The 71,681-nt window shown below is 49.2% G+C and overlaps 3 protein-coding genes across 3 annotated transcripts in view; all 3 read left to right on the forward strand.

Moving 5' to 3' along the window:
* The window catches only part of Ctsd (cathepsin D), an 11,421-nt gene extending 11,021 nt beyond the window's left edge, over window positions 1–400 (forward strand). Inside the window, exon 9 of the mRNA XM_005064180.4 lies at window positions 1–400. This exon is cut by the window's left edge and continues 415 nt beyond it. The gene's annotated coding sequence lies outside the window, so the exon portion shown is untranslated.
* Window positions 401–3,141: 2,741 nt separating this feature from the next.
* Ifitm10 (interferon induced transmembrane protein 10) lies at window positions 3,142–17,695 on the forward strand. The gene is made up of 4 exons (XM_021224889.1): window positions 3,142–3,161; window positions 3,519–3,722; window positions 4,590–5,043; window positions 17,095–17,695. Exons 1-4 carry the CDS (start codon window positions 3,142–3,144, stop codon window positions 17,242–17,244), a joined length of 828 nt encoding a protein of 275 aa, XP_021080548.1. The 3' UTR covers window positions 17,245–17,695.
* A 46,042-nt stretch (window positions 17,696–63,737) lies between these two features.
* On the forward strand, window positions 63,738–70,036 carry LOC121133928 (keratin-associated protein 5-1-like). The gene is made up of 2 exons (XM_040731171.1): window positions 63,738–63,745; window positions 69,490–70,036. Exons 1-2 carry the CDS (start codon window positions 63,738–63,740, stop codon window positions 70,034–70,036), a joined length of 555 nt encoding a protein of 184 aa, XP_040587105.1.
* Window positions 70,037–71,681: the final 1,645 nt, after the last annotated feature.

The raw sequence follows: 71,681 nt of genomic DNA on the forward strand, positions 1-71,681 counted from the left end.
GGTTTGGTAGCTTGCCTTGTCCTGCTTCCCTTTGCTGGGGCGGGGGGGGGGGGCAGCATTCCAAAGCAGGCAAATGGGTCTTGTGATCCCTCCTAGAAACCTTCCCTGACCTACGTCCCTCACCCAGTCTGGGAATGACACCAGGCTCTACTGCCCCACTGTCTGTATCCTGGCCTGACAGAGGCCTGAAGATGAGCAGGAAGGAGTAAGAGGACAGAAGCAAAGCTATGAACCTGGGATGTTACTTGGGGCTTGGCCCCACTCACCCGGGAAAGCTGCCTTAGCCTGGGCCAGAGGCAGGATGGCTGACTGGTTTTGGCTGGCCTCTGCTGCCTTCATTCTGGGCTATATGGCTGGAAGCCAAAGTTGGTATACAAATAAAGTTGTTTTGGGCCTCTTTCTCTCTGTTGTTGTGCTTTGTACTGCTTTGGAATTCGGGCCTGGGGATGGAGCTAGCTAGACTGGGGAGACCCTGTGCTTCTGACGGCTCATTCAGTGTCAAGCTGGCTGGGGGTGGGGTATGATGGGGCTAGAGCCCAGTTTTGACTTTCAGGGCCAGGCCAGCCCACAGAGGGCACTCTCAAGGCTCTGGCTTGCTGTCTGGCCTTGTGGGCAAGATGAGTCTGGGCTAGAACTGGCAGGTTCTGGGACCTCAGGCAGTAGTCAGCAGCCGGATGTGGCCTTGGCTGGAGACTGGGACAGGCCTAGAATTCTGGGGTAGGGCCTGTTTTGAATCATTTTCAGAGGTGGCCAGGCCAACACCTGCTATACTTTGCCAGGAAACCAGCCTGTCCCCAGAGGAAATGGAATGAGCCCCAATGGGTATCTAGGGCTCCATATACATTCCCTTCTCAACGGTAAGCCCTTTAGCTATTGGGTGCTATAGGCAGCCTCCCTCCTGCCTGGGCCTCTGCCAGAAGCAGCCTTCTGCTTTTAGAGTTAAGCTAGTGCTGGAGCCTACCTGCCTAAGGTCTTTGGGTTCATAAGTCAGAACTCCCTTGTCATGGGCTGCAGTCACTATGCAAGCGTTGGTATGAGGGTTGGGTCTCAGGAGAAAGGGGTTGAGCAAAGGTTGAAATAAAACAGTGAAAGGTTTTAGAGAGTAGGAGTCCTTGAATCCTTACTGGATGGGCAGGGATTCCTTTTGGAATCAGTAATTCTGGTATCTTGGAGCCCCTTCCCCATACCAGCAGGTGCAGGATATAGGGAAGTGTGAGCTTTGGTACCCTCTGGGGTTGTCCTGGCACACTTTACCTCCTGGATAGTGGCTGTCATTGTCTCAATAGGAGTTTTGGGGGACTATGTTTCAGAGCTGAGCAGTTTACTAAGGGTTGCCAGAAGGCCAGTAAACATGTGCCCAGTGTTCTCTGAAATCTGAGCTGGAGTCCTGCAGGGCTTGGCAGGGCTTCTGGAGACTAGTGTTATCAAAGGCGTGTGCACTAAAGCTGAAGACAGCTCCTCCCTCCCCTGCGGGCCTGAGGCTGAGCTCCCAGGCCTGCATGCGGCTATTGCTGCTGCTGCAGCCACTACCACCACCCAGGGATGCCCTGGGGATGCCCTGGAATTTAGCTCCAGGTTCAAATGTCTCTTCTAGCTGAATGACACCCTCACATCAGCCTCCAGTCCCCAGGGAGGAAGCAGGACCCTTGCAATAGGCAGGGGTAGAGAGGCTGCCTGTAAAACACTGCACCCTAGCTTTCTCATGGTGGGGGTTTCTTCCCTTGATCCCCAGATCTAGGGGACAATGAGGCATGACCATACCCAAGGCTAGCCCTTTCCTTACCAGCTGAGAGTTGGGGCGCTGACTCCAGAGCCCTGAAGTTGACTTTTGGGAAAAAGGCCCTGATTCAGCCTCACCTTGCCAATGACCTTGAGCTGACCCTGCTCTGAGGTCCAAAGGACCCTTCTGCTTCCCGAAGTCTGAGTCTCACAGGCCAGCTATGCCAAGGGTAGCACCTTATCCAGGTTGTGTGACAAGGAGAAAGTCAAGGGTGTAAGTGCATGGAAATTAGTTACATGGTACACATACAGGCTGGGGAGGACCTTCCTCAATTCAGACCTCAGCAAGTCTGGCTGCCAGGCCCTTGGATCCAAAGGAGTGGTGGAGTTGGGTGAGGGAGAACCAGCTTTCTGGCACAGCCCATGTGCCCCCAGGCCCATTGGCCCAACAAGGCTAGGCTCCGCTAGGGAGTGTCCAGAAGAAAGCCAAGAAAAGGAGGGAGGGGTCCCAGCCTGCTTGGAAATTAATTCCACCCACTCAAGGAGGTTCTTTTTCTTTTCCTTTTTTTTTTTCTTATCTATACTTAAGATCCATTTCAAATTGAAAATTCCTGACATGCAGAACTGAGTTGTGCCAGAGGTCAGCAGGGGTCTGAGGTGGGGTTTGGGCTGGAAAGGGAGGATCTTGGCATGGGCAGGGCTTATCCAGGAGACAGGGCTTTGGAGAAGGACTCAGGGTTCCAGTACACCAGAAAGACTAAGGGCCCAGGCAGCCCTGGGCTCGTCTGGAAAGGATCCCAGAGAAGAGGGCCAAGAACAAGGTTCTTGTACACAGGTTGGGGAACTTGAGAGTAGGGTGAAGACCTACTGAGACCCTACCCCTGCATGGTGAGGTCAGGGGCCCAGGGGACGGAGGACTGTTGGGGGTCTTCCATGGTGAAGGGAGTCCATTGGGACTTACTTGGAACTAGGGGTTCAGTTGGGGAGAAGTGTCCTAGAGAGATTGAGAATTGGGGGAGACATGGAGCTAAGCCATAGAGGACAGTATTGCTTAGGGGGGGCAAGTAATGTGTAGGGACAGAGAGCACTATCAGGAGACTGGAACCCAGGATAGGGGTTTGGAGGCTATGAGCAGATATAGGCTGAACTCCAAGGAGACCCATGCAGGGGTCTCTGAGAGGGACCAGGGTTCAGGGCTTTGGAGTAGGATACCTGGCCCTGGGGGCAGTGGGGGAACTTACTGTGCTTATTGTTATGCGTCAGATTCTTTCTTCAAGCTGGGTTTATGACGAACAGGATTAACACAAATGAACCAGGCTTTGATGGGACCAGGCTTGGAAAACAGGAACTCCAATCCAATTGGACTGGGCTCCAGTTGGGGACCCAAGGACAGGGCCTCATGGAGAAAGGGCAAGAACTACCATGAGTACTGAGGGTGGCAGGTGGGACTCAACAGGGCAAAGGGAGATTAGAGGTAAAGGGGTTCTGAAGGCACAGGTCTTGGAGCTAGCAAGGCTCAGTGGGAGAAATACAGGAAGAGAGTATCAGCCTTGGGAACACGCTAGAGTGCTGAGCAGGACAGACTTTGCCGGGACCTGAGGATCCGTGACAGAGTGAGGACAGGTGGGCTGGGGTAACAGTTCCGTAGTCGGTGGATATGGGAACCACCCAGCTCTTGGATTGCAGGGGTCCCAGCTTCGCCCAGCTAGCGACTCCCCGGGGTCCTGGCTTCCTTGCTCGCGGGCCCTCTCCCTCCCTAGGGAGGAGGTAGAGGTGTCTGCGACGCCGCTGTGAGTCAGGCTCTGGCTGCAGCCGCGGCCGGCCTGGCTCTGCGGAGCGCGCGCGGGCAGCGGGGGAGGCAGCGGCGCCAGCTCCGCTCGCTCCCCGCCCCCAAGGTTGGGCCGCTGGGACGCGATCAGCGACAGACAGCGGTCCGGGACGGCGGAAGGACGAGCGCTCCGAGGCGCAGGGGTTTGGCCCTCTCGCCGCCGCGTTGCCAGTAGGTGAGCGGTCCTGGTGGCTGCTGCAGCCCGGGATCAGACTAGGGGCCACCCAGCACGGCTGTAGCCCCCTACTATCTCCTCACGGGTGTCAGGTGCGCCCAGTGGCTCCGGTCTCAGGCGCCTAGCTGTCTCTTGAAGTGTCCATTTCACTGAGTGTCATTGTGGGTCTGTTGGTAGTACGGGGGACAGGGGAAGGTGAGTGGATCCGTGTGATGGTGTGTGCTCTTAGGGTACCAAGTGCCGCTTTCTGCCGGGCTTGGGGGCGATGTGCTCGAGTTTGGAGCCCCGCACCTGCGCGTATCCTTCGGAGCTGTGTCTGAGCCTGTGGGGTGGTGTGTGTGTAGTGCTGCGCGTCTTGGTGGGCAGTTGTTTACTTGGCGCGTCTGTGCGCAAGGGTGTGCTGGGACTGGAGAGCTCAGCGGGTGATGATGTTTGTGGTCCGTCTTGGTGTGTATGTGCTTCGGCAAGAGCTATTCATTCTGCCAGTCGGTGACTAGAGCAGTGTCACTGTAGGTCTGAAAGCCGAATGCGAATGCACGGGGATGCAGGGGAGCTCTGCTTTTCCGCAACAGGGTGTCAGTCAGGGTGCTGAGGGGGTGTTGTTGTGTGTGTCAGTGGATGCAGATGGCAAAGCGATGAAAAGCTCCTATGTGCTTGCCAAGGCTACTGCGAATGGCTTTGGTATTGGCTGTGGCCGGCTGGGTGGGGGAGGCAGGTGGCAGGCAGGCTGGCAGCTGGCAAGCTCGCAGGGATTTCCATCTCCCGAAGGCCATTTATGAGGCTGCAGGGGAGATGCCGTAAGGTTCCAGGGTAGGTGCTGCTGGGCGCTCAGTACCCAGCTTCTCCTCACTCTGTCCCTCCCTCCAGGCCCAGGGCCCCCAGCCAGTCCCCAGCCCTGCTGGGAGCCCCGGCCAGCACCACGGACGGCACCCAGGAAGCCCGAGTCCCCCTGGACGGGGCCTTCTGGATTCCCAGGCCACCAGCAGGTTCACCCAAGGGCTGCTTCACCTGTGTGTCCAAGCCTCCTGCCCTGCAGGCTGCAGCAGCTCCGGCCCCTGAGCCATCGGCCTCGCCCCCCATGGCACCCACTCTGTTCCCCATGGAATCTAAAAGCAGCAAGACTGACAGCGTTCGGGCATCGGGTGTCCCCCAGGCCTGCAAGCACTTAGCTGAGAAGAAGACCATGACGAACCCTACAACAGTCATCGAGGTCTACCCGGACACCACGGAGGTGAACGACTACTATCTGTGGTCCATCTTCAACTTCGTCTACCTCAACTTCTGCTGCCTGGGCTTTATTGCTCTGGCCTACTCCCTCAAAGTGAGCCTGGGTTGGGGAGGGGGGCAGGGTTAATGGGGCTAGCAGGATGGAATGTCTTTTAGTGGAGCCCAGGGCAGAGTATGCAAGCCCAACCAGGAGATCTGTTATGGATTCAGAGAGGTAAGGCTGCTGGCCAGGTCTGGACTTGCAGCAAAGGGCCGCTTCCCTTTCCTAAACTGAGAAAGCTTGATCCAGTTTGGAGAGTGGGGTAGGGTTGTCTGCTCTGTACAACTAGCTTAGTTAAGCTATTGGGAGTAGGCCCTCCCTCAGAGCTCAAGATCCTGTCCTCTGGCCAGGAGACATGGGAGTCAACATGGCCAGTAGCCACACCTAGATAAATGGGATGGAGGCTACCTGGAGCCAAGGGACTTGAAATCCTATGAAAAGCAGAGGGGTAGTCGCAGGGCCCTTGCAGAGCCTCTTATGTTAGCTCCTCCCTGGGGGGTCCGTTACCAAGCACTTTGCTTGCCCAGCCAGGTGTGCGGTAGAAGGCCAAAGTCTGGTCTAGGGGAAATGTTGGAAAACTCATACTGTCTCCACCCACTCTGCACCCCACTGTGGCTACAACTTCCAGGACAAACTCCCCCTTGCACTGTGAATCCGTGACTGGAAACAGAACAGCATAGCAAGCCTGTGGCACCCCTCAACTACCCCTGCCCCTTCCCGTGGCAAAGTGAGGGAAATGAGTACAACTAATGCGGCTGGAAAAGCTGTGATAGAAGGCTTCAGAGTGGCTCAGCCCTTGTGTCCCAGGTAAAGACTGAGTATCCTTGGACTATCAGAGCCCCACCAGAAGGGTGCAGGGATGATGCCTGGGTGCCCTCCTCCCATCCTGCATCTCCAGAAGGAAAGGCTTGGCTCGCATTTACACAGATCATCACTTCCTGAGCCCAGACTTGAATGGCCCAAGCCAGATGCAGTCCAGAGATTGCAGCTGCCCAGCAAGGAGGGGTGCCAGGGCCTAGGAGAGCAGAAGGGTGCTGCAGGGATGAAAAAGTGAGGACCAGACTGACCCAAGAGGAAGGATGCCCAGGCAACTCGGCCCACGACTCATCTGCAGACTTGAGCCCCACCCTGTCCTGCATCACATGACTAGCCACTAGGTTCTCCCCTCCTCTTCGTGACTCATGCTCAGCATACCATACCATCTTCATGCCTTCATTTCCAGGCCTGGGGGGTTGTGTACATGAGTGGTCATGTCTGTGACAGCCTGCGATTGCATGTGTGTACACATGTGCTCACATGTGTGTAACTTACTATGTGTGTGGAGAGTATGAGTGGGTACATTTGAATGTATTGCATGGGTGGATTTGTTTATATGGATGTGAGTGTGGACATTTGAGCATATGTCTGAGTGTCATTGTATGCATGTAATCATGTGCATACATGTATGCATGTGTGTGAGCAAATGCAACTGTGTGAGTGTGCATGAATGTATATGGATATGTATGTCCAATTGTATGTGAGAGGTACCCAGCGTAATCACATACCTATATCCATGCCTTACATCCATTTAGGTGCATATCATGAGTGGACACATGTTTGAGTATATGTATGCATACCAATAATTGTGAGTCAATATGTGTTTGCATATAAGGTGTGCGTGTGTGTGTGTGTGTGTGTGTGTGTGTGTGTGCGCGCGCGCGTGCGCGCGCTCGCCAGCTTGTAATGAGAAGCAGCATGAGAAGGGGACCTAGGAACTTGGGATGTCATAAGAATAGCTCAGTTCTGTTCTCTGGGGCAGTGCCAGGCAGAGGGCACCATTGCCGGGTTGTTAGAGGAACACAGCCTCCCCTGGTGCCCTCTTTCCCTACACTGTCTACAGGCTGGGGATTTGGGCATGGCTGCCTGGGCTCTGGTCTGGGAGCTGTCCCCTCCTCCCCTGGCTCAGGCTGTGTCCGGCTGGCTGGGCAGGGTAGCCCATCTGGTGTGGGTTGTAGGTAGGTCAGGCATTTCTGGATGGTTATGGGTTTGTACTGGGATGTGAGATTGACACTTTGGAGAGAAGGCTTACTATCTCTCCCTTGTTTTGTTCCCTGAGGTCTTCCCAGGGAACAGTGAACAGGCCTTGGGGCTTCTTGGAGGGATGTGCAGGGTCAGCATAGACTAGGCTAACTCTGACCTGATGCCTGGAAATCAGTCCACCTGTGTATCTAGCTGCAGCTTCCTGATCAGCTGCACCTGCCACTCATGCAGCCCAATATAAGCATGTCCAAGGACAGCAGGTGGACCAGGGGTCAGGAGGACTTGGCTGGTTTTCCAGCCATCTTTCCTTGCTCATCTGCTCACGGCAGAGATAACACTGTTCAAGCCATCATGTGATCAGGTGAGCTGGCAGACTGGTGTGAGATGATGGCATTTTTGCCTGCCCTGGCTGTCCATCTCCCATCAGGCCACCATCCATTCTTCCAACTACATGGGTCAGGTCAGCCCCATGCAGACTGCTCTGTGTCTAGGGAAGAGCAAGATCCAGTAGATCAAGTCTCTGTATACTGCCTCATAACTATACAGTCCCACTGTTAGCTGGACAGTACTCAGGATCCAATTTTGGTTATTCCAAAAGTCCCTTCCCAGTCCCCCATCAGCATTTTCCTGGGGAAATACAGAGCTGTGTGCACACAATGACTGGTAGGTATCCTCTCTTTTGTATGAAGCCTGTGTCTCTCCTGCAGAGCCTCTAAGGCCTTCCTTCCCTGGTCACATCTGCCTGAGCCACCCTCAGGACCACCCTTCCAGTATCCAAAGCATGGTGACCATCAAGGAGGAGGTCTAAGGATATTATTTGGCTGAACACAGGATGTCACCAGAGGGGACATATAACCTAGTATCTTAGAAAAGGAAAACATCACACTGAGATTGGGGCTAAGTAGGGGTCAGGATAAGGGCTTCTGGAAGGAGGCAGCATTTTCCATGGACCTTGAAGGATGGGTAATGGGAAAGTTTCATCTGGATAAAGGAGCGGACACTAAGCAGGAACATCCTCTGTAGGGAATAGAAGTGTGAAGGGCAGGAAAGGGAGTGCAGTGCAGCCAGCTGACGCTTGATCTGAGCTCAGGAGGCTTGGGGAACCTCCTGTAACAGGAAAGCCTGAAAGAATAGGTTAGGATGGTAGATTCTGGTTGGGTTTTGTAGGTATGAATATGTCCATCTCATCCTTTCTAAATATCAGTGTTATCAGTCCATCCATCTACTCATCCATCCACCCACCCAACCATCCATCTACCTAGCAATAGTATACCCATTCATTCATTCATTCACCCATCGACTTATCCATCATCCTTCTATTCATGAACCCACACACCCCCAAATCAGCTGTTCATCCTTCCACTTATCCATCCAATCTATCTACCCATCCATTTATGTACACCACACCCATTCATTTATGCATTCATCTATCCATGTACCATCCATCTATCCACATCCCACTCGTTCACATCTAGCTATTCATTTACCTGTTTACCCAATCATCTGCTCATGTACGCACTCATCCATCACCCACTCAGCCATCTATCCACCCACCCAGCAGTCACCTGTCCATTCACCCATTTAACCCATCTACTCCCCCACCCCACTATTCATCCATTCACCCTTCTGCTCATCCACACACTCATCCACCCACCCATCAACCTGTCAACTCATCCACTGGTCTACCCATCCACTCATCTACCATCCATCTACCACGCTATACCCATCCTCCTACACACTCATCTGCACGTCTACCTATCTATTCATCTACCCGCTCTACTGTTTATCCACTCACGTCTCTGCACATTCACAACCCATCCCTACACCTTTCCATCTATTCACTCACCCATGTATACAGTCACCTGGCCACTCACTCACTGTTAGATAGTAGAGTGACATTTCAGGCAACAACAGGTCACATATACAAGACTTCATCACCTAGTCGTGTCATAGTTGATTTGTGTATATACTCTGTGATGCTAACAGATGATGAGGCCTTCTGGAGTTCAGATACCCCTCATTAAGTAATCCATGGCTATGCCAATCTATCCTCAACTCTGTTCACTACATCCAGACAGCATCAGCCTTCTACCCACCTGTTGACACACAATCATTGGTACTTCTGACTCTCTCTTCTGCTGTCTCATTCCATCCTAACCAACCTTAACAGTGATCCACTAAACTATTTCCCTAAGGTCATTTGCTGATAACACTCCCACTTCTCTCACCAGCACTGCTGTCCTTTTGTCTTTTCATGCTTTGCCACATCCTCCCTTCTTTCCATCACTCCTCCATGCCAAGTAACATGTGTTTCTGTCACTCACCTCCCTCATTTGCATTCTTCCCCTCAGTTCAGCCATCCGTCTATCTGTCTTTCTTCTATCTTCTACCCCTGCATCCATTTATCCACATTAATTTTACTGTCTGAACTCATCCATCTACCCATCCATCCATCCATCCATCCATCCATACATACATACATACATACATCCTCTCCCCATTCCAACCTTCATAACCTCTGCCCCCCTCTCCTTGTGCAGAATTTTCCTCTGGCATCCATCTATCAGCACTCAAATCCATCAGCCTCTAACATCTGTCCTTTCTCCAGCCTTATGTCCACCCAGGTATCTACTCTCTTTTCTCCTTCACTCTCTCCTATCCCCCAACTTCTCTGTCTGACGCATCCACCAGTTTATTGGTCCCCATGTGGCCGTGAGTGTATTTGCACACTCTCACTTCTCACTTGCCCAACTGCACACCTCATGCTCCAGCCACGTGCTCGTTTGCTCCCCCCTGTGCTCCTCCAATGTTCTTCCCTCTCTTATTTTTAGACACTGACACACCCTAGGTGTTCAGATGTGGTGGTACATACTTAAAATTCTAACATTTGAGAGTCAGAGGCAGGAGGAGTTAGGATTCAAGGCCAGCCTTAGTTACATAGTAAGACCTTGCCTTTAAAAAAAGGGAAAAAAGAAAAAGAAAGGAAGGAAGAAAAAAGAAAAAACCCACAAGCATAAACATGAATCCTACTAATGATTCATCCAATAGGCTACTGATTCATTTTCCCACTTTCCATTTTCCATATTTTATCTTTCATCCAGGTACTGCCCCACGTGATCTTCCATCCTTCCTCCGCCCACTGTCACCCTGCCACTCCTTACAGGTCACACAGGTCATCTGCTCTTCTACTTTCTGGTCACCCACACACCTACCATGTTCCTTCTTCTTCCTCACCCTCTTCTGTCTACGCCCTGTGTCCAGATTTTTTTATCTGTCTCCCTTCACTTCTCTGTCCGTGTTGGGTGTGTGTGTATTCATATCCATGTATGGGGTGTGTGTACATGTTTGTATGTATGCCAATGCACATGTGTATAAGCAAGCATGCATGTGGAGGTCAGAATTCAGCCGCCTGTCATTCCTCATAATCCATCCACTTCTATAAAAAATCACACACTTTTGTGTGTGCATGAATACACACTTGTATGTATTATGTGGAGGTCAAAGGACAACTTATGGGCGTTTACTCTCTCTTTCCACCATGTGGATCTCAGACATTGAATTCCTGGTGTTCAGCTTGATAGCAGCATCTTTACCCACTGAGCCATCTTCTCAGACCCCCCACTTTGTCTTCTGGGACAAAGTCTCTCACTGGGACCAGGGGTGCAGTGAGGTAAGTTAGACTGGATAGCCATTAAACTCTAGAGATTTTCCAGTCATTGCTTTCCCAGTGCTGAGTTAATAGGCATGTGCCTGAATTTTGAAAATTATATTTTAGATTTATTGATTTTGTTTTATGCACATGCATATTTTGCCTACATGCATGTGTACCACGTGCAAGCCTGGTGCCCAAGGAGGTCAGAAGAGGCTGTCAGATGCCCTAGAACTGAAGTTACAGATGGTTGTGAGCCACCCTTTAGGTGCTGGGAACTGTATCACTTAGGAAGAGCAACAAGGAAAAAAAAAACTGCACATGTTCAGCACAGGTTCCACTTTGTTTCAAGTAAATTTTGACCTGTAGTTCAGTTGAATCTACAGACAGGGAGCTCCCAGGGCAGAGACCAGTGGTCAACAGACTGTCCTGATGAGGGTTCAGAGTGAGAGAAACTAGAGGAGATTGGAGATGCCTGCAAGGACTGTTCTCATCCAGTCAGTCTTAAATATACAGGTGTTACTCTCACAGGTGAGAGGCATGGCGGGAGGAGCAGCCTCCAAACTCGCCATGAATCTGCCAGTTCATGGCCCTGGGCTTCCATCATTTATGTCCCAATATACGCTTTTCCTCCTAGCTCCAAAATATCAGTCACATCTGTATCTACTCACTCACATGTTCAATTCCCATTTCTTGTCACGGGGCATGTATTGTCCTTTCTTTTCCCCCTCCTCTGCTCCCAGTTCACCTGTTAGTCTACCCCATTGCTCTCTTCCACCCTCTCAACCGCTGTCTACCTCATCTTTCTCTTCTGATGAGTCACCCGCTTATGTTTGGCAAAACAAGAACTATAAAATAACAAGTGATGATGGAGCTCTTAGTATATCCCAGACATGGCCCTGACCTCCCACGTTTAAATTGAATGTTTTAATTAATGGTAGCAAAACCTTGTGAAGTAAGTTCCTTTGGGGTGGGGGAGAACTGAGAAGCTAGATGCAATGCCATAAGGTGCTCCCTGGAGATCACCATCAGGGCGTCACAAACCCTTGTTTTTGGTTTGGTCTGGGCTTCCTCGGTCTTCTGTCTGTCCATCCCTTGCCTTCCTTTCCTGAATGTTCTCTCTTCTCTTATGTTCTCTTTTCTTCTTTCCTCTCTTCCTCCTCCTCGTTTTCCTCCTTTTTCCCTCACCCCTTCTCTTACCCCAAACTGGCCTCTAACTCACTATGTAGCCAAGGATGACCTTGAACTCCTGGTCCTCCTGCCTCCACCTCCTAAGTGTTGGTATTACAGATGTGTATCAGCACACTCACTAGTTCATTTGTTCATTTGTGGGGCTGGGGATCAAACCCAGAGCTACATGTATACTAAAGCACTCTCCCAACTGAGCTACATCCCCAGACCCTCTCTGTCTACTTTCCTGTACTTCCTTCCCATCCCAACCAGTCCATTCTTCTATCCAAGTGAAGCCTACTCCTTTCTGCCCTGTCTGTTCTAAATACCCACCCCACCACTCTGTCCACATGCTTCGTCATGCACTCTAAAATCCTCGTCCACGTGCCCTCCAGCCTCTCTCCTTCCTCCTCTCACTCACGTATCCTCTGGCTACCCACCAAGTCACTCCCTTGCCCATCCCTCATGTGTCCATGCCTGCTGCTCACGAACCCCCAATCTAAGTCACCTGCTTTGGTCTGCATGTGTGAAGAGTTTCCACACTGTGTGACTTCCCCACAGTTCTGCTGACTGGAACCTCACAAGGCCTTAGGATGGTCAGGCTCTAGTCAGGTCTGTATTCTTCTGGACTGTAGGCTAGTCCCATCCCTCACATGGTGAAAGGGGCCTCTTCTACATGAGAGCTGCCTTACCTCAAAGGCCCCACCTCCTGCCATTGCTGGGGCCTTCAATGTATTAGTTGGTGGTGTGCATGCCCAGAGTTCAGCACTTCCTGCCCATTTGGTCCCCATCAGCCTCCCTTTCCTTTCCCCTTTCCTATTCCTTCAGCACTGGAGGATGAGACCCACTGGTCTGCCCACCCAGGACCAGTCCTTCCTCCCTCCATTCATGAATTCATCTATTGGATCACAAACATTCACTTAAAGGCTGCCCATTCGTCCACCCACTCATCTGTCCATCTCGTCAAATGCCCATGTCTTCTTCCTCTACTTGCTTTGATCAACTCATCCAACTTTCCATGTCTCCCCAGTTATCTTTTTTTCCCACAACAGACATCATCTGTCATGTCTCGGGCCCACGGAGCACTGTGTGTCTTTCCTGCTCTGGTTGCTTCTCCAGTGCTCTGCTCCTGCCTTACCCACCTTCCTTGTTCCTCTTAGCGTTCCTCTTGCTTCTCTGTCCACTCTCCCAAGTCTTCATACTGCTCCCATTTGATTTCTTTGTCTTTGTGGAGCCAGCCCCACACCCCCTCACCCAGTGCCGACGCAATCTCATCACACACGCAGTGATGCCTTTCACATGCTCATCTCTGCCCTCCACCTGATCCTTCAACTCCAGACTCAGCACCATTGCTGCTCCTGGTGTCTAGCCAAATGTCTAGAAACCAGCTCTCACTGGTCCCGGGACCTGCTCTGACAAGCTCCTTGGCCTGTGCCTCCCACTTTTCCTTCTGCAACTCACTTTTAGTTTATCCTCAAGGCCACCTCATCTCAAGCCCCATCGCATCATCATCCGCCATGCCGAGTTCAGCATCGTCAGTGCTGCCCTCAACCCAGATCCAGAACCCATCCACCAGCCCATTTCCACTGCCACAGCTCATGTCCATGTTACTAGACCCATGTTCCCGGTTGATGAATTTTCTCCCCTCTCTCCAGGACAGACTCCTCCCCGTCTGACCTGAATCCTCAGCCAAAGGCTCTGTTAGGGTCTGTCTGGCCTTCCCTTTCTTCTGGTTCTATGTCACTCTGAAAAGCCTTCACAAAACCCCACCATCTACTTGACAGCTTCTCTTGTTCTCTACTTCTCTGTGCTCTGACCTCCAACAGCAGCCCCAGCTGGCCTCAGCCACCCCGTCTTGGGGCTCTGCTTCCTGCACCTGGTGTGCTTGCCCCATGGGGCCAAACCCGTCACTGATACCCCTGAATGAAGATTTTTTGGGTATCTGCTGACTGGATCTCCCAGGCACCATCGACCCCTGGCATCTTCAGTGATCTCTCTAGCCTCCGTATCTCATGGATACCTGCCTCGCTTGCCCTGTGCCTTGTGATTCTCCACCTGGTCTATGAACCATGAGGACAGAGACTTTTCTTTGTTCCTTGCTGCATACCAGGACACAGCTGGGCTGTGCACGGCTGCCATTACACACCCAGGTTGCCAGAGTGAAGACTGACTGACTGATTGGTTGATGAACCTAAGAATCTGTACCCATCCCCCATTCATTAGCCAATAATATATTCTTTCAACCTCCTCTCTCTTTCTCCTCACCCATCCCACACACAATCCGAAATGTTTGTCTACCCATGCCATGCATCCAGCATACATATCAGAAATCCACCCCAAAGATACAAAATGCATTACTATACACCATTACTAGTTCAAGCATCTGACACACCTTCATAAACTTATCTGCCCGCCTGCCCCACCCTTTCAGCACACTTCTTTTTTTTTTATGAGACAGGGTTTCTCTGTATTGTTTTGGAGGCTGTCGGTCTAGCCCGGCCTCGAACTCACAGAGATCCACCTGCCTCTGCCTCCCGAGTGCTGGGATTAAAGGCGTGCACCACCAACGCCCGGCCATTCAGCACACTTCTATCTAGGTGTCCATCCTAACTACAAAAACGCGTTACTTGTTCCCATCATCCAAGGCACCCAACATATTTTCTGTCTCCTCACAACACCTGCTCTACTCAGCCAGAACACACTCATGTATTTATACTCTCATCTGCCTGCCTGCCCCCATGACAAGCAGCCACTCATACCTTTATCTACCCTGTTATTTCCACCTGACATATGTTCCCCTGTGTACATATGTATCCCACTCATCCAGAATATCACCAACTGTCTCTCCTGTCCATCTAACACACATCAAAACACCAGTGGCCCCACTTGTCCAAGCAACTTGGTGTGTGTGTGTGTGTGTGTGTGTGTGTGTGTGTGTGTGTGTGTGTGTGTGTGACAGAGAGAGAGGCGGGGGAGAGAGAGAGAGAGAGAGAGAATTCACCTGTCCATCCACAATGTTTATTTGATATTCATTTCTGTATTTGTAGATACCTTGTAGCTTCCAGAATTGTAAAAAAAAATACCTACTGTCTTCAAAAAATAAAAAAAAAGAACAAGGGTGAGCCAAGGCTCTTCTGCGTACCCTCTGCTAGTCAGCATTTTTCTAGAATCCTCTTTGTCTTCCTCCTAGGAGCCTACAGGCAGATGCTGTGTCAGGAACATGTGACTAACCATGACCTTTCCCAACACTGTGAGGTGGTTCCCACATCAAAGGCAAAAACTAGGAGCAGCAACAGGGCCCACTAACTGCATGCAGTCACCAGTGGACATCAGAAAAGGCAAAACTCAGGCCCAGAGTTTCTCTAGCACAATTGTAGCCTGGAGGAGGGGCTTGCAAGAGGACGTAGAACAGCTGCCTTGTTAAAGAGAACACCTGGCTAATGATCACAGTGGGGTAGTTGAGCTGGATATAGAATCTTACTTGCTAGAGATCCAGTGTCTACAGCGAGCGTTAGTGGTGTTAAGGGTTTTGCATTACAGTTAAAAAACAAGTAGGCTAATACTAAATCCAAGGGAAGGAAGAATGTAAATTTCTGGAGAAAACGATAACACTTTATCAAATATTTCGCTCAAATCGTGGGAAGTAAGTAAATGGCAACACAGAGGTGTTGGTTCCCTCCCAAATCACTGGAGGGCAGAGTCTCACTCCGCCTTAGCTCCCCTGACTCCTCATCTGCTCTTCTGCTCTTCCCATACTCTCTCCATCCAATTCACATATAGACAACCCACCTTCTGAGCCACCCCTCCCTGCCCTTCGCTGGGCCTCACCCCTTCCTCTTACTCTACCCCAGTCCCGTCCTTCCTCCTCTCTGCTCCATCTGCCTACTGCTGGTTACCCATCATACACCTCCTCTCCCCTGCTCCTGCCTCAGCACTCCTTCCTCCGAAGGACAATCCCTCCTCCTAGCAGGCTTCAGTTGCCCTCTGGTGTCCATGCCCCAACCCTATTCCCATGCACTAATTCCCCCTCCCACCACACTTCCTCAGGTAGCCCCTTCCCTAACTCTGGCATCAGCCAGTCCAAGCGTCTTTCTGTCCATCTTCCTTCTTTCAACCAAACCCAGTCCATGAATTTAACAATCCCCATCTTCGCCGGGTGTTAGTGGCACACGCCTTTAATCCCAGCTCCTGGAAGGCAGAGGCAGGCAGATCTCTGTGAGTTGGAGGCCAGCCTGGTCTCCGTAGTGAGTTCCAGGACAGCCTCCAAAGCCACAGGGAAACCCTGTCTTGTAAAAAACTAAAAAAAAAAAAACCCAAAAAAACAAAAAAAACAATCCCCATCTTCTCACTGTGGTCATCTTCCGCCTCCATCATCTAGGCTCTGCTTTCAGCTTGCATCATGCTCAGCCACCACCCACGTCTGGTAGCACAAGGGGGCTGTCCTAAGACATGTCTGCCCCAACCAAGTAGCCTCTTAGAAATGGCCAGCTCTGTCCCCATCTCCCTAGGATGTCTTGTCCACTCAGCATCCTACTTAATATCCAGCGAGGCAGAATTGACCACAGCACACTGGACACACATGTCATCATAACCCACACCCACTGTCTCTGGAGTCATAGTCCTATTCACCATGAGTCTGCTGCCTCCGGGGTCACCTTCCTCTTTTATGTTAGATTACTTCAGACTCATTGAGCAGTTGCCCAAAATAAATCAGAAATTCCTGGGCATCCTTCGCAGGGTACCAGTGCTCTTTGTTCCCCATTTCCTTCTCTGACTAGACACTGTTTTCTTTACAAACCGTAAAAGATGAATTTCTCATTGACTGTGTTCCCCAAACCAAGGGCGGGTGCTTGCAGGACAGAAGTACTGAAGACTACTTAACTCCCATCTCTGCTCCTCGACACCCTGACCTCCTTCCTCAGCTGACCTCTGTCTATCCCCACTGATGACCTCTGTACCCTTCTTATGCTAGCTTCCACATCCCTTCCTTTGTTGTCTTCAGTTCCCCTTCCTCTGTTGTCCTCTATCCTCATTACCCTGCTGGCTTCTGTCCTCCCCCCTCTCCCGGCTTCTGCCTCTCTTCCTTCTCCCCCAATGACCACCATCCTCTCTCCTCTGCTGGCCTCCATTCCATCTCTTCTACTGGCCTCCTTCTGCTCCCTCTTTACTTCCTCCTCCTGCACTGACCTCTGTCTTTCTTTCTCTGCTGACCTCCACCCACTGCCTCCTCTGACCTCTGCCTCTCTTCCTCCTCCTTCTGCCTCCAGGTTCGGGACAAGAAGCTCCTGAATGACCTGAATGGAGCCGTGGAAGATGCCAAGACAGCGCGGCTGTTTAACATCACCAGCTCTGCGCTGGCAGCCTCCTGCATCATCCTCATCTTCATTTTCCTGCGGTACCCCCTCACTGACTACTGAGTCCAGCAGGCAGTGGCCTTGGAGACACAGCACTGAGACTGATGGTCACTGAGATTCAGGACGCTAAGAGTGTGGGGGCAGAATGGGCTTTTACCAAGGCCCAGAGCCATGCATGGCAGCAAGGCCGCCAGAAGCTGAGTGCCCAGTGGAGTGGTACACTCCTCCCAGCCACCCTATCTGTCTCCTGCCCCTGTCCTGATGTCACTGGATCTCTAGGCTCCCACTCACAAAGCTGCCTGGTTGTCAGTGGCTGCCAACCCATGCATCCTACCCAGGCTCCTGCATTCCTCAGACCTGACACCCAGCAAGAAGGGCTTATGTGGGAGCTCCCAGGATAGGAGCTGCCAGCACCAGGGGCTCCCTCACTCCTGATCCCAACTTCCTCCAAGCTGTGACCCCTGCTCTGAGCTCTTGTGTCTGTGAACTTTCATTAAAACATGTGCCCAGCTCAGCTTCATCTTCTGTCCATATTCCAAGCCAGGTCTAGGTTGTCACCCTAAGGGTTGGCTAAGATGCTCCTTGCAGCCCATGACCCCTGGGCCTGCACACAGCTAGCTCTGTACAAAGGCTTGCTTAGAAACCAAGTGGTCTTGAGATGGCCAACTGTGTAGATGGTGAAATGGGGGGTGTTAGGTGGAGGGACTCCACACAGGATTCACAGAGTTGAGCAACCTCTATGGAGTTGGAGGGATGACGTGCAGCGTCTAGGAGAAACATCCTACAGTGATGGTGAAGCCCTGCCAGTCTCTGGGTACCCACAGGGTGATGATCAGGCTCTCACCTACTTAGCTCCTGAAATGCGGAAAGAGACTTCCTGTCAGCTGAAGGTCACTGTTCAAAGGTCAATATCAGCAGCAGCATGCTGGTCCTGGAAGTGGTGCTGCCACAGACGGGTGCTGCCCTGTGAGCTGGGTGGGGGTAAGCTGAAGATGGACAGAGGTCTCATCTTCCATCTTGGTCCTGGAAAAAAGAGATACTGTGGGACTCAGGTAGGGGGGCCAATGGCATGCTCAGTGGTGGGAAGGCCTGGCCCCACTTTGTGACCTCTGGTTGTACCCTCAGTGGAGTCAGCAGTGTTGGGACTGGACAGGCAAGACTAGAGGCCATGACAGTCGTGGGCACAGCATGTAGATGGAAGTCAGTGGAGGGATGAGCACATGCAGAAGCTTGAGCTGGTCCTAACCAGGTAGCTGGAAGGTTAGAGAAGACCACAGACAAGGAGAGATGAGGAAACTCGTGGTCACTGGGTTTCAACACATCCAGAGTTACATGGCAAGAAAAAAAAAACAGATCAAACAAGGCTAGGGACTGGGGTGGAATAAGAGGGGAAAGAGAACAGGAGCTAAGTAGCCCCATTCAGTGCTCTCTGCTCCCAGGTACTCTGAGATGTGAGCTAGCAGCCCACATTCCTCTGCCACGGTTATGCCCTCCTCACCCTTACATCATGAGCCAACATAGACTTCTGGGTTACATTGCTTCTCACCAGGCATTTGAGCACAGAGACAAGCAAGCTATTGCTATTTGCAGAACAACAAAAACAACAAGGAAAGGGATTTAAAGTTGTGTGTGTGTGTGTGTGTGTGTGTGTGTGTGTGTGTGTGTGTGTGATTTCAAAGCTGCAGTGGAGGGGTATTTAGCACCTTCTGGAAATAACATATTTCTTGGGGCTTGCCCTTAGGTAGGCTACTGGGCCATGGGGTTCATGAACACCTTTTTTTGGTAGGAGATATCAGTTTAAAAGCGGTTATACCTCTGTTTTTATCTGAGGCTATGCCCCTGGGAATCCATGCCCTCCCTGCTGCCTAGTGTCTGTCTCTGCCACGTGTCTGGTGGTGTTTAATGGCAGCATCAGCTTGTACCTCCCTGGATATTTGGCCCCTTTGGTAGAAGACTGTAAAGTCCCAATCACTTCCTATGGGGCTGTCATTTTTTAGCCACTTGCTTGTCAGCCAGTGCTTGGAGGGTGTGACAGGTAGCTCCCCACATCTTCCTGACACCACTCACATGGCAACTGTTTCTCGGTAACATATCAGTAGAAGACATCTGGGTGCTGGAGAGATGTTTCAGCAGTTAAGAATATGTGCTGCTCTTCCAAAGGACCCAGGTTCAGTTCTCACATATACATAGCATCTCAGAAACATCTGTAACTCCAGTTGTAGAGGATCTGATGCTCCTGCACACCCATGGCGCACATACGTTCACACAAGCAAAGGCACAGCATAAATAAATAAATACAAGAAATAAATATTTTAAAAATAATTCATTTTTTAATTGAAGACATTGGAATGAAAAGACGGCTTATGTGATAATCAAAGTACCCATGGACGAGAATTTGTTTAAATAGGTAGATACAGGGGTGAGGGTTGGGGGGTGACGACACACAACACTTACATCTATAGGACAACGTTGACTTTTCCAAATCCCCAAGTGTGCAGTAGGCTGCCTTTACTGAGGTTTCCCTTAGTTTTTGCCCAGAATTCTCTACAGTCTTCAAGAGTCTGTTGGGTCAATTTCTAGACATAGGACTTTTATGTGGTTGTACTTGTCGCATCCTGAAGTAGTCTCTTCTCTGGGTATATATTACTGTCATGAAATGTAACTGATATTCAAAGCACAGATGCATGGTCAGCATCATTCTCGGTGTGTCTTTTGATTTTTTTTGTTTTTGGTAGCTGTGGAGTTCTAACTGTGAATGTTCCCAGAATACCTAATTGAATCAGCATACACTGCTTTTCTTGACCCTGTCTTTCCTAAGGCCTCGTTTACAGCGTGGCATACCAGTTGGAAAAGGAAGCTTTCTCTGTATAACCCTCGTGGGAAAGATAAGTCATTCAAGGCCATGTGACTTCCTATGATATTTATTCTTGCTATTTGTAGTTCTCTCAAATTTGCATAAGGAAGCTCACTGCTTTCATAATATGCCAACGAGGGCTTTCTTGCTAGACTGCAGAGATAATAGGACAGATTTTTGCATTGCATAAAAACATACATTAAAAAGTAATAAGCTTGGGGCTGGGAGGCACTCAATGGGGAAGGCTCCTATCCTGTAAGCATGAGGATTCCCAGGGCCCACATAAAAGCCAGCTGCTGGCACATCTGTAACCCAAGCACTGGGGATGGAAACAAAGGCAGATCACAGGGTTCACTGGCCAGCTGGCCAAGCAGAATTAGTGAGATCCAGCTTCACTGAAAATAAAATGAAGATAAAATGGAGAGCAATGAGGAAAACACCTGACATCAACCTCTGGCCTCCGCATACACACTTATATATGAGTACACACATTTATACACATATATAAAATATACCCCCACAAATATGATAAAACAAAATAAAATACCAAAGTTTATGTTTCTCTTGGGCACATATCACAGAGACAGCTGCACATTCGTGTTCCCTGTAATATTGTTCAAAACAGGTAAGTTACAGAACCAGCCTAGGTGTCCATCAGCAGGGAAATGAAAGAAAACAGTGTGCATAGCCACAGCAGTATTCTTTCCATCCGGAGTGGAAGGCTAAAGGAGCTGGAATCTGAAGTCAGCAGAGGGCAAGCAGTGGCAGTGGTATGTGATGGCCAACCTTGGTTGTCTACTTGACTGTATCTGGGGTCAACTAAAGCCCAAGCTGCCGGGAATTCTTGTGATGGGTTTTCCTGATTAGTTACCTGAAGTCAGAAGTCCCACTCTATATCCGGGACCCGTTCTGATGGCAGCCTATATAAAAGGACATGGATGAAGGAAGCATCTGGTTTTTGCCCACTCGCCCTCACTCTCACTGAATATCTTGTTTGCAGGTTGCACACACTGTGTGCATGGGGTACCCATGGAGAGCATCGGCTCCCATAGAACTGGAGCTATAGATGTTTGTGAGCCATCCTGAGGCTGCTGGCAAACAAACCCGGGGCCTTTGCAACAATAACAAGTGCTCTTAACCATGAGCCAGCTTTCCAGCAATTTTTTTAAAAAATTAAAATAATTTTATCATTATTGTGTGTATGATGTGAGCTCCTAGGGATCTGATGTCCTCTTCTGCCCTCCTTAGATACTGAACTCACATGCACACACCGCACTACACTATGCATAATTAAAAAATAAACCTGAAGCTGTTCAGAGGGCCCAATGGTTAAGAGCACAGGCTGCTTTTCAGAGGACCTAGGTTTGGTTCACAGCACCCACACTGGGCAGCTCACAATCCCCTGTAACGCCATTTCCAAGGGATCTACATCCTATTCTTGCCTCTACAAACACTACAAGCAGTCAATACACACACACACACACACACACACACACACACAGGGGGAGGGGATAAAAATAAATTTAAAAACAACTATTTGTTGTTTTTAACATTGAAACAACCTTGTGTGTCTGGGCCAAATTTAAATTATTCTGTTGTATTGGTGTTTTTAAAAACACTGCTATATTTGCTGTTCTTTAGACACAGAGCATGTGATAGACTTGGTGTTCTTCCCACTCCCATGGGGACCTGTCACTGGGAGTGGGGTGTCTTTGTGCTGTGTTTGGAGCAGCAGATGACGGGGCCACGTGCCCTGGAGTTTCTAAGTGGGAAGGAGTCATGCCTTGAATTTGGAATGTGCTCCACAGGCTTAAATGTATAAACACTGGGTCCTCAGAGACTGTGCTGGCCTGGGAGTTCCTGGAGCCGTTAGGATGTGGGGTCAGTCTCGATGGAGGCATAGCAGATCTGCAGAGGCAAGGTTTGAGGGCCCACAGGCTTGTTCTCCTTCCAGAATGACCTCTCTGCTTCCTGATCCACTGAGATGCGACAAGCCATGATGTAAGCCTCAGCTGCCTGGCCTTCCCCATCTTGCGTCATGAGGTAAAGGAAAACCTCCCTCCTCTTAAAGTTGTTCTTCTGGGACATTTGGTCACAGCAATAGAAAGGTAACTGATGCAGATGGTTTTAACATCTTTAAGAGTTGCTGCTCTTTTTGCTGTCCTGTTTGCTGTGCCTGTCTTTGGTATCTTGCACTGAATATTTAGCCTATTAATCCCCCTCCTCTCTCATTACATATCATGTAGCCCAGACTGATCTTGAACTCCCTAGGCAACCAGCTTTACCTTTGACTTTCTTCTATTGTCCCTTTTTTGTGACAAGGTTTCACCATGTAGCTCAGGCTGGCCAAGAATTTATGAGACTGACATGCTACCTACTGTGCTAATGAGACTCCTTTGACCTAGAATTTATAATTCTCCTGCCTCAGCCTCCCAAGTACTGGGATTACAGGAGTGGGGTACCATGCCAGCTGTCTTTTCTTATTTCAAACACAGAGTGTATATTCTTCATCATAAAAGTGGTTGAAAATCTGGACTGCCTCTAATGGGGTTTCTTCTTATTCAGTACATGTATCTACATACATACACATGTATCCTAAAGAAGGATTTATTAGACTGGTTTACATTGTAGTTGAATGGTCCAGTGATGGCTGTCTGCATGCTGGAGAAGCTAAGAATCTGGTAGCTGCTCAATCCAAGAAGGGGGGATCATCCTCAGAAGGAGGGAGACCAGCGATGCAGCCCCAGCCTGAGGCTGACATCTGGAGGCTTCCTGGAGGGCCGGCCACTCCTGTGAGCTCAGAGCACTGGCAGCAGCTAGCTGAGCTGTGCTGTGTGTGCTGCTTGGTGTCCTCTCCTCCCACTTTTATTATGTCTGGGTCCAAACTGTTATGTGGTACTTCCCACATTGAGGATGGGTCTTTCCCATTCATGACCTTCTATCTGTCCCTTGGGTCTAAGTGTCTGGAAACATCCTCAGAGACCCACCAGAAGGGAGCATCACTGGTCCTCCAGTCAATTTTACCATCAAGATGAACTGTCAAGGGACTGGGAAGACAGCTCAGTCTAAAAAACTTGCCTTACAAATGTGAGGACTCGAGTTCAGATCCTCATGTGGGCGAGGTGGCAGGCATCTGTAGTCCCTGCACTGGGAAGGTTGGGACAGGAGGATCCCTGGAACTAGTTAGCCAGCTAGTCTAGTTGAGTGAGCAAACTTTAGGTTCCTGAGAGACACTGTCTCAAAGAACAAGGTGGAGAATGATTGAGGAAGGACCCCCAGTGTATATGCACAAACACTTGCATGTACACACGTGCACATGTGAAGGCATATGTATACACATATATGTGCACTCACACAATACACCAAGGAAGTAAGTTTGGCATAATGGGCTTCAGACAAAAACATGGGTTTTTGCTTTTTGTTTTTCATGCAACACAAAATTTTTCACTAGAGAGAGGATATTATACAGTTTGGGTTGTGTACCTTATTTTGGTAACCCAGGACACTGTTCTGAGTTTGCATATGCTAAGGGATATGGCTGGGTTTATGTCACTTCACTGCAGATCGTGGGTGGGCATGGCCCTGCTCTCAGCTTTAGATCCTTTTTTTCCCTTTGGAAGTCTCCTGTGCTGTCATTTTACTGACAACAGAGACAGTGAAAAAGTGGTTGGTGGAAATTCAGTGATGAGAACGGTGATGTTTTCCAGTGATCATGGTTCACCCCTAACTCTCCATCTCCTGCTACAGCATTGGCACATGACAGTGTTTTCACTTGTTAAAATCACCTCGATGTCTCGGTTGAGGTGGAGCGCACTATAATCTACTCTTTAAACTGATGGACCTGTTTTGCCTCCTGGTGTTCCATTCAGTCAGGATTCTCAGGAAAGATAAGGTCATGGTGGGGTCAGGATACTTGTCTTTAAGCCACATGACTTTCTCCTTAATTCTTCTTTGATTATTTCTACAGTTTTGACATGTAGAATTTTCATCATATCTGGTTGAAAAGCTTTTGATTGGTTGCTTTCATAACTAAAAAAAAAAAACCAAAAGAGCCTGTGGTGGTTTGAAAGAAGAGTGGCACCATTAGGAGGTGTGGCCTTGCTGGAGTAGGTGTGGTCTTGTTGGAGGAAGTGTGTCACTGTGGGGGTGGGCTTTGAGGTCTCACACGTGCTCAGGCCATGCCCAGTGAGATGGTTCATTTCTTGTGTCCTGAAAAATGTAGGACTCTCAGCTCCTTCTCCAGCACCATGTCTGCCTGCATGCCACCATGTCCCACCATGATGATAATGAACTAAAATACCTGAAACTGTAAGTCATTTCATTAAATGTTTTTTTTCCTTTATAAGAGGTACTGTGGTCATGGTGTCTCTTCACAGCAATTAAAACCCTAAGACAACCCTTCCCAAAACCAATGACAACAAGAAACAAATATGCTCAGGAAATGACTCAGTGGGTAAAGAACTTTGCACGATTTTGAGCCCCAAAACCTATGTAAAAAGAAAAAGCTGGGAATGGTGGTGTGTTTGTAATCTCAAGACTGAGAGAAGAAATAGGCATGTCTTTGGGGCTTTGACTACTTGGTGAGTTTCAGGCCAATGAGAGAACTAAGATTAGATAGATGGATAGAGAGATAGATAGATAGAGAGATAGAGAGATAGGTAGTGACCATTGGTGGCCTGTGCCTGTGGAATGACATTAAAGTTTGACCTTTGGACATATGCATACACATGCATGTACACCCATGCATATAGGAACACATTCATACGCAAATACATTCATAACTACACACATATACCTAATGTAGGCCCACCTATTATATATACACATACGTACCAACCCACATACAAACACATACATATGTGCCCACACACGTAAACATAAACACATATAATGACATGTATGTGTCCACCTATACATGAACACACATACACAGATAAGCACATGTATGGGCACCTGAAACATAGGGACACATACACTAAATATCCACATATTAACAATTTCATATGTCTAACCTAAGATTTCAGATAAAAACACTTCTCAGCAGCTGTATCACCTGCACAAGATCAAGCCAGTTAAAGTTTCAGCCTTTAAGAGTGTTTTCAGATTCTGCCATGTTTTTCTGTAGCATCTGTGATGTTTTCTAATACCAAACTATCACAGATTTTCTAGTTATTTTTTCCTCAGAGTTATACCATAATTGCATTGTAGGTTTGAATCTTTTTACATGTTACAATGCATATTTTATGGCCAGTCTTTACTTCATGTGTCAAATGTCCTTGGGTGGGTGAGTTCCCATGTTGGTGTTGAATTCTTAGTGTGTCTGGTAGACAAAATTTATTCATGAGATGCACGGCCCATTGGCACACTTCTTGCATGGGTTGTGGTACCAGCTCCTGGGGAAGACCCAAGCAGTTGAGCTGTGGGGCCTGAGGCAAGTAAGTGCACAGTACTGACCGAGCCAGTCCCGCCACTCCTGGGAGCCATCTTCCTACACAACCAAGCCCACATTCCTTCCTGTGGCTGGGGATACCTGTCTTCTCCCTTCCATTTTCCTTGAACAATCTAGGAATTTACCAACTTACCAATCTTGAAGCGCAGTCTTTGGACTTCGTTGCTTTTGCCGGTTTTTCTTTAGCAGCTCACTCCTATGTTTCAAATTTACTTCCTTCCGATTTCTTTCAGTGTAATGTCTTGCTTTTCCTGCAGCAGTCTCCTAAGGTGGAAACTGAGTCACACCCCAAACATGATCTTTTCTGATGTGAGCACTGCCTGCTCTCCATTGAGAAAGCCCAGGTACAGACATGGTATTTTCCATTCTCTGACATGATGAGACGGTTTCTAGTTGCACGTCTTTCCTTTCTTCTGCACTCTCACATGAACGGGCACATGTATGCTGTACAGTGGGTCTGTGGCTGATTTGTTAACCCTTGAAGGTATGCGACTGTTGGCAGATTGACCTACAAGTGGGTATGCCATTGGTGCATTCACTGAAATAGAGTCCCTCTCCTGCGAGGGCTCTGGCTGTGGCCCCCAAACTTCCATGCTGTAATGTGGTTGTAAGTGATGGTGTGGTGTCCACACTCAAGTGTAGACCTGCATCCTATAAAGAGGCTTCGGGTATAGATGGACAATGGTTCAGGCCCAGTTCTCTTTCCCTCCATGTGAGGACCCAGAAATGATGCCCTCAGTGGTGTCTTTTCCTTGGATTTCCCAGTCTCCGTAGCTGTAAGGACTAAATTTTGTTCCTCATAAAGTATCCAGACTCAGGTCTCCTGTTATGGTAGCAGAAACAGACAATAGCTCTTCTCCATCATAGTTGCCTTTTTGCCTGTCTCAGAAGCCATGAGGCTGTGGCAGGCGTGACACCTGGCCTTACTTCTTCCCCTGATCTACACACCCGCCGCTCTGTCCCCACTTCACGGTCTAGACCATTGCCACTCCACAAGTCTTAAAACCAGTCAGTTCCTTTTTCAACTGATTTCTTGTTTCGGAATTTCTTTGGATAAGCTTTCCCGCCTTTCCACACGCATTCCACTAACAGTGTGTCAGTCTCTGCGTAGCGCCCTGTGTTGTTATTAAACTCCAGTGAGGCTGAAACTGGGTTTGAGGGGCCTGACATTGTCACTCCTCTGAGTTTCCGAATAAACCCACAGGGCATACTCGCAGCTCACATATTCATTGATTTCTCCTGTCAGTATCTTGTAATTTGTAGCAAACAAATTCTGAACATGTGCAGTTAGATTATAACTAAGTCTTTAATTGACTTTGTAAAAATAGGCTTCATTTTTTTTTTTTACTAGCTTTGGGCTCACAACAAACTTGAGTAGAGCACACAGACCCAACACCCGCCTGACTCCATACACAATTGCCCCCCCCACCCCATCTGTCCTTCTATGCGTATGCGTTCTCCCCTTTGACTCACCACTGCCTGCCCCCCCCTAGTTGTCCTTCCATCTACCTGGCACCCACACGCACCTCTGTATACAGCTTTATCCAGTATTACTGTTCCACTCCAGAGAGGCACACTTGTCGCAGTCTGCAAGTCATATTGACATTCATTGTCAGCAGAGTTCACGCTGCATTTCTGTCTTGGTGGGAGATGTATGTGGCTTCTGACAAGTGTATGGTGTTGGGGCCTGGCTACCACTGTACCAGGTAGAACACTTGTTGCCATGCTAACCATCCTGGTTGTTCACTGCTACTCCCTTCCCATCTCCTGGAGCACCCTAACTGCTTCACAGTCTTCACCATTTATTTCTCTTTCTCCAGAATGTCGTATGGTTGGTTCACACAACACACAGCCTTTCCACTCTGGCTCATTTCTGTTCCCAATACACATTCAAGATGCCTTTCTCTCTGTTCATGGGTCCATAGAGCGTACATGCATCTGTGCTCGTGTGTGTGTGTGTGTGTGTGTGTGTGTGTGTGTGTGTTAACCAGAATCCATATCAATTGTCTCCCTCAGTGGCTCTCCACCTTATCTTTTGAGGCAGAGTCTGTCACTGAACCTGGACCTCATTGATTCAGCAAGAACAGCTGGTCATCCCGTTCTGGTGATCCTCCTGTCTCTGCCTCCCTAGAGCTAGATTAATGACTCACATTATTATGCTTGGCTTTTTATGTGGGGTCTTAGGATCCAAATTCATGTCCTCATGCTTGCAAGCCAAGCACTTCACCTACTAAGCCATCTCCCCAGCTCCTTTCCAGTCATTTTATAATGTGGCAAAATTCACATGGCATTTAGCATCTTTCTTACTTTTTATTATTTACTTATTTAATGCCTTTATTCAATCTTTGACAATTTCATACATATATGAAGTATCTTGATCATGTCCACCTCCCTACATTCTTCCATTTTTAAAAGAGCAGTTCACACAGTCAGCCTCACTATCTGCCTTAGAACTTCCTCATCTTCTCATACTGAAGACCTATTGGTGTGAAACACTGGCACCCATCCCCAGTCACTGGTATTCATCCTGCCCTGTGGATATCATGACTCTGGGGGTCTCACAGGAGTGGGATCACAGAGGGAGTGTGTGTCCCCTGTGAAAGGCCTGTCTCAGTGAGAACAGTGACTTCAAGGTCAGAACCTCTTCCCCCTTATAGCTGACTTCTGCTGTGCGTGTGGCCACTGTTGTCCCTGATGAACATTGTGGCCACTTTTTTGTTTTTGTTTTTGTTTTTCGAGACAGGGTTTCTCTGTGGCTTTGGAGGCTGTCCTGGAACTCGCTCTGTAGACCAGGCTGGCCTCGAACTCACAGAGATCCGCCTGCCTCTGCCTCCCGATGCTGGGATTAAAGGCGTGCGCCACCAACGCCCAGCTCATTGTGGCAACTTTTGAGCAACACTGTGAACACCGCTGCATATACAGCTTGACACCGACTCCTTGCTTTCAGTTCCTCTGGGTATGAATCTTGAAATGGGATTCCTGGATTACATTTCACATTTGTTTCTTTTCTTGTTACCGTGGCCAAAATACTGACTAGAAGCAACTTGGGGGAGAAAGTGTTTAATTCTGGCTCGCAGTTGGTGCAGGTGCAACACAGCATGGCAGGAACGGCAAAGGCATGGTGATGGGCCAGAGAGTCCTGGTAACAATACTCTGCTGTCCAGAAGCAGAGAGCAGACAGGGGATGGATCTTGAAGGCCCGTCCCCCTGTGACAGACATCCTCCAACGAGGCCCTGCCTCCTGAAGGAGCCACAACTTTCCAAAACAGTGCCACCAGGTGGGCATCAAGTGTTCAAACATATGAGCCTATGGGAGACATTCCACACTCAAATCACAGAGAGGTAGTTAGTTCTGTTTAAGTTTTTGAGGAACTGTACAGATCTTTTCTTCATTGTACCACTAGAGATAGAAGCCAGAATCTTGAGCATACTGGGCAAGTGCCCCACCGCTGAGCTACAACCCAGTCCTGGTTCATTTCTTTCTGTCACTGCATCATAATCCACTGTCTGGATAGACCTGTTTGTCTAGCCATCCACACACTGAAGAGCAAAATCTGGCTTGCCTCCAAGTTTCAGCAATTATGGCTGTTACAAACACCCACACTCGAGGCTGTGTGTGGATGTGTTTACAAGTCACTGGGCGAACACAGTTGTGTGAGATGCTGTCAGACCATCTGCCAAGTGGCCGGACCAGTTTGCATTCCCACCAGCTGCGGATGTCAGCTCCTGATGCTCACGTCCACACCAGCCGGGTCCTCATGCTTTGTGCCCAGTATTGTGCAGTGCACTGTGCCGCTACTGTAAGCAGCAACTCCCTGAAAATGCATAACGTCATGAATATTACAGAGGCCTTTTTGTGTAGGAGCATTTTGAATGATATTTCTAATAAGTTTGGCCTCTCGATGTTCTTCACTATCAAAGTGAATCATAAAAATGACTTTTTTTTTTGGTGAAGTTGTCTCATGCCCTAATACCTTGATTTCACTTACTAGTTCTAGCAGTTTTGGTGGAATGATGTGAATTCTTAAATCATATTTATTATGATATTTGAGGGCTAGAGAAATGGCTCAGCAGTTAAGAGCACTCATTGCTTTTGCTGAACTCCCAAGAAACCACATAATGGCTCCCAACTATCTACAACTCCTGTTCCAGGAGATATGATGCCCCTCTTCTGACCTTCGGGGGCACTTTGTGAATGTGGTGCACTTGAATTCACAAAGGCATACACAATAAATCTAATATTAGATACATAAATCAACACCCATGGATCAGCATGTTTTTCTTTCCCTTCTGTACCGGTGTAAGAGGGTCTTTCCCTGAAGCTGGAGATCATCAACTGACTAGATGGTCTGGCTAGTGAGCCCAGGAGATCCTCCTGACCCTACGAATCCACCAACACTGAAGTTACAGGCATGTGCCACCCTGCCCAGCCTTTATGTGGTGTTGAGAACGGAACTGGGGTCACCATGCTTGCACAGCAGGCACTTTACCCACTAAGCTGTCTCTGGCCTCCCTTTGACATCACGGTGCTCCTGAGTACCTTGCGGCTGAGTAGGCTATGTCAATCAGGGTCACAGTAGGGGTGAGAGAGGACTTTCCTGCTGTATTCCTGATCTCAGGGTAAGTGACCCCCTTTAGCCCACAGGGACACTGCCACTGTGGTCTTGTGGGCATCTCAGGCCTGTGCTGAAGGAACCCTACTCTTTGCCTTCCTGTGAATGGAGCTGAGGTCTGTCCAGTAGGCTATCCAGCCTCTTGAGTCTCTTCTTATGGCCAAATTATGTTCATGTCCAACCTCTTCCCAGCTTTGCATTCCTGAAGCATTCACGCTTGGCTGTGGTGTGGGTTGACATGGACATGGCAGCCATGGTGGACACTTCTCAGGAGTCTGTCTCCATGTCCGTGTGTCCATGTGTCTAAACCTGCTCGGTCTGGTTTTGGTCCTGATCATGCCCTTCACTGTAACGAAGAAGAATTTGAAAGTGGCCCTTCCTCTTATATTTCTTGGGAAAGATGATGTGAAATTTGTGTTATTACTTCCTCAACAGCTTTATATACTTCACTTGTGAAAGCACCCAGACTTGGAGGGTTTTCTTCTACATCTGCTTTGTCTTTTCTTAAACCTTAAGGCAAAGGATGGTTCGGTTCATCTATTTTATCTTGAGAGACGTTGGTGGCTCATGCCACTATAGAACTTGGCTCATTTCCTCTTCGTTGGGAAACTCTGTTTACAGTGCACAGTGTCATGGTTACAAAGTGCATGGTCAGTCAAGGTCTTGCCCCGTGCATCTCTTCCTTCCCTAGCTTCAGCTGGAGCTCAGACTCTCGGGGTTCTGTGGTCCTGCCTAGAATTTCCCTGTGCCTCCTTTAGGCATCTCTAGGCACAGGCGGGGTTTTGGGATGCCAAAATAAATGCACCCTTGAGCCTCACACCTGGGAGCAGGTGGCCCTGGCCTCCCGGCTCAGAACTGTGTCCCTCCTTGCTGTCCTCTGCTGTGGCAGCTGGCCTGAACCCACTCTTTCCCTGCGTGGTCCTCTCCCATGCAGAGTCCCAGCTCTCACTACTCACATTCCAGTCCACTCTGACTACTCAGATGCCTCTTTATCTGCCCACCAGAGTTCTCTGTTTGTTCCCACAATGCAGTGCTAGATGGGTCACAAAAACAGCAAAGAATCAGAACCACTGAACAGCATGGCAGAGTCCCGCTGAGCTAGGGAGCTGGCCCAAAGGCAGGGGAAATAGTACTTGCTGAGAGCAGTAACAACAATGTTCATACTGTCAACCTTTTTTTTTTTTAAAGTCAGGTTCTTTTGTAGCCCAGGTTGGCCTTAAACTGACTATGTAGGTGGGATGACCTGAGCCTCCTGCCTGTACTTCCCAAGTGCTAGGATTACGGGTGTGCAGCACTGTATCTTATTTTCGTAGTGCTGGGGATTGAACCCAGAACTTCTTGCATATTCGGTAAACCTTCTTCTGCCACAGCCCTGCAAAACCAGAACTTGATGAGAGAATTCAAGGTCCCACCTGTGTGGAGGTGGTGAGGACAGATATGTTCTGGGGGAGTTAGAATGTTATCCATCTTGGTCTAGGAGGCTGCTCAGTTTGTGAAAACTCAACTCAGTCCAAGTGAAGATGTTTCTGCTTTGTGATGTTAGGTCAATGCAATAGGACTACACTGTAGCAAGGACGGGGTCTTAGGGGTCTTGGATGGCAGCAGAGGGTTCAGTGCTGCAACCCCCAGCTTCCAGTTAGTTTGTTTTGCGAGCTCTGCTCCATCTGGAAAGGGACATGTCCATTTTATCCCACAGCTGTGGCAGGAAAAGGATCTAAATCCAGTCAGGTGGATCAGCAGGAGCCCATCTTAGAGGCCTTTCAGGTCCATCTGCTCCCCTCCCCCTGGGTGGGGCAGAGAACAGAACCTGGGACATAGGAAAGGGATTGACCAGAAGCATGGCCTGGTTCCTGGCCTCTATCCTCTAGTCTCCTGGCCATTGGTTCCAAGACAAAGGTGAAAGTAGGGCCTTTGACCTCTGGTGTTAATAGTGTAGTGGTCACAGAGGCACCCAGGAAACTGCATCTGCCAGAAACCACAGTGTGAGTACCAGAATGCATCTGACCAGTTTACACTGAACATCTGCCATGGGCCCCACAGCTGGAGCCACAGCCTCCAGGACAGCCACAGCAACTCATAGTTCTGGTAGTCAGCTGACAATGGAGTAGGTCAGAGAAACAAGGAGAGGGTATGTAGCCATGGAACCTCCTTTGTCTCCCTGCCCAAGACCAGGCTGGAGGCTGGCAGTGTCACTTCCTGGTCCTGGTTGTGGAATTTTGTTTGTTTTGTGTTGAGATAGCCATATTAGTATCATAATTTCTTCTCATTAGCTTATGATTTTCCTCACATGCTCTTGAATCAGCAGCAAAGTCCCTGCCATTTCTAGGTGGGCTGAGATGCAGTGATGAGACACAGCTGTCACTCTCACACATTTCCTGGGCTGTTGCAGCAAATGACCAGATGGTTGGCTTAAAGATCATGCCCCTGGGGCTGGGGAGATAGACAGTAAGGTGACTGCCAAGCAAGCGCAAGACCCCCATCACTCAGGTAAACCCTAAATGTGGCAGTGTGCACCTGTAATCCCAACTCTGGAGTGACAGAGACAGGAGGCTCTTAGGAACTCACTGAACATCCAGGCTGCTGGAACCGGAGAGTTCCAGATTCAATGAGAGACTCTGCCTCAGAAAAATAAGCCGGGGATTGAGAAAAACAATAGCCCTGACCTCTGGACTCCACACATGTGTAAGCACACACGCACCCCCCCACACACATATGTGCACGCAAGCATAAACACACACAGATGAGCAGTTATCTGCTACCATTGCAATACAGTTCTGGAGGATGGAGACCAGGATCCTGCCTGCTTATTCCAGCTTCTGGCGACTGCTAGGTATACTGCTATGTTCATGGGTCCCTAGTCGCTGTGACCCTCCTCACATGGCCCTGTCCTCTGTGTGTGTGTGTGTGTGTCTGTGTGTGTCTGTGTGTGTCTGTGTCTGTGTCTGATGTCTCCCACAGGGCAGGACTCAGGATAAGTTCAGGTCTCAGAAATAGGGCAGGACTCAGGGTCAGAGCACCAGAACAGGACTCAGGGTCAGGGCACCAGAGCAGGACTCAGGGTCAGGGCACCAGAGCAGGACTCAGGGTCAGGGCACCAGAACAGGACTCAGGGTCAGGGCACCAGAACAGGACTCAGGGTCAGGGCACCAGAGCAGGACTCAGGGTCAGGGCACCAGAGCAGGACTCAGAGTATCAGAACAGGACTCAGGGTCAGAGCACCAGAACAGGACTCAGGGTCAGGGCACCAGAGCAGGACTCAGGGTATCAGAACAGGACTCAAGGTCAGAGCACCAGAACAGGACTCAGGGTCAGGGCACCAGAACAGGACTCAGGGTCAGGGCATCAGGGAGGGTCAGAACAGGACTTAGGGTCAGGGCACCAGAACAGGACTCAGGGTCAGGGCACCAGAACAGGACTCAGGATCAGGTCACAGAGAAGGGGGGTCAGAACAGGACTCAGGGTCAGTGCATCACTGGGGTTCAGAGAGGGGATCAGGACCAGGGCTGGAATCAGAATTTCTCAGATCCTGTGGGGTCCTACTTAGATGGTGGAGGACACCTACAGCTTGAGAACCTGGGTCCTACAGAATCAATGCTCGAGGATTGGCTGACTTGGACTTATTCAAGGTGCCCAGATGATATGTCATTCGGTACCGTGTGGTCACTGATGACACTGGATGGTTGGCTGACAGATGAAGACAGATGGAAGCAGGCAAAGCACACAACAGCTAGCAGAGAGTCGCTGAGAGTCGCTGAGACCAGTCAGACTAGCAGAGAGCCACTGAGACCAGTCAGCCTAGCAGAGAGAGAGAGCCGCTGAGACCAGTCAGCCTAGCAGAGAGAGAGAGCCGCTGAGACCAGTCAGCCTAGCAGAGAGAGACCCGCTGAGACCAGTCAGCCTAGCAGAGAGCCGCTGAGACCAGTCGTCAGCCTAGCAGAGAGAGAGCCACTGAGACCAGTCAGCCTAGCAGGCAGGCACAGTAACCAGAGCTCTGAGAGCCACAGCCGTGGAAGACCTGTCCCCATCCCATACACAGGACAGTGGCCCACTGGAAGAGAAGCACCATATGGTCAATTCAGGTGAACACTGGAAAGAACTAAAGCATGTGGGTGCCTACATAGGTAGAGGCCCATCAGAAGCCAGGGCCGAGGGAACCCTGTCAGTGTGTCCTTACGGTGCTAGAGTAGCCAGGGCACAGGCATGGATAGACATACACTAAAAACCTAGAGGCATAATTGATGTGGGCTCAGGACCACCTGTGAGTCTACAGGCCCTGGTACAAAATGAAAGCGCATAATCTAGGAGGGACTCAGATGGAGAGCTGGGTGCTCCACCCAGGACATGTGTGCGCCCCCGACAAGCAGCATTTCACTCCAAGGAGCACCTCAGTCCCTCAGCATCACGGACAAGGCCACAGGGACCATCCCACCCACTTCCTTCAAAAATGGAGTCTAGAGACTGAGTGGCTGGGCCGGAATCTAGTCTCCCATAGACTCAGCCCTTTCCCCCAGCTACATGGCCTCCAGCAACCACAGAAAGTCTCCGGCCCTCTCTTGTCTGTCTTAAAAAGCCAGATTGATGAGGAGAGCTTTGGAATCAGAGGTCACAAAGAACAAACTGCCAGCTCTCTGTGAGAGACCAGTTTGTCCTCTGAACCCGGGCACCATCATCTGCTGCTTACTCTTTCCTAGGCACAGGCTGTGTCTCCCGTGAGTCTGGAGGAGCTCACCTAGCCAGCAAGGAACCTATTTAGACAAGCCCTCAGCTGAGTGGTGCATGGGCGCCTCCTGGTGGCTGCATGCTCTGAGCCTGTGGTCCCAGTAAGACAGGACCTGACTTTGTAAGCACTGAGGCAGGGACCTCAGGGTTCTTGTCTGTGAGGGTTCAGAACCCCACAGTGGGTGCCTGAAGGGTGCATCTTAGGGTGGTGCATGGAGGAGCCCACTGGCTCATTTGTAGGCCAGGTTGTTAGGTGTGTGGTCTCCTACTCTTTCCCCCTGACCCACCTTCTAAAGAGTCCCTGAGGTGATTCAGGCCCTGCAGGAAGAGGCTGGCAAGGAAACAGAGCAGAGACCGTGGTAAGAGCATGGAACTCTGACCTCTCGGAAGACAACACCTCTTTCTTGCAGCGCCTCCGACTGTTCTGGGTCCTGCTGGATCCTGTCCTGCTCACAGCCATAGGGAAGTAACTCTGCCCATGCTGTCCCTTCTGCAGCCTCCCCTCCCCCCTGCCACCACACTCCCTGTGCTCTCTGCTTCTTCTCCACGTTTCTCAGCCAGGACGGGTATTAATGTTACACCTGTGGCAGAGAGGGAGCTTCAGGCCTGCAAAAGGGCAGGTGCACTGGGGCTGAGAGGGCTCCCCCTAGTGGCTGGAAAGGAAAGCCTTCACAGGAAAGGCCTTTCTCAGATCCCAGTCCTGTTCTGGAGGGTGAGGGTGAAGAGGAGACACACAGCTGGCCTTGTTGGTTGGCGTACCCCTGAAGGACGTGAGCGCAAGTGAGAGTGCATTCTGGATGAGAGTAGTGGAGGCAGGAGCCCTTGAGGCAGCCTCACTAGTGGAATGGAGGACCTGAGTTGCTGAGGCAGGAGGAGGAAAGAAGGGATGTCCTTCAGTGGGAAGAAGGCTAGGGCCATCGGGACCCAACAGGCAGCAGAGTTGCAGAGAATGGGAAATCTGAGTATGTCTGGCCCTCAGCCCTGTAGTCAGCATCCAATCAAGTCACAGACCCTGTGCCCACCCTGCTCATCCCCTGCTTCCAGAACATTCCAGAGCTCAGACTCCCACTATTCCTACTGGTCCTGATGAGGACCTAGGAACGGAGCAAACCGTGCCCTCTACTAGGGCCTTTGCCCACAATGCCCCCATGCCCTGGATTTTCCACATCTTCATAGGCCACTCAGAGCCACACAGCTCACTTTCCTGGAGCTTTGAGTCCCCATGAGGGCCATATGGGATGGGCAGACTTGTAGGATGCTGCTGACCCTCCCAAGGGGGCCCAGGGAGACCTGCAAAACGTCACAGAGAAATGAAAGGCAAGGAGATGGGGAGACAGCTGCGGCCTCCTGTAAACAGTCTGATTCCCAATGCGAACCAGATTGTGGCCCAGGACCTCAGGTAAACATGTGCGTCAGCAGCCCCCAGCCCCCACAGCCCAGGAGGCCCAGGGTCTGCATGGCCCAACTCTGGGACACATCACCGTCACCGCCCAGACGGTTCCTAATTAGGCAAAATTAGGCCTTGCATTCCTCCCAAATCCCCAAGATCTCTGCAATTTCAGGTCTTCCCCAAAGGAAAACATCGGGTAATTAAACAGCACGAGCAAGAATGGTATAGAATGTTCTCTGGCTGAGGAAGCAGCTCTGGTTTCCCACCCACCTTGGCTGGACAGAGGATCTGCTGGGAGGTGGATTAACCATGGCCTTGTTCTCAGGGCCTGGGTGGCCGTGGGCCTGGGGGAAGGGGGTAGGCAGGCCTGGTCTTGGATCTCTGCTGGTGGGGTGTGGGGCTGTTGGGCCCCCATGGCCTGGGTTGGGCCTGTAGGCAGCACCAAGGACAGTGTCTTCCACAGTTTACAGCAGGGTTAAGAGGGGTCTGTGTAGTGGCAGAAGTGCCCACTCAATCCTTCAACTCTTCATGACCCCCAGGAAGCGGCCAGTGCCAGGTGAGACCCTGCCCAGTTGCCCTCACAAGCCTTGGTCTTCAATGTGCCTATTGCTTGCCTTCTGTGTTTAGACCTTTTGTACTTTTAAATTGTGTTTCTTCCCTTGTGAAGACTAATTGTTAGAGTGACTGCCGGAGGAGTGTTGTTTTCTTCCACAATTTTATTTTACTTTATTTTGTTTTTGAGACAGGGTCTTACTACATAGCCCTGAATGTCTGGAAGTCACAACCAGGTTTTGAATTCACAGCAATCCTCCTGCCTCTGCTTCCTGAGTTCTGAGATTATGGGGGTACACCACCATGCCTGGCCCTTTCCCTAATTTTATAAGAATGGCCTTTAGTCTGTCTTATCTTTTCGGTGTGTCTGTGAAACTAACCAGATACATGCTGTTTTCTTCTCTCCTTTCCTCTTACCCACAGGCAAAGTTGCCGCTGGTGATGGCTTCTGCTGTGTTTCCTGCTTTTGTTTTTGCTGCTCTACACATTGAATCTGGGGATTCATGCATAGGAGCCAAGCACTTTGCTGCCTAGTGACACTCTTAGGCCATAAAAGAATATTGCTGTCATTTAGAGGCCTTACCATGTAGCTTAGGCTGGCTTCAAATTCACAGTTCTCTTGCTTCAGTCTCCTGAGCACCAACATTACAGCCCCAGCTCATGATGCTTTGTGTGTGTGTCTGCATGCATGTACATGTCTGCATAGACACACAATGGTGTGTGTGTGTGTGTGTGTGTGTGTGTGTGTGTGTGTGTGTGTGCAGGCCAGAGGGCAACATCAGATGTCCTTCTCAATACTCTCCATCTTGTCTTTGGAAAAAGTCTCTTGTTGAAACTCAGTTCTCTGGTGAAGTTAGACAGGCTGGCCATGGAGCCCCAGGGATCCTCCTGCCTCTGCCTCCCAGGTGCAATCTGAGATTACAGGCATGTGCTGTTGTAGCCAACCTTATAACCTAGGGGCTGAAGATCAAACTCAGGTCCTTTACTGAAGGAGCCATCTGCTCAGGTGATTTTTTTTAAAAATAATCACAGAGTCACAGGAAATTCCTAGCACAGCTTGAGTCCCCAAATGCTGTCACACCGTGTGGTGCACCCATGGCAGGATGGGCATCCCGTAGCTGGGCATCTGGCTCTGCGCCCCCTCACAGCAGGAGGGGCTGTGCAGCTGCCATAAGACACAGGCACACTTCTTCTGTGCACACCTTACTCCCATCTCCCCCCGTGAAGTACTCAAGCCCTCTCATCCTTGCCAGGGGCCACCGTGGTGTCACTTTGAACAGGGTGTAGGAGAGGGCCGTATGGGGCTCGTTTTCTTTGGCTTGCCTTTTCCTCTGTGTGATTCCCCGAGTCCCTGACTGTCCCTGAGTGGACAGTTGTATTCCCCATCACAGACCCGAGAGCTCGCTCCCCCACCCTCCCACTGAGGACACTAATTATTTCCAGTTAGGGTTATACATCAAAGAGTGTAGGTGCAACTGTGTGCGGGCTGCGTGCGAACACACATGTTCTTGCCTCTGGGCTGGGCGCCCAGAACTGGGACTGTTGAGCCGTATGGTCGGTGTATGTTTAGTTTTTTGAGAAACTGTCAAACAATTTTCCAGAGATGATGTGTTATTCTACCTTCCCACGGGCAGAGTGAGGGACACCTCGTTCTTCCGGCTCCTTACAAGACACCATGTGGAACCGCCGTCAGTCTTGCTGCTGCAGGCCTAGTGGACATGCGCTCCTGTGAGGCAGTGCGGGCTGCACGCTACACCAGGAGTTCACCTGTCTCGGAATCAAGTGAAGAGGTGCCTCCATTTTGCTAAACAAAAGTGAGGTTAGCTGTTCTAGCTTCGATAAGAACTGTTACGCCTATACAGATCGACCAAGGAAAAAGTGTAAAACCAACCACACTGACTGATGATATTAATGTACTTAGTGAGAAACTGACTGATGATATTAATGTACTTAGTGAGAAAATGCCAAGAATCTCCATAGAGGCCAAGTCCCACAGGAATCACCTGCTCTTTCCTATCCAGTCTCTGTTGCCTGCCAATTTGTTTGATTAATTTGAGTCTAAAGAATAGAAAGTCAGAGCCGGGCGTTGGTGCCTTTAATCCCAGCACTCGGGAGGCAGAGGCAGGAGGATCTCTGTGAGTTCGAGGCCAGCCTGGTCTACAGAAAACTTCCTGGTCCAGGAAAACTTCCAAAACAGTAGAGAAACCCTGTCTAGAAAAACAAAAACAAAAACAAAAACAAAAAAGTCAGAATATATATATATATATGGATAGAAAGTCAGGAAGCCGGAGAAAAGGCTCAGCAGCTAAGAACTCTGCTGCTCTTTCTGAGGACTCAGGTTCGATTCCCAGCACCCACATGGTGTCTCACAACCATCTGTAACTCCAGTTCTAGGGGCTCTGACATCCTCTTCTGGCCTCATGGTGCACGGCACATCATGGTGCGCAGACATACACACATTCATACACATAAAACAATCTTCTAAAAGGGATAGGAATTAATAGCCTTATTGTTATAATTGCTGGAAACACTTTCTCTTCTCCTGAAAAAATGTATTTTTATTTATGTTTTGTTTTGGACAAGGTCTCATGTAGCTCAGGATAGTCTTGAAACTTCTATGAAACTGAGAATGACTTTGAACTCCTGATCCTTCTGCCTTTGCTTCCCTAACGCTGGGATTCCAAGTGTGCATGCCACCATGCCTGGCAACGACATACCTTCTTTTTTTTGTTGTTGTTTTTGTTTTTTTTTTCAAGACAGGGTTTCTCCGTATTGTTTTGGAGGCTGTCCTGGAACTCGCTTTGTAGACCAGGCTGGCCTCGAACTCACAGAGATCCACCTGCCTCGGCCTCCCGAGTGCTGGGATTAAAGGCGTGCGCCACCACCGCCCGGCCACATACCTTCTTTATTATGACTGTCAGTGAAGAAGTGACTGTTTTCGAGAGTCAATTCTCTTGCATGTTCCCTGGTTATTCTGTTGCGCCCTCCTCTACCCCACCCCAGGGTCTCCTCAATCTTCCATGAATGTCCCTTCAGAACTGTAGTGTCTTTATTTTTCAGTTTGGAATTTGATTCTATAGATTCTATATCAAAGGAACAGGAAGCATTGTGGGTGGTGGAGATGGTCTCATGCTTAAGTATGTTTCCTGTTCTTGCAGAGGACCCAAGTTTGGTTCTCAACACTCACATGGGCCTGCTCACAACCACCTGTGATTCCAGCTCCAGGGGATCTAACAGTCTCCCCTGGATTCCTCAGGCACCTTCACTTACACATGCACATGCCATGCCCCATACAAACACATGCACAAAATTAAAAATAAAATAAAACTTGGGGAAAAACTAGTTTAAGAGAAGAAGGGAAGTCCATGGTAAAGTCCCTGACCAGAAATGGGCAAAGCTCTGTCCAGAGCAGCTGATTGAGTGGGCCAGCCTGACCCTCTCGGGAAGTTACAGCAGTAGCTAAAGACACTCTGACACAACCAGACACTGCTAGGGTGGTCTGTGATCCACAAAGCCACCAGCCCTCAGCAAAGAAGCCGCAGGGGCTTCATGGCCCTTGCCCAACCCCCAGGCTTATGTGGCTTCACACTGGCATCAAAAATAATATGGGAGCATCAAGGGAACTGGGATTCAGCATTCCTCATGGACACATATGGAACAACCCGGCACGTCAGATCCAGTTACATATACAAAGGGTTAGCCCTGGTGGAGGCACGCAGCCCTTACGAGGAGCAAAGAGTATCTGGGTATTTGAAGTCAGCAAATTCCCCATATAAACAGACCAGATTCACCGTATTAACAAACGAAAATTCCCACAGGATTATAGTCCTATATATCAGAAAAACACTTGAAAAAATCTAAAATCTATTCAGCATAAGATTCTCAAGCAGCTGGGAGTTCAAAGGCATTTTCTCTATCTGATAAAAAAGGCATCTATGAAAAATATGTGGTGGACTTTGTAGCAAGGACTGAGAGATTAAATGCTTCCCTCAGAGATAAGGAACAAGGCAGGAATGTGGCTCCCTGGCCTTGTCTGCCACCCTTCAAGGAAGGGTCTGGCCTGCAAGGCATGAGAAACAAGAAAGGCGACAGATTGCAGAGGAAGATGGAAGACAGGCTGCCTGCCTGCCCATGTGGAAATTCTGCAAGGGTCATCAAAAACCTGCTACAAGTAATGAATGACGGTAAAAGTGCAGCAAGCAAGGCTAACAGGGAAGATGGCAAACTCAGTCTAAAGAAATGAGGGCACTATCTGAACACACAGGTTCCAGAGAATATTTGCAGATAATTAGCATTTGAGAAAAGGGGCTCACATCAGTCACCCGTGGACAGTGCAGATCAAAACCTCATCAAGAGAGGGCCTGGTAGGATGGCTGAGCACGTCAAGACACTGGCCACTAGGCCTGTTGCCCTGAGTTCAGACCCCTGGACCTATATGACAGAAGGGGAGAATGAACTCCAGCAGGTTGTCCTCTGACCTCCGCATTCCCTCTCTCTCTCTCTTCCCCCCCCCTCTCTCTCACACACACACAAATGTAATAATTAAAAAAAATCTTTCTGAGAGTACTAAGGTTTCACGGACAACAGGAGAAGCCCAGGGTGTGGGGGGCCTTGAACCCTGTGATTCAAATGTATTAAATTAATTAGCACACTTAAATGGTGTATTAAATGACAGGGCCGCTCTGGCTCTGTTGTTTCTCTATACACAGACTTATCAAATTTCAACAGCTCCACCTGAGCACACCATTGAGAAATGAAAGCAAGTGTCCGCATACAATCTGGTTCACACACGGGCCACTGAGACGGTTTAGCCAGTAAAAAAGCTTACCAACAAACCTAAGAACCTGAGTTCAATCCCTGGGACCCGTACTGGGTAAGGAGACAACCAATCCTCACAGGTTGTCCTCTGGCCTCCTCTCATACACCACAGTACATGCATGTCCTCCTCTGTAAGTAATAAGTGTGAAAATTACCTTAAATATTTGCACACATAGGTTCATAGCAGTGAAGTTCATAGAAGCCCCAAGGTGGAAACAATGTATTTGTGGGTTAGGGCATTGTGGTATATCCATGCATTGAAATTGTATTCCACTGTAAAAAGGGATGAGACATTGATGAATCTAGAGTAAAAGGACCACCCACAAAAGACCACATCCCAGGTGAGTCCACAATAGTCAATGTCTATCACAGGCAAAGAGGAGAAGGGAATTCGCTGGTATGCGGCCTCGGAGCAATGGTGAGGAGGCGGAGTGGCTGCTGACAGCCGTGCAGTCCTTTGGGAATGGACTGTGGCAGTGCCACCCAGCTTTGTGACTGCATCCAGACCCACTGACTGTGCACAACACTGTGCAATGTGTCAGTTGTATCTCAAGAAAGCTGTGAGTAGGTTGCTCTGTGTTCTGGAAGTGAACTGCAAAGCTCAGCCATTGTTCTTTTCTTAGGCATGGTCTTGCTATGGCCTAGAACTCCCAGCCTTCCTTCCCCTGCCTCTCCAGTGGTGGGACTGCATGCGTTCACCACCACATGGGCCCCATGGCCATTTACACAGCTGACCTCTCTAGCACCTTATGAGAGGAAACAAGATCATTTGACCTTTTAGTCCCACACCCAGCGGCCCCCATCTTCATTCCTTCCTGTCTCCTGCCTGTCCCACCTCTTCTCCTGAGACAACCAGGCTGACAAGTCAGTGCTGGGACTACAGTCCCCAAGATGGGTTCAGCCCTGCACCGGTGGAAGAGTGTGTCTGCATCTTGCAGTATGAATATCTCTCCTCTCCTCTCCTCTCCTCTCCTCTCCTCTCCTCTCCTCTCCTCTCCTCTTCTCTCCTCTCCTCTCCTCTCCTCTCCTCTTCTCTCCTCTCCTCCCCTCCCCTCCCCTCCCCTCCCCTCCCCTCCCCTCCTCTCCTCTCTTTTATCTCCCTCACCCTAAACTGTCTTTCAAGAAGAAGTTGTTGCAAAATCCCACTTTCAAAATTGCCGTTTTAAGGGCTGGTGAGCTGGCTTAGCTGGTAGAGTCACTTACGCTAGGCCGGACAAGCTGGGTCTAGTTCCCTGGACCCACACAGTGAGTGGAAGGTGAGAATTGACTTCCGCAGATCAGTCTCTGGACGCCACGTGTACCAAGGCACGTGACTGTCCTTCTTCCACCCCACAATAAATAAATACATAAAGTGATAAAATGAATACTTTTTAAAATACCATTTAAAAATAACCAAAGTGTTAATAGTTTTGGTTTTTTTTGTAATTCCTTTAACAACATAAGAATTTTGTGATACAGTTTCGGGGACCAGGGAGCTGGCATGGCAAGGATCAGGGGTGAGCAGCGAGTCTACCTCTGATGGCTCTCAGGAACATGCGGCTCTGAAGGTGGCCTTGCTAGTTTTGCTCTCTGTAACCTGACTGTCACTTCGTTGCAGTCACTACCTCTGTGGCACAAGCTCCCATCTTCCAGTTAAGACTAGAGGACTCAGGTGTGACACAGGCAGCCATAGGACAATCTTCGTGGCTTTTCTCCTTTCCCTTGTTCTGTTCTTACAAAATTCTGCTTCGATTCCACAGGAATCAGGCTGTGTTTTCCTAGCATACCTAGGAAGTAAAGTATCCCACAGAACCCCGCCTTGACCAAGATGAGCCAAGAAGAGCTTACTTTCTCCTGTGAAGGTCATCTTGTAACCCTCTAGAGCAGGGGTCCTCAGCCTTCCTAATGCTGTGACCATTCAATACAGTTCCTCATGTTGTGGTGACCCCCAACCATAACATTGTTTTCATTTGCTCCTTCATAACTGTAACTTGGCCATTGTTACGAATTATAATGTAAATATCTGTGTTTTCCAATGGTTTGGGTGGTCGTGCCCCACAGGTTGAGAACTACTACTCTAGAGGATATGCTTCAGATAGGCCAGAGTGTTGGGGGGAAGCAGATTACAGCCCCACTGTGGGACAGCTAGGGGTGAGAAGCCAGGCATAAGCAGGCACCTGAAGGCCAGGGCAGGAAAAGAGTCTAGTGACCTTCTCGCGTAGGAAAGGCAGACCTGTATGTTCAGCATCCTCACAGGAAGGCCCCACTGTGAACAGATTCCCACGGAAGAGGCATGAGGAGTGACCCTGACCTCATATACTTTTCCCACGCCAGAGGAAAGCTGTTCCTGGCTCTGGAGGAGGGTGCTGGGCCAGTGTCTGCTGAGACTCACACTTGACAAGTGGTACAATCAGGACTCCCCAGGGAGTCAGCCTCCTCCAGCATGGTCAGCACGCCTGCCTGTGATCTGATTGAGCCCCTTCTGGACCCTAAGCCTCTATTTCCTTCAACAGGAAGGGAAGGGCCCAGGGGATGAGGCCAGCCTCATAGCTGTCCTGGGAGCTGGGCATACACAGCTGATAAGGGATTATCTTTCAGCCCTCACCTCTCTCCCCACCCTGCAGCCTGAAAGTCAATGGTGGGAGAGGTCTCCCTGCAGGATGTGTTAAGCAGAGTTTGATAAGAGTAGTTAGTACAGGCCTCTTAGGTCTCACACAGCCGCAGACAAGAGGCCTGGTGTCACTCATTACAGACATTACAGACGTGTGTGTTTGTGAGTTAGCACTGAGGCCTCAGGGAATGGGATGTCTTATCAGAGAGGCAAAGGTAAAAGTCACAGTGTTACCTTCTGGCTGACATCCCTAGGAGATGGTCCTCTCATGGCCAACAGTGAAAATTTGCTGTGCTCTGAATGGCCACCCAGCCTTTCTTGTCTTTTGGTCTTTTGCTGTGGTGGCCTCCTTCAACAGAGAACAAGTGAATGACCATGTAGCACAAGGCTGCTGAGCTCCACACTCACAATGTTGGAAGTTGAGCATGTCAATGAAGTCATCAAGAGCACATAGGTGTCCTGTCCTTAGTCCCCGGTACTAGCTGAGTATCTACCTCCACAACCCCCTTCCAGGCCAGCAGACCTCACTGCTCTCTCTACCCCTAACAGCAAGGCCATGCCCACCACCCACTGGAGCCATACTGCTCACCTCAAGGACTTTAAAGTGGCAGCAACAGGTTGCCTATCCTGTGTGTGTGTACCCCATATACTCACCATGGAGCCACGTCTGTCCTCACAGCCATGACAGCAATGCCCACATCTGACCTGCCTTTGTGTCCCATGGAAACCACGCCACCTGACACATGGGCACACACACAGCTGTGTGCAGAGAGCTGTGGGACTAAGTCATGAACATAGCCTAGCAATGTTCTAGAGAAGGGAATGGTGGGAACATCAACATATGCCCACAGGTTACAGCCTCCTGAGAGAGGGGACCAGGGAGCTAGGCCAGACAGTGCCACACTTCCATCGGAAAGTAAAGCTACGGTTACTTACTATTGTACCAGGTTGCTGAACAGGGCCCCGTGATGGCCACATATCTCATTTGGGTAGATTAGATTGTTCCCAAAGACTGAGATTGTCCCCAGCTGCTGGCCCTCAAGCAGGGAGTGCTCTAAAAGAAGCATAAACTTTTTCTACATACAACCCTCCTTTAATACGAGAAATTCTACCACACCTCCAGATTCCACTCCTGACAAGCTCACTCACCTTTGACCTGTTGTCAGGAAAAAAAATAGGTATGCATATCAAACTTCACTGATAACTAATGTAATATTAAAATGTATGTAAATTAAAATTTTAAAGCAACTCTTCAGTATGCATATAATTTTACCACTTATTAAAGATGAGAAAATTGCTAAGGTAGAGAGATAATTAAGTAGGTTAAGGAACTTGCTATAAAAAAGCCTGGAGCCCTGAGCTGTCCTGGGTCTCACAAGAAGCAGGAGAGAACCAACTCTACTAAGATGTCCTCCGACTTCCACACGTGCCCTGTGTCACATCCCATGCCACACACCACACCCCCTTACATTCCACCCAACCCACACCAAACCCCCATACCACACATGCCACCCCCACACAGCCCACCCATCCATCCACACCCCATCCACACCACACACCACACTGCCCACCCCCATACCACACTTACCCCCCAATCCCACCTCACCTCCATATCAGACACCACACCACACACTCTCCACACACCCCCATACCACAATACTACCCCCACACCCCCACACACCACACCACACACACACATACACCACACCCCCATACCACACATACCACCTCCACACCCTACCCACACACACCACATACGCTGCATACCCCACATACCCCACACACACCACCCCCATGCACACACCACACACACACCCACAGCAGGCATACCACACCCTCCCCACACACCCCACCCACGTACACCATACAGACACACCACACACGCACAAATAAATTAAAAGAAAAGAACAATGGCCAGCCTTACCAGAAACACCATGGATTCAAGACACATTGGATTCTGAATTAACTTTTCGTCTTTGTGAGTGCACAACCTGATGCTGCTGTCACATTCTCACTACCCCACATGCCACAGTCTGAGAAACTGAGATGCATCTGCTTGTACGGGACAGAGTGCCTAGGACCCAAAGGGTCTACAGACAATATCCCAACACTTAACGTGAGACCGGGAGTGCTGGCACACACCCTTAACACCAGCAGGCAGACGCAAACAGACCTCTGTGAATTAGAGCTAGCCTGTCCTACAGCTTCAACCAGAGTGAGACCCTGCCTCAAACAAACCAACCAACCAAACCAAAGCAGCACTTTGGATGAAGCAGAAACTGTCTCAGGGAAAGCGCAGAAGTTGAAGTGAGGAGGGGAGGGTATCACAGAGGTGGAGCCCCAGCCCTCAAATCTGCTCTGAGCCAGAGGACTTGACTGTGCAGGCTGGGGCCTTGTTCAGCAGCTTTTTCTCTAAAGAGTTCAACAACAAGCATTAAAAAAAAATTGTGTGTGTGTCTGTGTACATGTGTGTTCCTGGTGTCTGAAGAGACCAGAAGAGAGGGCTGGATCTCCTGGAGCTGGATCTCACATAAGCTGTTAGTTGTGAGCCATCCAGAGTCGGTGCTGGGCGGTGGTTACCATGACTACACTAAGTGTAAACCTCTTAACAGTGTCCAGGTGAGGGATCGATCTCCACTCTTTCTTTAGTGTGGTATGTCTGGTGACTTCTTGGGCCTGGGTTTCCTGGTATGATTTTAAAACACCCATGTGTCCCCATGGTTTCAATTCACTCTGATAAAACTTTAGGCGGTACCCTTTCCACCCCCAGAGTAACTCGTTTATTAGTGTGGGGGTTGTCCACCCAGTCATCCTTCATTTGCAGAATGAAGTAAAACACTACTTATAAAATGGAGTCTCTCTGAGCAACACACGACCTGAAAAACCACTGTTTTACTCAATATGGAGCCGCTTATGATGGGGCACAGCCAGATTTCAACAATTCCTTGTCGAAGACACTGTCCTTGGTGCTGCCTACAGGCCCAACCCAGGCCATGGGGGCCCAACAGCCCCACACCCCACCAGCAGAGATCCAAGACCAGGCCTGCCTACCCCCTTCCCCCAGGCCCACGGCCACCCAGGCCCTGAGAACAAGGCCATGGTTAATCCACCTCCCAGCAGATCCTCTGTCCAGCCAAGGTGGGTGGGAAACCAGAGCTGCTTCCTCAGCCAGAGAACATTCTATACCATTCTTGCTCGTGCTGTTTAATTACCCGATGTTTTCCTTTGGGGAAGACCTGAAATTGCAGAGATCTTGGGGATTTGGGAGGAATGCAAGGCCTAATTTTGCCTAATTAGGAACCGTCTGGGCGGTGACGGTGATGTGTCCCAGAGTTGGGCCATGCAGACCCTGGGCCTCCTGGGCTGTGGGGGCTGGGGGCTGCTGACGCACATGTTTACCTGAGGTCCTGGGCCACAATCTGGTTCGCATTGGGAATCAGACTGTTTACAGGAGGCCGCAGCTGTCTCCCCATCTCCTTGCCTTTCATTTCTCTGTGACGTTTTGCAGGTCTCCCTGGGCCCCCTTGGGAGGGTCAGCAGCATCCTGCAAGTCCAACCATTCCTTGCTGGGCCCACTGCTCTCACCAAGGCAGGGATGTTGTTACTGTGGAGACTCGAGGCATGTTTTGTCCAGGGATTTCCAGAAGAGTGTCCTACTTTCCAACCAATTAAGTTAGTACTCTGCACCCATACAGCAGCTGACTGCAATAATTGGCCCACTTTGCACCCGTGCAGATACTGACTGCAGTAGATGTGTTCTCTGCACCCATGCAGATACTGACCGCACTAGTTGTTCCTTCTGCACTCAAGCAGATACTGGCTGTAGCAGTGTCCTAGTACAGCAAGGCACCAGGGATGAAGGCACTGAAATGCCTACTACTTGCTACTCTTTTCCCTCCCCTCCCCTCCCCTCCCCTTCCTTTCTCTTCTCTGCCCCCCCTGCCCCCCCCACGTGTCCTCCTCTTCTCTTCGTTGTGGTTTGATGCCGTTTGTACTTACTTATGGTCACAGCTCCATTAGGCCCATGATTTACTGGGTAGAGCACTTAGCCCCTTAATAACTTCTGAGAGTTCTGGGTGTCAGTGAGGCCAACTTTGTTCTCCTAGGACACATTTGTCACTGCTGGAATTTGCTAGTTGTCATTTAGCTTGTCATCTTGAACACTTTTATTTGTTCGCCTGACCGCAAAGAGAGGCACTGCACAGCACACGCAAGCTGTCCCCCGTGTAAGGAAGGCGAAGACGGTTAACTGCCTTCTGACTTGAAGCCTGGTGGCAGCAGGGCAATAAACATTACTAATGACTCCTGATACTGATGGGACAAGATCGCGACCCCAACATGAGGTAACCACCACTGCCCCAGGGAGGACCCCCAAGAAACTCAAGGTCCCCCCTAGAGTCCTGGCATTCCACGCACACTCAGAGGGCTGTCAAACCAAGATGGGAGGGGAGGGGACAGTGGCTCGTGGCTCAGGATACTACCTGCACGGACGTTTCTGAGAAGAGAGGGGCCTTGGTGTTGTGAGGCAGGAGCTACGAGTTTTACAAAGAGAACAACACAGCCAGGCGGAAGTTCTCTCTGTCTGCTGGAACCCAGCCTTGCCAGAGGAGACACCATGAGCCTTTAAGTCCAGCCTAGCTCTGACACTCAGGGCACCACAAGGCCCAGTGTCTTCTCATGATGTTAGTGTGTGTCTTGGGCTCACAGTACCACTCAGTGTGGTAAAGACTATCATCGCCAGCCAGCTCTGCATGTCCCTGCCTGGGGTCAATCCCCTCGGCAACACTGTCCTCTGCTGATGAACAGTTTCTGTGAGAAAGTGACTTGGACCCCAGAGTGGCCACCTGTGCCTTCCTCACCTCCTGGGCTGGGAGGGACACATGCTATTTGACAGCAAAACTGCTCCCTGTGGTGTCCTCTGTGCTCGCTGTCTCTCTGTCTCAATGCCCCTACCCCTGCCATGCAGCCCACGGTCACAGGGAGCAGGAACTGAGTCAGACACCCTTCCTTGGCTGTACCTCTTCCTTCCTGCACAATGGTGCCCGCATTACCTTCCCCTTAGCTTCATTTTGCATGGCTGTAACTCTAGCCTTTGTGACCATCCTTTGTAGCTGTCCCAAAGAACTCTTCCTGTCATTTGAGGTTGGCTTCTTCTGTACCCTCCGCTAACAACCCTGCAATAGAGCATGACTGGGCCTCTCAGCCCCACTACCCAACACCCCTTGCCAACTCCAGGGCTTCTCTGCCACCCCCAGGCTCAGGACACAATTCAAGGCCTTGAGAAGCCTGGCACTGAGGGGACTCCATGAAATATGGACTTCCCACAGGACATAGAAGATGTGCTGTGTGTGCCTGGGCAAACTAACAGCTCACGAGTTTGATTATGAATTATGCTGGCTAAATCAGTTTTGTAGTTTATTGCCCAAGGCTGCAAACCTTTTGTGTTTAATTGATTTCTGCCGACGCCATCCTCAGCTCTCTTGTTGGCAAGGCTCTGTGTATTTATGCTGTCAAAGCTGCCACCCCACACATAAACACTGTCTCCCAGGGATGGAAAACCGTGTCCTGCCGGGACAGTGTGCTCCACCTTGAAGGCAGCTTGCTTTTGTCTCTGGCTGGGGGTGGCCTGTCAGACACTAGACCCAGGCCCTCACTCTCTCCGCTTTCTGCTTCTCATTTTTCCTTCCTTCTCATTTTTACCAGGGCACTTCTCGTTCTCTTGAAAAATTATTAGGTTACAAGCTTTACTCCTAATTTCTCTATAAATTATCTTTAGCTAAGTGCCTAGGATATGCACACCACTCTGCAACCTGGCACTATTATTACCTCTGTTTGATGCACAGCTCTAATTATGGGATGGATATTTGATCACAGAGCCCAGGCATCAGTATCCCACTTAATAAACTCACAGCAAGGGCTGAGAAGATGGGTCAGTTAGCAAATGCTTTTCTTGTAAGTCTGAAACATGGGGAAATTAACTTGGAACCTGTGCAATGAGCCAGGTGAAGTGACAGACGTTTGGAATCCCAGTGTGGGTGAAACAGGAGGCAGAGGCAAGGGGCTCTCCAGCAGATGGCTGGCCAGCTAGGCCTGGTCTACATGATGAAGTTCCAGGCTGATAAGAGACCCTATCTAAAACAAAGGTTGAAAGTGTTAGAGGTGTGACACCTAGGATTGTCCTCTTCTCTACACACACACACACACACACACACACACACACACACACACACACACACACACACAAGCTCACAGTAAAATTTCCCTCTGAATCCTTCTCACCCTGATCTCTGCCCCAGTCAATCTGTGCCCCAGCACCCACAGAGACTAAAGAGGACATCAGATCCCCAGAAATGGAGTTACAGGTAGTTGTGAGGCCCTCTATGGGTGATGGGAAGCCATCCTTGGGCCTCTGCAACAGCATCAAGTGCTCTGAACTATGAGTCATCTCTCTGGCCCACACAATGGGGACAAATTAAGGTCCATGAATGTAGACAATACCACAACTTTCTTCAAATTTCTTTGTGAGTCCAGGTTGCTTAGTGCTGCTTGATGTTGTACTATTGTCCCAAGACACAGGTACCTCTGCACACACCCTTTTTGTGACCATCTCTGTGCTGACAAGTAATAACTAGAACTGAGACCCAAAATATGATATGGGATCCAAAGACTATTCATACTCCAAGTTTAAAAGACAAGATAAAGAGCCTAGCAGAAATATGAACATATCCTATGCCTGGAGACTCACTAGTGAGTGACTGGCACTCATGGAAACCTATGCTGTGGAAGGACCAGAGCAGATGTACTACCAGCTGTTCAAAAGAGCTGGGGGTAGGGAGGAGCACATGTCATCAGTCAAGGGTGGTAGGCAGCCACGTGGCTTAGTCTAAGAGACCCCCTTTTAGCACCAAAAGTTCAGTGGCCCTGGGAACCTCCCACACCTGGACAAACCAGGTGCCCTGACACCGACACTGCAGTGGCCCAGCAAAGCAATCCTGACACCGGCCATGCACTATTCCTGCCAGCCCTTCCCACAGGCAGGTGGCGTTTTTGTGTACAGCTTGTATGGTCCTCACCCACTGTATTGGTTAGACTCCCAGTCACTCAGAAGTGGTGACAGAGGCTCCTGGCTTTCCTCTTCAATAGCAACAGTTTGAGCTTTGAATCTGAACATGAGGGGCTCCCACTAACTTTGAGAAAGTTGCTTTTTTTATTTTCATGTTCAAGCATTTTCTTTCTGCCTTTGAGGCCAAGTCCTTTTACAAGCAGCTGCTGTACTTTATCTGGGGCATCTGTCTTGGGTACAGATATCAAATTCTTGCATTTTATTGGATTAGGTGGAAGTCATCTCTCACTGCTGTTCCTTTGAGGGGAAGCTCTAGCCTGGGTGACTTTAGTAAGATGAGTGACCTTCCTCCAACAACAGAGACTAACAAGCCAGGCCTTTCCTGTCTCTGGTAGCGGAGGTCAGGTAAGCTGGGCCTAGAGAAACATAGTGACAGCAGACCTAGGTTTCAGGAGATGCCTTCTTTTCACTGGGACTCTTACCCACATCTCTTGTCTCCATCTGAGTGCACCCAGGTTGAGTGAGGAACATGCTAGCCCCAAAGGGTCTGTCAAGAGAGATAGGAGTGGCCTCCTCCTCTCACTTCAGGCTGAGTCCTCGCTGGACCATCGTGTGTATCCCCAGGCACTGAACCCTGGCATGAAGCCGTAGTCATGATGTCAGACAGGGTGAGCAGAGTCCTGTGATAAGGTAGGCCATAGGGAAGACTTCCCACATTCAACAGGAAAGTCTGCGCTTATGTCATGGAAAAGGCCCCGGGGCCTGGAGCTGCTTTGCAGCACGTAGCAGAGAAGGATGTGAGCTCCAGCTCTAACCCTGCAGGGCCCGAGGCTTTTTGGCTTATGGCTTCCAAACCTGGGACCAAAGACAAAGGTAGGAGTTGAACAGGACCATCAATATCTGACTATGGAGAGGCACACACACCCCAAGGTTCAAAGGACCCTTCATGTTCTACCTGAAGTTTGGAAGCTGAGCATCAGTCCAGCTCAGCCTGCAGAGGCTGGTCATCCAACTGGACATCCAGTGAGGCATGCTCAGAACCTCTGGGCATGAATGTACTGTGCTGCATAGGTAGAAAGGGGCAGTTCTGGGACACAGGGACCACCCCTACCATCCCCAGATTACACAGTTTCAGCTGTGGATAAGAGAAGCCCTGGGGGCAGGGTGGGGGATACTGAGACTGGCAGTCACATTCTGCTCACAAATGGAAGAGCCGAGCCCAGGTCCACCTCTCAGACAGAACCGAGCCACCAGGACAGCACGCAGCCAACTACCCACTGCTCTGCCAGCACAGCCTCTCAACACAGGGCCAGGTCAGGGTCCTTCACATGGGCACTCAGTGTGGTTGCTGCTGCTCCGCCTGGGTGAGGGGCTCTATCAGTCCCAGCCAGTAACTTGTTCGTTTTTTGTCAATCAACACTGTCACCTGGTGGTAGCATCTTGCAACTGCAGCCAGCCTGTCCTTTAGTTTCCAAGCCTGAAACTTTGGGTGTTCTTGGAGCCCAAAGTCCTTGTACAAGTCATTTTTGTTTGGGGTTGTTTACATCACTGAGACAAATAGAGGCATCCATGATGCAGCCATGTGTTTAAGTTGGGCTGAACTTGGAGCCCACTGGTTAAGAGCAGTTGCTTCTCTTGCAGAGGGCACGAGTTAGATTCCTAGCACCTACATGGCAGTTCATAGCCATCTGCAGCCTCTGTTCCAGGGGATATAACACCCCCTTCTGACCCCCTCAGGCACCAGCTCCTCTCTGGAAGTGGAGGCATGAGGGTCAGGAGTTTGAGATCATTCTGAAATGCATAGTGTGCCTAAGTTCAGCCTGATCTCCATGAACCTCTATCTGAAAACTATATATGCTTGGATTGTTCCTATCTGTACATAAAACATTCCCATTCAGAAACACACAAGCAGCTGGGTGGTGGTGGCGCCTACCTTTAAGCCCAGCACTCAGGAGGCAAAGGTAGGTGGGTCTCTAAGTTTGAGGCCAGCTTGGTTTACAGAGTAAATTCCAGGATGACCAGGGCTATCCAGAGAAACCCTGTCTGGAAAAAAACAAACCAAAAAAAAAGGTTCATTAAAAAAAGAAAGAAAGAAAAAATGAAGGAAGGAAGAGAGAGAGAGAGAAAGCAAGCATGTAGTAAAATGGCCCGTGCCCAGCGCAGGCTCAGCAGACCACAATGGACACAGAAATCAGAAGCTGCCTTAGGTGGAAGCCATTCTTTATATTTCCCTTTAATTCTTTAATTTCTCATTGATACATAGTCTGTAAATGGCCAGTGCTTTCTCATGCTGGGCAACGCTACACTAAGGTCCTGACTAACATGGCTCCAAAGTCACGCCTGCCTTCTTGATCTCCAGGCCCTGAGGCAGCAGTGTTTTCTCAGCAGTCCATCTTTCTCGGTGCTGCTATGGCCTCTGCAAATGGTCCTAGAGAAAGTCAAAGGCCAAATACAACACCATGACTCTGTTTTTACACACACACACACACACACACACACACACACACACTCACTCACACACACCACACACTACACACACACAACACCATACACACCACACACAACACACTCACACATACACACCACACACTACATACACAACACACATACATACACAACACATACACTACATACACAAAACACACACACATACCATACACTCACACACCACACACACACACACACACACACACACACACACACACACACACACACAGATGAGGAAGTCAGAGATAGCCTCACGTATCATTCTCAGCTGCCATGCAACCTATTTTTCCTGACAGGATTTCTCACTAGAAGTGAGAATCACCAATTAGGCTAGACTGGCTGGCCAGTGAGCCTCAGAGATTTCTTGTCTTTGATTCCTTAATGCTGTGATAGACACATGCCACTACACCCAGCTTTTTACAGGGATGCTGGGGAGTGAACTAAGGTCGTCATGCTTCAATGGCTAGCACTTTTCTGACTGAGCCTATGTCTTTTGGCTGGTTTGTTTGTTTGAGTCGTATACATTTGTTGTACAAAGCAATGGGGTTCATATGACATTTTAATTCAAGTGTATCAGCCACTTGGACTATTGTTGGTCCCCACTACCCTCCTCTGAGTCCCCTCACTCTCGCACCTGCCAAGTCCCATTCATCTCCCCAAATAGTGGAACTCCAGCCAACTGGGCAGCCAGGCCTTGCCCCACAGCCTGGGGACACAGCTGCAGGCTCAGGCAGGGGCTGCATTCTCTAGAGCATGCTGGGAATCATTCTCTGCATTGTTTGCTACTGGAAAATTCAAGTTCTGTGCCTTCCCAGGGGCGGGGGCTAGATCTCCAGCTGAAAGATGGCCAGATGCAAGGCTGCAGTTTAAACATCCTAAATGATGACGCCAGAGCTCTCCCAAACCTGACAGAGTCACAGACTGAAGTTCCAACACCATTTGAACCAGGGTTTTATGGGCAGATCTGTTCACATTGCCAAAGCCAACAGAATCTCCAGGACATGGTGTTGCAGTCTGACTGTTCCCTGATGTAAGCTGCTCTATATTGTATGAACAGTGGCTTTCAGGCTATGCCTTGCCGTGGGTGACTCCATTTCACAAAGTGGCATTTGGCTCCATTTTAAGTGCAAATACAGTCAGGATGACTCTGCACTTCCCTGTACAAGTAGACACTACCACCTGTCAGCCACCAGCAGTGAAACACAGACTAACAACCTATTTCTAAAATCAAAAGGTGCCATTCTACAAGCTTAACAAAGCAGGCTGGGACCATATGAGCACAGGTATATAGCAAAAACCTTCTCAGGAAAGCTGGGGTCAAGGACTTATTGAACACACCAGACCCAGACCCACAACTGGGTGCAGTGCTTTCATCTGGAACCCATAAAGAGGAAGACACCTAGCACTTCTATGTCAACAGCCCCAGCCACCTTTAATCTGACCACGAAGAATCAAGGAATCAAAAGAGAATTCCCAACTGTCCCAGGAGCTTCAGCTCAGCTCACCCCCACTGCTGACACAGCCTACTTAAATAGCCACCCACCTTTCCATCCATCCACCCACCTATCCATCCATCCATCCACCCACCTATCCATCCATCCATCCACCCACCCATTCATCCATCTATCCCCCAATCCATCCATCCATCCATCCATCCATCCATCCATCCACCCACCTATCCATCCATCCATCCACCCACCTATCGATCCATCCATCCATCCATCCATCCATCCATCCATCCATCCATCCATCCACCCATTCATCCATCTATCCCCCAATCCATCCATCCATCCATCCATCCATCCATCCATCCATCCATCCTCCTATTCACCCACCCATCCATCTATCCATCCACCCACCCATTCATTCATCTATCTACCCATTCATCCATCTATGCCCCCATCCATCCATCCATCCATCCTCCTATTTACCCATCCATCAATCCAGCTTCAGTTTTCCATCTAACCTCTGTAACTCCACTCAGCTCTGAAGCTTGGTATGTCCTCTTCAACAGGGTTCCTCATCTGACCACCTCCATCCCCCCCTCCTCCTCCCTGCCTTCAGTTAGGCCTCTCTGAACTCCTTAAATTCTGATGTGGCCTCTAGCTCCTTATTGCCAGTCTGTAGTAGCACGAATTTATAAAGTGATTAATTACTGTGTGAAGTATAATGTGTGATCTGAGAGTTGATGCTGGTGTTAAACACCACATTTGCAGATATGTGTGCAAACCTTGATCCTTCACGCAGATGGTACAGTGTTTGTGTGGATGCCATTCAATCTTTCTGTTTTTGTTTTGCTTTGTTTTGTAATACTATCTTTTGAGACAGAGTCTTGCTATGCCTTGTAGTTAAGATAGGAATAACTTTGCCAACAGTAACGTATTATGGGAAATCGAAAGCACTTGGCAAGTTACAGCCAATGAACCAATGTACCTTGCGTACTTATTGTATTTAATCCACAGCAACACGGTGGAAACAAGTATGTGTCCATCTCTGTTTCTGACATGCCCACAACACACACCTCTGGGTTTCTCATAAGCCACCGCCAAGAAACAGTTTCCCACTGCCAAAGGACAGTTCTGGTTTTGTGTGGGAACAGCAGGATACTGCCATGTTTTCCTCCTTTCTCCGTTTTTTTGTTGTTGTTGTTGAATCATAAGAATGTGTGCCGTGTACCACTTAAAACCCACCCCACTGTGTGTCAGGGTTCAGAGAAAAACTGGGGCTTTGCTCCCACCCGGCTCTCACCACCCCTCACCCCTCCCACCCCCAACCTCCACCCACTGCAGGCCCCTTTTGCAATGGCCACAAAAGGAAGCTGCTCGCTGCCTGTTAAGAAAGAGGAGGAAGAGAAGGGGGAGGAGGGGGAGACGCCAAAGGGAAAGAGAAAAACAGCCGGAAAAAAACAGATTCTATGTTATTTCCATTTCAAAAAACTATTTTCCCAAGAGAAAAGGCCTCATCCACATTCACTAGCACAGCCTATTTTTACCAAGATGTCTGAGACATATTTCCCATGAGGTGAGGAGTGGAAATCTGTAAAAGATATCTAGAGATACTGTCTTCCTTCAGCTTCCTCAGGGAACTAATCCCTAGAGTCCCTGGAACCCCAGAATGTTGAATGTTCTGTTCCTTAGGCTGAGGAAATGGTACTCACATTAATTTTTTTCTATCTTATTATTCTATTCTACTTTACTTTAGGAGTGGTGGGGTCTTAGCTGCAGCACTCGGGAGAGCGGCTCCTGCACCTCTCCTGGGCAACACAGAAGAGCTGGCCCTGTTGGTGGAGGTGTGGGAGAGCCGACCCTGAGGGCATGAGAGCAGGAGAGCTGGCCCTGCCCCCTTGTTCATCACCCCAAAGGACAATACAGGAGAGCTTGGCGAGGACAAGGGAGAGCTGACCAGCCCTGGAACTACCCAGGCCCAGAACCAGGGTTATGAATTGGTCACCCCAATATCCACCCCATCTGTGACCTGCTGGAGCATGTGGAGGAGCTGGTCCTGCAGATCCAAAGCTGCAGGATCTCCACGGCACAGGGCAACAACGGGATATCCAAGAAGAGTCCCGGTGGGGGCCCGGCATCGACAGTGAAGCAGAAGCCAGAGGCCTGGAACAATGACTCTGCAGTGAACACTTGCAAATAAAGATATGTGGGTAAAGGGTTACTGTGCGACTCACCGTGTCACACTACAGCTTCCATGAAGAGACTAATTTGTCCTTTTCTTTTTCCTCTTAAATTTTATTTTATTTTATTTTGGCTTGGGGGAGGTTGCAAAGGCAGAGGGTGGATTCAAAGGGACAGAGAAATGAGTGGAATGGAGATGCATGATGTGAAAGACATAAAAACCAGAAAGCTAAAAAACAGTGTGGTCTTGCTTTGGCTTACTACCACCCATGCTGGGAACTCAAGGGTACGGGTGCACTCCCACACTCACTGATGCTGTCAACTTGAACTCTAACCCTTCCCCGATCTTTCTGAAAGCCTAGCAGTGTCAGAGCCACTGATCAGCTGCTATTCTGTGTTGCCTAGGGCACAATGTCAAGTCCTACGTTTGGACACATGGGGGAACATTTGCAAGACACGCAGCCCAGGAACCTGTTCTGAAACCTACCCCCTTACCCCGTACTTTTAAGAAAACTATATGAAATGTGACTCAAGGTTCTCTGGGGTAGAAAGAAGCAATGCCTGTGTAAGGCTCTACCAGGTTGAGCAACCGATTAGAGCTCCTGTGACTGTGGAGAGCTAGAGTTTCACAGAACAGAGGGGTCTTAAGCTCTTCTGCAGCCATTCACTGTACACCTTGTTTTCTGAACTAACATACTCAGCATCCTTTCGGCCATGAGGTAAAGCCTTCAGAATACACAAACATACCCCTATCTTCCCCAGCCCCAAGCCAAGGATACCCCCAGGTGTAAAGGGAAGCTTTTTCCTTGAGAGAAGCCTTCCCACCGGCCTGGTTCTAGAGCCGCATCAGTCCCAAATAAACACACAGGAGGCTGTATTAATTATGAAGCTGTTGGCCTTGCCTGTTTCTTACTGGCTAGCTCTGACTTAAGTAATTACCCCATAATTGTTAATCTAAGTATTTCTTTTACCGGAGAACTTTCCGGGCTTCCTACCCCATGGCGTTACATCTTGACTCTCTGTGTTTCTCTTTCCCGGAGTCCTTCTGGACTTCTAGTCCCACCTATCTTGATTCCCTATTGGCAGCAGTGCTTTATTGACAAATGCACAGGACTTCCCCCAACACCCAGGTAACACCCAAGGCCTACAGCAGAGATGCCCTGCTTGGATGTAACTCACCTATCTGATGTTTCTACCAAAGTATTTGGGATGTGTCATGATTTATGGTTTTCTTCAGAACATGGAATTTGGGGTAACATGAATCTGTGTTCTTGGATCATGGTCATTCATATTTGGTTTCAGTATAAACTTGTGTTTATGCATTGACAAAATGATTATTTTGAACACAGGAAATGTTATCAACACACACTGAATATCCATCACACACACAAACACACACACACACATGCATATACAGGAGTATACACACAAATACAAACACACACATACACATAGAAACACATACACAAAACACATTTTAGTATGAGTTAAAATGGTTTGTTTGGGGCTGGAGAGATGACTCAGTGGTTAAGAGCACTGGCTGCTCTTCCAGAAGTCCCGAGCTCAATTCCCAGCAACCACATGATGGTTTACAACCATCTCTAATGAGATCTGATGCCCTCTTCTGGCATGCAGGCATTGAAAAAAATACAAAAAAATGTTTATAAAATGATTCACTTGAACATTTCAAAGCAGACTTTAAAGATCACCATTTTGATATAATTAATACATTTGTGATGTTTAAAGCTCCTTGTAGCTCCTTGTAGCATCTATAAAATGTAACAGTTTGAGGGGAGGCCCTGGAGATGAGGCATCCAGAGACACAGCTGAATGGAGGAAAAGAAAATGGATCCCCTAATGCCCACAGAGAACACAGCCATACCACGCTGGCCAACAGGCAGCCAGGACAGCTGGTGTATCCATTCCCTGGCCTTTGGAGTCTCAACACACATACATGTGTGTAATAGGCCAAAGGTTGACCTTGAATGTTGTTCCTCCAGTGCTGCCATCCTGTTTTTGAGGCAGGGTCTCTCAGTGACCTGGAACTCACGGTTGGGCTACCAGGCCAGCGAGCAGGCTAGAGGGGCAGGATTCCCTGGGGCTAGGATTATCAATGCATACCACAGCACCCAAAGTTTTCACTTGAATTGTGGGGAATGAGCTTGGGTCCTCTAACTTGCAAGGTGGGCTCCTTAAGAGTTAGGCCATCTCCCCAGCCCTCCACATACCTTTAAAATGGGCTCATCAGTGTGAGCAGAAGCAGCATGGGAGCTGGATTGCCGTATGTGGTGATATATTGCTTATAATCTAATAAAGCTTGCCTGGAGATCAGAATGCAAAGCTAGCCACAGCCGTAGAGGCCAGGCAGTGGTGATACTTACCTTTAATACCAGCAGCCATACTAGTTAGCCATAGAAGCTGGGCGGTGGTAGTGCAGGCCTTTAATCCCAGGGCTCAGGAGACAGAGGCAGATGGATCTCTGTGAGTTCAAGGCCACTCTGACCTACACAAGAGTGAATCAGTCTAAAAAGAGAAACGTCTCATACAAAGGAGATCTCAGCACTTGGGATCCCACACCTTTAATCCCAGAACTAGAGAGGTAGACAAGACCTCAGGGTCCCATGCAGGATTCTGTCTTCAGGAATTAGTCTCCAGCCATATCAAGGACAGGACAGGCCTTTCAGCCTGAGGTAGAAGTGGGAGGTAGTGACCGGCTGCTTTGCTTCTCTGATCTTCAGATTGAAGATTGAACCCCAATATCTGCCTCTGGGTTTTTATTATTCGTGTTACAGCCATAAGTTTGAGACCACTCTAGTCTACATAGCAATTTCCAGGATAGCCAGCACTACATAGTGAGACCCTGTCTCAAACAAACAACAAATGCACACGCACACGCGCACACACACACACACACACACACACACACACACATACACACACACACATTCGGTTTTCATCAGTTCTTTGTTTAGTTTTAGAACTAGGTCACTAGTTCTGACATATTACCTTTACAAAGTAAGGGGTTCACCACATATGCATATGATGTGCTTTGGTCGTATCCCCTCCATCTCTCTTCCTTTATCCCCTCCCCTTTCCCCTTCTGCAACCTCCACCACCCCCTTTAACACTCATGTCCATAATTGCAGTGATATTACATTAAACTTAATCTTTTATGTAATGGTTTATTGAAACATCATTAATTTTTTATTTGTTTGCAGTGCTGGGGACAGAAGCCACAGCCTTGGTTGGCATGCTAGGCAAGTGCTCTACCACTCTACCTCCCTGCCCCAAACCCCATTCATCTGCCTGTGGGTCTTGTTTCTAGTCATCTGGTTACATTGGCTTATTAGTTCTAGTTAATCATTTGCCTCTCATACATAAAAACACATTATTTATGACTTGTAGCATGTATTCCCTCCTAATACTTAGTGTTGTTTTTCTTGCCTTATTGAAATGGTCACCATCAAATGACGCCTTCCTTTGTGTGCCTGTCTGTGCCTTCTGAGTGGTAACCCCCACTCAGTATATGACAAGATTGTCTCTTGGAAAAATCCAGTTTCTGAGCAAGGTCCCATGTGAAGTACCTTGTAATGAAGGCTGTGAGCTTCATTGCATGAGCCCTCAGGAATGACTTGTCATTTGTCTTAGTTAGGGTTTCTGTGGCTGCTACAAAACACCATGACCAAAAAGCAAGTAGAGAAGGAAGGGGTTTATTTGGCTTATACTTCCAGATAATAGTCTCTCATTGGAGGATGTCCAGGCAGGAACTCAAGCAGGTCAGGAACCTGATGCTGAGGTCAGGGAGGGGTGCTGCTTACCGGTTTGTTCCCCATTGCTTGCTCAACCCACCTTCTTATAGAACCCAGAACCAGCAGTCCAGGGATGATACCACCCACCTTGGGCTGGACCTTCCCCCACTGATCACTGATTAAGAAAATGTCTTACAGCTGGATCTCATGGAGACATTTCCTCAACTGAAGCGCCTCTGTGTCTCGTGACTCTAGCTTGTGTCAAGTTGACACAAAGCCAGCCAGTACATCATTCCTGTCCAGCATGCAGAGGGGACTTGCTAACTAGTCTTCCTGGAGTGTCTTGTGGCAAAACTCAACAACTGCAATACCTCTAGGTAAAGCTTCCTCTGGACAGCAGCTTCTGAGACACCTATGTGACAGAGGAGCAGTGCGTGCCCAGTCATCCTCCCCCCCCCAACAAGTGATCCCAGCAACTACCTCTTCCTTCCCACACCAGTTACGCACCTCTCCTCCAATGCTGTCCATCCACATTCAGTGAAAGGCTGAACTCTAACTGGCCCTGTACCTAGAGCCCAACAGAGGAGAGGTACAGCACAGAAAACCACAAGGTCAGATTAAAGGGCAAACTAAGTGTGTCAGGAGTGGGTGCAGGAAACTATAGGAGGAAAAAAGAAGACAGGAGACTGAGTTTGTGATGTGTACACTGTTTATTTAAGGATCCAGGATCAGGACCTGATCTACAGGAAGTTAGAAGGATCAAGACTAGTCAATCTGGGTCAAGGGGCAGCTGTCAGACTGACTTACAAAGAGGAGCAGATAGGGAAGTAAACCTACCAGAGAGGAGGAGAGCAGGGAGCCAGGAGGAGGGTCCAGTGGGTAGGAGTTGCAAGCATCTTTAGTGAGCTGTGGTATGAAAAGCATTGAGCCCCAGGACAAAGCAACTAGACAGTTAGGGTACCTGCACAAGCTCTGTCACCTGAGGTCTGTGACCAGAGTCTCAGATTTTGCACTGGCAACATACAGGGGCACAGCAGCTGGACTGACAGCAGCAGGGCTTGCAGCAGCTGGACTGACAGCAGCAGGGCTTGCAACAGCTGGACTGACAGCAAGAAGACCCACAACCTGAGGAGCAGCAGGGCTTGCAGCAGCTGGACTGACAACAACAGGGATTACAGCAGCTGGATTGACAGCAGCAGGGCTTGCAACAGCTGGACTGACAGCAGCAGGGCTTGCAGCAGCTGGACTGACAGCAGCAGGGCTTGCAGCAGCTGGACTGACAGCAGCAGGGCTTGCAGCAGCTGGACTGACAGCAGCAGGGCTTGCAGCAGCTGGACTGGCAACTTCCACAGGAGCCACAGCCTCCCTTGCAGCCCCCACAGGAGCCACAGCCCCCACAGGATCCACAGCCTCCCTTGCAGCCTCCACAGGAACCACAGCCTCCCTTGCAGCCCCCACAGGAGCCACAGCCTCCCTTGCAGCCCCCACAGGAGCCACAGCCTCCCTTGCAGCCTCCACAGGAACCACAGCCTCCCTTGCAGCCCCCACAGGATCCACAGCCTCCCTTGCAGCCTCCACAGGAGCCACAGCCTCCCTTGCAGCCTCCACAGGAGCCACAGCCTCCCTTGCAGCCTCCACAGCTGGAGCAGGAACAGGCAGGCACACAGCAGCACACAGGCTTGCAGCAGCTGGAGCCACAGCCTCCACAGCTGGAGCCACAGCCTCCGGAACAGCCACAGCAGCTCATGGTTCTGGTGTTGGGTTGAGGATGGAGTAGGTCAGAGGAGCAGGTGTAGAGGGAATGGGCAGGTGTGGAGTCCCCTGAATCTGGGGCCTTTATATCCCTGCCCAGGTCAGGTGGCAGGCGGCACATGGTCACTTCCTGGTTCCTGTCTGTGTCATAGTCTAGGTGTTATCTATTACTTCTGCTTTCCTTGTGCCTTTCCCAAACAGACTGCCGTGTCTCCCAAGGAATGTTGCTCAGTAAACATTAGCAAGTGTCTGGTAGGTGCCTCCTTTCTTTGGAGCTATAGGGAAGCACAGATACAGGAATGAATGACTTGGGTAACTTGGACTTGCTAGTTTATTTGAGTATGGCTTCTGTATTGTTCTTCCCAAGACCACTTTTTACAATTTTCTGTAAAGACAGGGGTTCTCTATGTAGGTAGTTTGGGCCGGCCATGAACCCACTATATATCCCAGGCTGACCTGGAACTTGCAGCTATCCTTCCTGCCTCAGCCCAATTGCTGGGATTACAGCTACGTCCTGAAGCAGAACCAGGACACTGGTCATGGCATTTAGGAGTCTTACCTAGGGACTGATTCTTCAGGTCTGGCGCCTGGGCTCAGCTCTGTTGTCTGCTGGGCTATTGACTGCTCAAGACATCACGGGAAGCTTTACGTGTAGACTGAAATACCTTCAGAAGACTTGATCTCAAAGCTCAGCTCCACTCCACATAGTGAGTATTTCTGTCTATAAAGGACACATTCTAGGCCTTTCAGACTATTGCCCAGGGGTAGACAGGTGTAGGTAGTATACCAGCTGTCCAATGACACGTAAATGCAATTTTGTGTAATTATGTCTAGAATCCTGCCTGGGGTTTTAGCAGGGGAGGTGCTCCGTGTTGTTCCTCCAGAAGCCACGCGATGTCGCTGTGAGAGGCCGGCTGTTCCGCAGCCGGGCATTCTCCAGAGGTTCCTCTTGCCGCCTTTCCCGGTCCATTCTCCTCACTCTCTATCGTGTTTCAGAAGTAGCAGTACATCCCGATGCAGGTGCAAAGATGCCGAAGAAAGCCTTGCCAGCACGAAGCGCACCTCGGAGCATCCAACCCATCCAGGATGGGACCCGGCTGACAGTTGGAAAATGCCTCCTCTGAAGACCGAGTTTCAAAAAGGTGCAGGGTCCCGATCCAGTTCCCTGGAGCCCCCTTATGTCTTCTACTCCCATCCAAGTAGTTATAACTCACCAAATTCTGTCGGAGCAACTCTAACTACGCTCGACCAGGCTCCTTCTGAGGACAGAGGGGACCTCACTCTCGCAGGCCCTTGTTCTTCAGACTCCATTTATTGTCTTTAGGATTTTAGGTCTAACCGGCAGAGGGAAATTATAAGCCGTTCCCACTGAACCATCAACATGGCACAACACACCAGGAATCTCCTGTTTTGATAGTTGCCATCCCTAAATGGGTTTTGAGTCTTGTTCTCCAGTGTATGTGTGTGTACATGACACAGGCATGCTTCTAAGTGTGCACTATTTATTGTGAATATACACATTTTATCTTTTTATGCTTCAAATACTAGTGTGTTTTAGCATCTTGCTTTCCACTGGGGCATGGGAGCATCTCCTGCAGATTTAGCATCAGAAAGGAGTTTAAAGAACTCTAAAGACAACAAACTAAGTCTGGGCATGGTGATGCACGCCTGCATCAGGAGGACTGTCACAAGTTCCAAGCTTGGTTGTAGAGCAAGACCATACTGAAAAGGGAGCAAAACCTGAGAGGAGTAAGCATACAGCTATGACCGCTTCAAAACCAGCTTTATAAGACCAGGAACAACTTCCATTAGTGAGCTTGAAAACTTGGAGGAATGGACACATTTCCTGGGAAGTGAAATTGTCTAATTATAGGAAATAATTTTGAAAAGTTGGACAAACCAATAAAACCTTGGATGTCACTGAAATGTTTCTCAGATCTTTGGCCCCATAAAATCCCAAACTTGGAAGGTTCACACCTGAGTTCTCATAGATGTTCCTGTGAATGGAAAAATTACCCAAGAGGGAAAGATGAAGACTTCGAAGCAAGAAAGGGCTGTCACATCAGAGATGGAGACCCACAGCATCGCCCGCCAGAGTACACAGCTTTTAAATCAAATATTTAAAAAGTCAATGTGGCTATTTTGTGTAATAAGGCACAACCAAAGAGAGTCTATACAAGAATAGAGGAAGGATTCACTGTCAGAAAACATTGTGGGCTGCAGAGATGGCTCAGCCATTAAAGGCTAGGCTCACAACCAAAAATACAAGAAAAACCCTCATAAGGCAGATGTGACTGCCATGCCCAGGATCCCAGCAAGCAGGAGGATGACTGCTTCAAGTTCGAGGACAGCCTGGGCTATACAATGAAGCTGTGTCTCAAAAGGGGGAAGGAATGGTAGGAAGGGGAGGGGGAGGGGGTGGAGATGACTCAGTTGGGAAAGCGTCTGCCTTGTAAACATTAGGACCTGACTTTTAGTCTCAGAACCTGAGCAAAAATGCTGGCAATTGCTGGGAATGGTGGCACAAGCTTTGAACGCTGGCACTCAGGGTGTAGGTAGGCAGATCTCTGTGAACTGGAGACTAGCCTGATCTGTACAGCAAGTTCTAGGACAGCTTAGATAAGAGTAACACCTCATTTAAAAAACAAAACAAAACATCCAGGGCAGGTAGTGCATGCTTGTAATTGCAATGCTGGGTAGGTAGAATTTGTTATGAAAGAAAATTCTTTAACAAAGTCTTTGTAGCCCACACAAGGTTTTGTAACTTCTATCTTATACCACAAGTAGCACAGTTGTATACAAACTGTACTTTCAGTCAACCGTTTAACATGCTTCTTGTTTATCTAAAACGCTTGCTCTATAGGATTAGATATCTCTAAATCCTGTGATGAGCTTTGCTCTCTCAGCCTCAGTTTCCATCTGGGAGCAGCAAAGCAAAACTATCCCACTGAATTTCCAGTCAAATTCAAAATTGACATTTCGCTGGGCGGTGGTGGCGCACGCCTTTAATCCCAGCACTCAGGAGGCAGAGGCAGGCGGATCTCTGTGAGTTCGAGGCCAGGCTGGACCAACAGCCTCCAAAACAACACAGAGAAACCCTGTCTCATAAAACAAACAAACAAACAAAATTGACATTTCAATTAGTTGTTATTTTATTTATATTTGATGGATGTAAAGCTCTATATAACTACTTTGGTCTTTCTATTTCAAATGTTATAGCTAACTATTAAATTCCTGCACTTAGCTATCCACTTTCAAAGAAAGAGAGAAAAAAGAGTCAATATTTCCCTATAAATTAATATAGTCCAAAAACTGATCCTAAAATTCTCACATTCACACACACAAATTTTAAGATAGGCTTGCCAAAAATTAATTTTATTATGGAATGGGTTAAGGAAAAGATACACACAAAACTGATGGGGTCAGAGGTTTACTGCTGTGGATTCTGGGTTCAAATTACACTTTGCCCCAATTTGTTTTAACACATAGTAGGTCTGAAAAGGATTAGTCATCTGGACGCTCCCTAGGGAGCACGGAGCTGGCAAAAGCTTGATAATTGCACAGTTCACAAACCACAACAGAGATCTCCCCAACACCCCTGCTTCTATCTCATCCCAATGGCTCAACAGATACCCAAAGACCAAGATATTTCAGCCTTCCAGAACTCTGAAAGACAAAGCCAATCTGCTCCAGCCTGCAGGGCACAACGGTTCAAGCCCAGGGCACCTGGAATGAATGAGACAAGAGACAAGGGGGAGATGGACAGCAGGACAACATGGCTGATCAAGCTGCTGTTTGATGAAAGTTCTGTACAGGCTTACATAGGGGAATATGGCTTGTTCATGGGGCGGAGGTTGTTAGATCCAAGATAGGGGGAGGGGGAGCCGAGTGAGGGGAGTGAGGCAGGGTGCTGTGAGGAGCAGGAAGCATTTGATAGGAGAGAGAGCAGGAGATCTCACCAGGGAATGTAGGTGTTAGTGAGGCATTATTATCTCTGGCACAGGGCCATGTGTGGGAAGGCGCCTGAGTTTTGGGATGTGCCCTGAGGTAAGATGTAGATCCAGTGACCTGGTCCCTAACACCAATCATCAAACAGCAGTGGCTCAAATGGTTGGGAAAGAATCTAAATAGCTCAATGGAACCCCATACCCACAGGAGTACAAGGCCCAATGTGTACCAACTAGGGAGAAATTCACTGAGGGTCAAATTTTCTCAGAGTCTAAAACAAAAACCAAATACATGTTTTGAGACTGAGACATGTGGTAACTCCTAGACAGTAAGGGTGAGATCTATGATAAACCATGAACTAGATTGATGGGCCCTCCACTGAGTGAGCCAATAATTCTGGAACCAGTCAGAGGGAAGATATTTACTGAGCGTGCATTCCTTACTGGCTCTGCCTCTGATGTGCTCAAAAATGGCCCATCTCAATTAGATAACTCCAGTCTCCACCATAAGGCTCAGAAAAGCCCACTGGGCCCCTCCTATGACTGGGGGTTCTTCCTCACTTTCCCTTAGTACATCTGCAGCTTTGGAGACTATCAGTCATCCAGTACCATTGCTGTAAGAATAAAATCTGATAGTTCATTCAAAGGTGCCTTGAGCCAGCATAGGTCCAAATACAGATGAACAGAAAAACACTGGACCACTGTTAGTCATCCCCACCCCCAAATCCTGCAACCAGACTAGGAGTCTAGAGTGGACGCTCACTGATGGCCAAGCTTGTCCAGCAAGGCCACATACCTGATACACTTTAAAGTGAACAGGATATAAAACGAAGAGATAAACCCACACACATTTTGTTGTTGTTGAGAAGCAGCAGAAAGATAGGACCAGATGATGGCTACGAGTGTACCCTCCTAATTACTCAGCCGAAAAGGAAGGGGTGGGGGCCTTTTTGCCACACATGCGGGCTATAGGATGTGTTCTTTTCACTCATGCAGTGTACCAACCATTCTGGACTGAGGCCCAGCCTTGCAAAGTCGTAAAATCAGCATTCTCACTTTTGCTGCTCTGAGCCTCCAGTGCTCTTATGTACAAAGTAAGGATCCCTGTGTCTCACACTAGCTTCCCAGTTAAGCTCACCCAGAGCCTAGAAAGGCTGTTGCTCTAAAAAAAAACATATCAGCTTCTCTACTTTACCCACAGAGGTGAAAACAACTGATGCTCTCTGGAGTGGGAAGATGAGGAAAGTGTCTTAGGTAAAGCAATTCTGCCCCTGTGTGAGTCCACTCAACCTTCCTCCTCCCATCATGGCTCTTACTGTGAGGGTCTTCTGACTGGCCACCAAAGTTCTTACTGAGGTTCTTAGGGTCAGGAGCCTGGGTCCTGGCAGCCCTAACAAGCTAGGCTCAACCAATCACCTCCAATAGCAAAAACCAGAGACAGGAGATTCACCCACTCACACTGAAGAGAAGAGCAAAGAGGGCCAGTTCATCTTCTGGGTCCTGGCATGATGTTCTGATTAAAAGGGAGCAAGAGGTACACATAGCTGAGCAGTCCCGGTCAAGATGTGGTCCAGCCCATCACTGACCCTTCATTGCCTTGGCTCCTGCAAGGTGATCTCTTCCCTCTTAATAAATCCTCTCCTTCCCCGAAACTGTCGGTCCATACAACTCTTTGTAAAAAGGCACAAGAACCTGGGAACTCAGAATCTGTCCTCTAGACTTATATCTGTGTCTATGGCAATGGAGGCTCACTATGAAGTCCTGGTTGGTCTGTAACTCACTATATAGACCAGGCTAGTTTAGAACTTTGAGATCTGTCTACCACTGTCTCTCAGGTACTGGGATTAAAGGTGTCCATCACCTCAACTGGCAAAAGTTGGTTTTACAACACTAACCTTACACTTGATGACATTTTCCAAGAAAATAAAGCCATCTTGGGGAGACAGAACAGGGAAATTCAGCCAAAGCATCCTTGTGGAAACCCAGATATGGCATGTCCCATGTAAAGAAGAGGCAGGTGACCTGGAGAGTCATAGGATTCAGGTCCAATGAGGAAGCTAACAAAGTGACAGACTGGAGAAACTGAGTGTTGAGGTGGATGAGTGGCAACCTGAAATCCAGGAAGCAAGCAAACAAACACCCAGGAAGTGCAACAGTCATGGGATGGGAGCAATGCTTACTGCTGTGTCTTTTTACAGCTCAAAGGAAGGGGCCTGAGCATATTCTGGACACTTGTTAATTTTTACTGGGAAGCATCATTCCCTGAAAAGTGTGACAGTCTGTTTGGGAAAGACACAAGGAAACCAGATGTAATAGATAACACCATGCAGAAGAGAGTCCTAGACTATGACACAGACAGGAACCAGGAAGTGACCATGTGCAACCTCAACCTGACCCTGGACAGGGTTATAAAGGCCTCAGACCCAGGAGGCTCCACACCTGCACACGTTCCTCTACACTTTCTCCTCTGACCTACTTCATCCTCAACCCAACACCAGAACCATGAGCTGCTGTGGCTGTTCCGGAGGCTGTGGCTCCAGCTGTGGGGGCTGTGGCTCCAGCTGCTGCAAGCCTGTGTGCTGCTGTGTGCCTGCCTGTTCCTGCTCCAGCTGTGGGGGCTGTGGCTCCAGCTGTGGGGGCTGTGACTCCAGCTGCTGCAAGCCTGTGTGTTGCTGTGTACCTGCCTGTTCCTGTTCCAGTTGTGGGGGCTGCAAGCCCTGCTGCTGTCAGTCCAGCTGTTGCAAGCCCTGCTGCTGTCAGTCCAGCTGTTGCAAGCCCTGCTGCTGTCAGTCCAGCTGTTGCAAGCCCTGCTGCTGTCAGTCCAGCTGCTGCAAGCCCTGCTGCTGTCAGTCCAGCTGCTGCAAGCCCTGCTGCTGTCAGTCCAGCTGCTGCAAGCCCTGCTGCTCTTCAGGGTGTGGGTCATCTTGCTGTCAGTCTAGCTGCTGCAAGCCCTGCTGTTGCCAATCTAGCTGCTGCAAACCCTGCTGCTGTCAGTCCAGCTGCTGCAAACCCTGCTGCTGTCAGTCCAGCTGCTGCAAGCCCTGCTGCTGTCAGTCCAGCTGTTGCAAGCCCTGCTGCTGTCAGTCCAGCTGTTGCAAGCCCTGCTGTTCTTCAGGCTGTGGGTCATCTTGCTGTCAGTCTAGCTGCTGCAAACCCTGCTGCTCTTCAGGCTGTGGGTCTTCTTGCTGTCAGTCCAGCTGCTGCAAGCCCTGCTGCTCTTCAGGCTGCGGGTCATCTTGCTGTTAGCATAGCTTCTGAAGCCCTGCTGCTGTATCCCCATGTGCTGCCAATGCAAGATCTGAGGTTCTTAACTTGATCCTGTCCTAAACTGGCTTCCTTAGCTGTGGCCTTCAGTTTATCACCAGGTTTCACAGGTACCTTTAGCACCTCTGCTTTCCACAGTACCAAGTCAAAATTGGTTTCCAGTTCCCAAGAAGAGGCCATCTTCTCATCCACGGTCTCATAACAAATTCTTCTCTGGAGTCATACTACCTATAGTGTCTTCACCATAGCCGACCCACATAGCCATCTGCACCCATGAGACATTCCTGCCAAGTCTTTTTAACTTAGCAGGAGCCAGCCCTTGGTGTTGCTGCAATAAGGTGAGTATAAAGACTTTTCTTGGACTGGTATGCCAAGAAATAGCAACCCCTGCTTTTATCTTACATTGAATATCACAAGCCAAATAAAACAAATTCACATGAACCAACTGCAACCATGCCTTATTCATTCTGTAACTTGCTATCACTCCATGGTTTCCACTTTTCCTAGTTGTTTTGTGTGGGACTCCACAAGCCTCACGGTGGTGCTGGGGGCAGCTAAGGTCTCTCCTGTCTCACATCTCCTTCTATCTGTCTCCTCCCTCCCTCGGGACCCTGCTCTATTTGTGCCTTACTAGATTTGGTTGGAGCGACACCAAACTGCTAGGCCAAAGAGGCTCTGAAGCTATGGCAGCTTCTGGCTGGGTCAGACCCACCCCTCTGACAACTCCCTTTGGAAGGCTCTGACATTTTCAGTGGGTGTTTAAGTGCAGATCTAGCACACACACATACCCTCACCAAGCCCTTCTCTCTGGAGCCTTTTCACCTAGCTTCCAGCAGGTGGCACTCTTTCCTAACACAGAGCGGTCTGTAAAGGAGTCAGTCCTTCAGCAGAGGAGAGCTGTGCACCCAGTCTTCCCTCTAAAAGTTCTCACAAGCCCCCTTGGCTCTGAGAAGTGAAGACACTAATTCAAGAGCAGCTTGTGTCCTAAGTAAAGGAAAGCACAAAAAGTAAAGGTCTGGTCCTGCTGTTCAGGACCTGTGTAGGGGCGGCAGTGAAACTAATGATACTCTGAGGACCAGAGTTGCTAAGGGAAACTGGGAACTCAGGATGCATGGCTGGTGGGAGCAAAGCCCTAGTTCTTGAATTAGGCACATATGTATGAAACCAAGATGTATTTTTCTTTAGTTAATGTAATTTACTTTATTTAGTGATATGGACATGAATATATATATATATATATATACACACACATACAAACATATGCATATGCACATATACACACATGAACATGCTCTCTCTCTCTCTCTCTCTCCCTCCCTCTCTCTCTCTCTCTCTCTCTGTCTTCAGGTAAAGGTTTTCGCCTTTCACCTTGGATTCTGGGACTGTCAGGCTTGCCCTGTAAGCACTTTTACCCTTGGAGCTATCTTGACAGTCTTACTTTTTTTTTCTTTAATAATATAGAATTCTAAACTGGGCTTATTGTCTCACACCGATAATCCCAGCATTCAGGAAACCGAGGCAGGAGGATTGCCATGTGTCATAGTTAGCTTTAGCTGTCAACCTGACACAAACACTTGGGAAGAGCAAACCTACACTGAGGAACAGCCCAGAACTGATCGGCCTGTGG

The sequence above is a fragment of the Mesocricetus auratus genome, unplaced genomic scaffold (assembly GCF_017639785.1).
Source record: "Mesocricetus auratus isolate SY011 unplaced genomic scaffold, BCM_Maur_2.0 Super-Scaffold_4256, whole genome shotgun sequence".
Taxonomy (NCBI): Eukaryota; Metazoa; Chordata; class Mammalia; order Rodentia; family Cricetidae; genus Mesocricetus; species Mesocricetus auratus.

Excerpts from the sequence above, each read along its gene's own strand:
- Ifitm10 (XM_021224889.1), top strand. The coding sequence starts at position 3,142 with ATGAGTACTGAGGGTGGCAG. Across the intron at positions 3,162-3,518 it reads ATGAGTACTGAGGGTGGCAG|GCTCTGGCTGCAGCCGCGGC; the intron begins GTGGGACTCAAC and ends GCTGTGAGTCAG. Across the intron at positions 3,723-4,589 it reads CGCCGCCGCGTTGCCAGTAG|GCCCAGGGCCCCCAGCCAGT; the intron begins GTGAGCGGTCCT and ends CCCTCCCTCCAG.